General features: G+C 37.8%; 1 pseudogene; it reads left to right on the top strand.

Moving 5' to 3' along the window:
• Positions 1 to 25,367: 25,367 nt before the first annotated feature.
• Positions 25,368 to 63,054, top strand: LOC131737574 (uncharacterized; annotated as a pseudogene).
• The last annotated feature ends 9,035 nt before the right edge of the window (positions 63,055 to 72,089 follow it).

Raw genomic sequence — 72,089 nt, 5'->3', positions numbered from 1 at the left:
ATTAGTGGCAGTAATGGTAACGTACAATCCTCCACTCTTTTTAATTAACTGCTTATTTACAGTAAAACAAATTCATTCATTCAAACAGCATTTGCACCACTTGAAATAAAACAAAGAATTACCATACTAATACAAAATATAAGCAAACAGCCATATTTTCTCAAAAAGGAATAAACAGCTAATGCTTAATGACGGTATCTTTTGACTCCCATTCCAGCCGACAGCTGCAAAATCTGTACATCATTATTTTGTCACTGTTGTTATGCACAATTTAGGCATTTTAGAAACAAATGTCTCTTCTCTTCCATCACAATTTGAATTCCCAAACGACTTGCTCCAAATTACACATGTGCGCAAGTGCTAGTCAGAGCTTCTGTTTCCCTTCAGACCGTGTCTATGGTAACGGCTGAGCCTTGACTACTACGATTGCAAGTATTTATTGTATAAACCTCCCAGTTTAAAAATGTAATTCAATTGTAGCGATCCATGCAGTTGTGTTTAGAACATAAGAACATAAGAAAGTTTACAAATGAGAGGAGGCCATTCGGCCCATCTTGTTCGTTTGGTTGTTAGTAGCTTATTGATCCCATAATCTCATCAAGCAGCTTCTTGAAGGATCCCAGGGTGTCAGCTTCAACAACATTACTGGGAAGTTGGTTCCAGACCCTCACAATTCTCTGTGTAAAAAAGTGCCTTCTATTTTCTGTTCTGAATGCCCCTTTATCTAATCTCCATTTGTGACCCCAGGTCCTTGTTTCTTTTTTCAGGTAAAAAAAAAGTCCCTTGGGTCGACATTGTCAATACCTTTTAGAATTTTGAATACTTGAAGCAGATCGCCATGTAGTCTTATTTGTTCAAGACTGAATAGATTCAATTATTTTAGCCAGTCTGCATATGACATGCCTTTAAACCCAGGATAATTCTGGTTGCTCTTCTTTGCACTCGTTCTAGAGCAGCAATATTCTTTTTGTAGCGAGGTGACCAGAACTGAATACAATATTCTAGATGAGGTCTTACTAATACATTGTAAAGTTTTAACAGTACCTCCCTTGATTTAAATTCAACACTTTTCACTATATATCCAAGCATTTTGTTGGCTGTTTTTATACTTCTCCACATTGTCTAGTTGAAGACATTTCTGAGTCAACATAAACTCCTTGATCTTTTTCATAGATTCCTTCTTCAATTTCAGTATCTCCCATGTGGTATTTATAATGCACATGTTTATTGCCTGCATGCAGTACCTTACACTTTTCTAAATTAAATGTCATTTGCCATGTGTCTGCCCAGTTCTGAATGGTGTCTAGATCATTTTGAATAACCTTTGCTGCTGCAGCGGTGTTTGCCACTCCTCCTATTTTTGTGTTGTCTGCAAATTTAACAAGTTTGCTTACTATACCAGAATCTAAATCATTAATGTAGATTAGGAAGAGCAGAGGACCTAATACTGATCCCTGTGGTACTCCACTGGTTACCTCGCTCCATTTTGAGGTTTCTCCTCTAACCAGTACTTTCTGTTTTCTACCTGTTAACCACTCCCTAATCCATGTGCATGCATTTCCTTGAATCCCTACTGCAAATTAATCTTTTATGCAGGACTGTGTCAAAAGCTTTCTGGAAATCTAAATAAACCATGTCATATGATTTGCAATTATCCATTGTCGATGTTGCATCCTCAAAAAAATCAAGTAGGTTAGTTAGACACGATCTCCCTTTCCTAAAACCATGCTGACCCAGGACACTGTTACCATATAGGTAATTTTCCATTTGGATGTTATAGTTTCCATAAGTTTAGGTATAATAGAAGTCAGGCTTATTGGTCTGTAGTTACCTTGTTCAGTTTTGTTTACCTTTTTGTGGATCGGTATTATGTTTGCAATTTTCCAGTCTGTCAGTATAACCCCTGTCTCAAGAGACTGTTGCATGATCTTAGTGGTTTGTTAATAATTTCTTTCTTTTCCTTGAGTACTATTGTGAGGATCTCATCTGGCCCAGGGGGTTTGTTTATTTTAAGAGCTCCTAGTCCCTTTAACACTTCTGCCTGTTATGCTAAAGTTATTTAAAACTGGATAGGAACAGGTCGACATATGGGGCATGTTGTCTGTATCCTCCTTTGTAAAAAGTAATCATTTAATATATTTGCTATTTTTTTCTCTTCATCTATGATTTTGCCATTTGTATCTCTTAGACATTTTACTTCCTCTTTGAATGTTCTTTTGCTGTTATAATATTGGAAAAACTTTTTGGAATTGGTTTTAGCCCTCTTGGCAATGTTCATTTCTATGTCTCTCTTGGCCTTTCTAACTTCCTTTTTGACTTGCATTTGCAGTTCCAAGTACTCTTTCTGTGTACTTTGTTTTGTGTACGTAATTCCCGCTGTAGTTGTGTTCCCCTCCCGCTCTCTATTTCCCGCCGTTAGTTTATTTACCTCTGTCTGTGTCTGTGTAATCCTAGACTGCATGTGGGCATCGTCTCCCCTGTGATTGGCTGCTGTCTGTCTGTCCTCATTGGCTGTTGTTTGTCCGTGCCTATTGGTCCTAGTGTGCGGCTGAAGGCCAATAGGATGTGCAGCCAGTAAGGAGGCAGGGCTAAGGTTAAAAGAAGGCACTGAGACATAATTTTGTGTTGTTGTTGTTGGTCTTGTAACCTGAGTAGCTGACAGAGCTGTGTGTGAGAGAAAGGCGTACTGAATAAAAAACCTTTGGAAAGAAACAAGCGTCTCTCGTTTTCTGCCTCCTGCTGAAACGATACACTATATTTGCTTTATAATGATTTTTCATATTATTTTGTTTTATTTTTGCAGTTCATTTTATTTTGTTTTATAGGTTGTATTTTGTTTTATTACGTGCTATTTCATATTTGCAAAAAACACAGGGCTCTACTTATCATTTAAGTGTTATATTACAGTACATGTCTGAGATACATGCAGAGGGTACAAAGATTTCAGTATTTTCAGCTTCTTTGTTTATGGTGAATTGGTTATATTTTATCAGTTATGTTGTATTCATAAATGTCTTGTGTACCGACATTGACAATGAATAAAAGTATTTATTCATTGTCACTCAAATTGTCTCAATTTTTTTAATGTTTACACCTGTACTTTTTGTTGAGAATTTCACCCCTGACCTTAACACACAGTATTTAGGTACCTGTATTTGCAATTAAGAACCACTCAAAATCATTGCAAACATCATACATACATTGATTTGAATCTACTTGCTCTTTATGCAAAACAAGCTTTCTTTAATGAATATGGAACAAGACACTAGATTTTTAGTGAATGTACATGTTTGCCGTAACACTTAAGAGCTACATAACAAATGGAAGTGCTCTTTGTGGGATTTGTTTTCATTAACTAAAACCCCTTTAAAGATTGTTCAGTCTGAATATGGATAATATGGTAGAATATTAAAGCAATTTCAGCTGGAATTCCGACACACCATGTAAAAGTAGGACTGATGTCTTTCTGAATGTGTTTGGTACAGTAATTGGTTTATCAGAACTTTACCTTGCCTATTTTTATCCCCCTGCCACTTTGAGAGTCATTTTCAAAATCATATTTGCACGTCTGACAGTCTTGAGAAAAATTGTATTGCTCTTTGAAACCAAACCAAGTGCTTAACAAGGTTTAGACTAAATTGATGCTGTGATACAATTCCGCACAGTTAATGTCTCTTTCTTTCTGCTTGGTAGGTCAATTTTCATTTCATCAATGTATTGTGTAAATGTGCTAGGCACAGAGCAGGATTTTAAGTCGGGAAAGTTTATGCTTTATTAGTTTATTTGGCAGATGACTTTATCCAAGGCTTGTTTCCTGTTCATTTGTACTTGAAGGTTTGTAGATTTTCAAAACATAAATGCATCATTTTTGTATTCTTGTTGGTTTTTGGAATGGACATGAAATGTCAGTTATCATAATTTACACTTTTTTTGCTTTACAGAGTCACTTTTTATCATTTTGTGTTTCAGTTGTCACATCCTGTGATTTTTTTTAAAACTCAGAAATGTGAAGCACCATGTGACCTCATTACTAAGGCCATCCCCTATTAAGGCCACATTCTGTTGGTCTGATCTTAATAGCTAGGTTTCACTGTTATAAAATGATAATAACAGGATAAAAACAATCTGTTATTGCATGAACATTTCCTGTAACACTAGTTTAGGTAGCCGTTAAGCAGCCCCATACAACTGGTGAGACTGACATATAAAGAGAGACAGACATAAGCATAGAAATCTAGTGTGTTGCCATGTCATTACATCAGGTAACACCATGTTGTTAACATGGCTATTTGAATATTACTACACAGTAGTTGCTTTGTAAGAACAGCAACTATTGGTAATTACCCCCATCATTACACTGTAATGTAATTACATCACTATTTTATGTCAGTCTAATCTAATCTAATCTAATCAGCTAAACTGAAGTGTGGAGAGTGTCTAAAAGTGGTAAAGTTGAACACATACTGAATGGAACCTATTCTTCATTTAAGCTTGTCTGACACCAGGGCTTATTTAGCAAATTGCTGTTTATTTTATGAGTAACATCAATGTATTGTCCTTTTCAAAGACGTTGGGTATTTTGAACATTCGTTATCCACTTAAAATAGCTTTTATGCTTAATACAGCACAGAAATTTTGCAAGCGAGCAGACCCAGAGTGTTATTTTCTAACATCTCTATCACTTTCCTAAGAATGTAATTATCTATTGTATCTTGAAGTGCAAAAGATCAAGTCAATCCATTTAATGAAAGGAGACCATGACAAACTATTACAAACATTATCATTGAGGTGAATGTAGCTGTATTTTATATACCATTGGGTGAGATTTTGTAGCTGTTACTGTATTTGTAAAGGACAATTCAAGGCTTTCAGGTTAATTAACATTTCCTGTTACCGTTATTCAGCCAGGATTATAAGATTGTATTGCATCAGGGACATGATTCTAATACTAATAATAATGATGTATTGTGCACGTTTTTTTAGTGAGTGCAGTACCAGTCTCGGCAGTTTCTCTCGCAAAATACCGCAATAAATCACGAACTTTTTAGAGTAGGTATTTCACTGGTGCTCTTCATTACACCATTGGTTATTACACAACAGGTTTGCCACTTTCAGTTTCTGAGTAATTTCTGAGTAGGAAATGATTCATAAGCAGGAAAGCGTCAGGTATAAAAGATATCTGTTTCCTTTACTGTTATTTTTATTAGCTTGGATATTAATGCCCTGGCCTGCATTTGGTCAGTTGCTGGTCAGAAGCAAGTAATGTATTGAAAATGAACACATTAAGTAGCAAAGCCCCTGCATAATTAACAGGTTATATGATATTTCAATAAAGAACCAACTCATAAATAAGAGACAGTATTTTGTGAGCCCCTGTGGCAGGGTGCCCTCCTCTTTGTGTATATATGTGTTTATTGTTTTGATTTGTATTATATAACGTCGAAAAGCCATATTTTGTCTTGTGTATTGTTTGGCCGGACGAGTGAGATGCCGCAGCCATTGTGTGTTTATATTTTAAATACCTAGTGGGAATGGGTTGCTGATCAGCTACTAAGTATATAATTAGCTGACAGTCATGCATCCATACTAAACCCGTGCAAAAGGTGACCGAGGGATAATACAATACTGTAAATCCAGAAATATTTGTGAGCATTTTATTATGTGATTTTCGCATATTAACCATCATCAGGTCTTCATGTTGTACATACAGTATTATGAGGTAGTATACAACTTTCAGGGCAACAGGTCGCCAACATTTCTGGAGCGAAATTGGTCTGCTGGGTGAGATTCGCCAAATATTTTGGATTTACAGTAATTGATAGCTAGTTGATCCCTCGGTCACCAATATAAAAGAGCCGCAGTTTGGCTGCAGGAGGACTTGTTCAGTGGAGATCGAGAGTGGAGACAAGAGGTAAAAGAATAGTTTAAAAAGATAAACAATTGCTACGTATGCTGGTTTTGCAACCAGCATACTACTTGTTGCTGTTAGTACTTTTTGTTTCTTTTGTGTTTTTATTTAAATATTTTATTTGTTTTTGTTACTAAGAAGCTGAGAGCCGTTAAAACCCCAGTCTCAGTTTAAACCCCAGTCTGCTGTGTTGTGCTGCAATTACTTCCTGGTCTGATGTCACCACACACGTCATCCTTGTCACAGCGCCTGAAAAATAAACCTCTAAAAGGAGCAAGTTTAATCGAGAGGAACGGTAGTTCCTCACGCCAAGTTACAGTGAAGCGCAAGAACTGCCAGTGACTACCTATATACAGCACAGATAGTTTACGTGTGTTCAGGGTATTGGAGCAGCAAAAGTAAATCAGCCAAAAGCACCATTCCGTATTAAATTCACTCTTTTTCTACATTTCACATAACACTCTTATGTGAAATGTAGAAAAAAAGTAAATACCTGTCGTACAGTAAGAGAAATAAGTTGCCAAAAAAAGGTAAAAATGTCCATCTCCTCCTTCTTTTTCTCCCAACGTATTTTTTTGTTCTTTTGCAGACCCAAGGCACTTTTATCCACGTATATGTATATTACAGGACATCCTGAGTTTAATGACAACATATTTTGTTAACATCTCTTTAGTCATTAGTGTAGCAGCCGCACCTAAATACAGTAACACCTCGCAAGTTACAGTTCCCTGCATCATAACTGAAAAATATGGTTGATTACCTTTTGATTATGATATCTCCCAACTTTGTTCCCGTTATTGTAACAGCATCCAGGTCTGACACAGTATGCATTTCCATGCTTCCCACCCCATTTTCTGTTTCAGTGGCTCTTCTCTGCCTGACTGTATTAATGTGGGGAAGCTGTGTTTGTTCTCTCTCTAGTCATGTGGAGGTATCTGTTGGTGCTGTAGCCTGTGTGTTCTGTCTTTGGATAGTGCTGACACCCGTGTCACTTGAGGTCTGCATAATAGTCAGCTGCTTCAAAGTTTCCTTTATCTGCTTAAGCGATTCCCTGAGTTCTTTAATCTCTGATTTAGCCTGAGGGTTCTCTTCCTGATACAAAGTGTTTTTAAACTTAACCCCGTTATTTCTAACTGCGTTCTTTGTTATTACCCCAGCGCTGGCTAGTTTGGTTCCCGCCGGCTGAGTTGTTACTGTCACTATTCTCGGACTGCTGAGGTCTTGCCTACCTTACCTGGTACTGTTCTTTATTTGTTTTAGCGGCTGGCAGTTCTGATCCTTCTATCTGCAGGAACGGCTTGCTACTTCTTAAATCATATCTGCAGCTTCTGGTCTTTCCTATGGAAAATCCCTATTTTACGGGACCAGATTTCTCATGCCTTATCCACTATCACATCCATTGGGGATGCAGAGTTCACAACCAAACTTACTAACTCTCTTATCACTGTTCAAATACAATGGTCTAAACTGTACCATTTTATCGGGATCCTTACTTGGACCACAACCTGCTTGGTATGTGCACTTAAGCTCATCATAAAAATCACAAGGATCTTCCTTTTCCCTAAATTTCATGTTGTAAGCCCTAGTTAGAACTACACCTCGGTTGGAAAAAGGGGAGTATGTCTTTATTAACCCCTGACACAATTTCTCAAAGTTATTTAGCATTTCCTCCGGTATATTATTTGCCTAAGCAGAATGCAGTAACCTTTGTTTAAGAAAAAATGACTTGTGCTCCTCTCCTACAATTCCAGCTGATTTAATAAAACCGCTAGTTGTAGCAATGAAGTCTTCTATGTGATGACCCTTTTTTGTCAGGTCGCACTGTGAAACTTTTACAGTCATGCTTAACAGTTCACTGAATGTTATTCTAGACCCTAGCTGTGTTCTATGTGTGTCTCTCGTGTTCGGAAAGCCAGGTGTATTCGGGTGCTGGTATTGCGGATATCGCTGGGATATTGAAAACCCGGGGTAAACATCTCTCCTGCACTCCCTGACATCTGTCTTGTGCCAATTCCAACCTTTTAGTTGATAGGTACGCTGTAGTAGCGATTGCACTAATAGGTCTCGCAGCCTTAACTTTAAATTGCTGAAGCATATTTTCATGAGCCCTCCAGAGGTTCATTTCGGTGGGTACAGCAACAAGACTCCCTGGATCTGGAGCGCCAGATGTATCTTGTCTAATCACCTCTACCAAAACTTCACATAACCCCTGCTCGGAAGCAGCTTCTAATCCAGGCATCTCCACCATGGCATCAGTGTCTGAATCTGAACCTACAAACATGGCTATACTTTCTAACTTGGTTTTAAGTCAATATTATACATCCCACAGTTATACACCATTTAAACCGAAATCAAACAACACTGTGGCAATCAATGTTTGATAAATGTGGTGTGCGGAAAGATTACTGCTCTGTAATTTTTTGTTCTAACAATGCTGTTATACGCTGTTAGGAGGGAAAAGCAACTACTTTATAGCACTCTGGTTTTCGATTCCAACCCCGTTTGTTATACGCAATTGGAAGGGAAAAACAACTACAAATTAAATTCCAAGTTGAATTCTATGTGTCTGTATGTGCATAGGCTTGGCACTTACTGTGCTAAATCAATCAGCATATGACATGGTTTTTTAGATTTCCAGAAAGCTTTTGACAAAGTCCTGCATAAAAGATTAATTCTCAAACTGAATGCAGTAGGGATTCAAGGAAATGCATGCACATGGATTAGGGAGTGGTTAACAGGTAGAAAACAGAAAGTACTGGTTAGAGGAGAAACCTCAAAATGGAGTGAGGTAACCAGTGGTGTACCACAGGGATCAGTATTAGGTCCTCTGCTATTCCTGATCTACATTAATGATTTAGATTCTGGTATAGTAAGCAAACTTGTTAAATTTGCAGACGACACAAACATAGGAGGAGTGGCAAACACTGTTGCAGCAGCAAAGGTCATTCAAAATGATCTAGGCAGCATTCAGAACTGGGCAGACACATGGCAAATGACATTTAATAGAGAAAAGTGTAAGGTACTGCACGCAGGCAATAACAATGTGCGTTGTAAATATCATATGGGAGATACTGAAATTGAAGAAGGAATCCTTGAAAAAGACCTAGAAGTTTATGTTGATGTCTTCATTTAGACAATGTGGGGAAGCTATAAAAAAAGGCCAACAAGATGCTCGGATATATTGTGAAAAGTGGTGAATTTAAATCAAGGGAAGTAATGTTACAACTTTACAATGCATTAGTAAGACCTCATCTAGAATATTGTGTTCAGTTCTGGTCACCCCGTTATAAAAAGGATATTGCTGCTCTAGAACGAGTGCAAAGAAGAGCAACCAGAATTATCCCGGGTTTAAAAGGCATGTTGTATGTAAACAGGCTAAAAAAATTGAATCTAATCAGTCTTGAACAAAGAAGACTACACGGTGATCTGATTCAAGCATTCAAAATTCTAAAAGGCATTGACAGTGTCAACCCAGGGGACTTTTTCGACCTGAAAAAAGAAACACGTACCAGGGGTCACAAATGGAGAGGCACTTTTTTACACAGAGAATTGTGAGGGTCTGGAACCAACTCCCCAGTAATGTTGTTGAAGCGGACACCCTGGCATCCTTCAAGAAGCTGCTTGATGAGATTCTGGGATCAATAAGTTACTTACAACCAAACGAGCAAGATGGGCCTCCTCTCGTTTGTAAACTTTCTTATGTTCTTATGACAGTTGTGCCTATTTGCTTTGTGCTGGGCAAGGTTGCCCCAATGGTTTATTTGTGTTTTTTGATATCTCTACTTCAAATGTCTGGGCACTTTTGATAACTTGCTGTTTTTTCACATTTCCAGTGTGTTTTTGTTTCAGATTATATACACAGAAGGAACACCTGAGAGTTCTACTTACTGTTGCGTTTTTACAACCAGCCAATTCACGTTACTGACAGAATAAAAAACAAAAACCCTGATACACTGAACACTGAAAAATGGAAATTCATAAACTGCACATTTTATAGTAAATGTATAATATTCATCTTTTCCTTGCTTAAATATATACCATCTGCAAGCCCAACATTCTTATTTAAAAATTCTTATTTATTGTGAACAATAACTGTTGAAGGAAGTCAAGCATTTTACTTCAGATAGAAAAAATATTCAATTAAATTGCCTTTCAAATATACAGTACGCCATGCTATTGGTCATCATAGTGGTAATATTGAGAAGCACTGAAAGGGCAGGTCACATGTATATTTTAGCAGCTAGCAAACCTATAAAAGGGCAAAAGAACTTTCCTTTTTAAAAAGTTCATTAATATTGTAATGGCAACTTTATTCCATACATAATGCAGTTGGGACAGGAAGCAGCAGAGAGTCAGTGTACTTGGGTTTACTTCCATTATTATTTTATCACAGCAATAGATATTAGACATTGAAATACTAGGGTATATTGGCACATCATTTTGTTTTAGTATAATTTGACTTTTATGTCTGAATAAAAAAAAAAAAAACTGTGGATACATTAAAAAAATGGCCTTTAGCAAAAGCTAACCTTATACAGTACCTTAGCTTACACAGTTTGGCAAAGAATTGTTTTAAATATTTGCTGAAATCAAGAGTACATTGATGCATTGAGGGAACTAAATGAAATAACCATCTGTTTTTGTAGTATACATCTTACAATCCAATGCAATGTTCTCTTATAGTATATTACAGAAATCAATATAAACACTGCAATTCATCATCCTGAAATATATCCATTCAATGTACTGATAAATATAGTTTAGGCTACTCTGTATCTTGACACAGACAGCAAAGTGGCTATTGCAATCAATGTGTATTTATTTCAGTATACTGTAGGCTATATATTTTCTGGTACTTAAAAAAGTAGCATCTAGTAAGGGGCCATATTTTTAAAAAAATATTGGCTTCATTCTTCATGTATTCCTATTTTTTAGAACAGGAAAAATCCACATTATTCTTGGGAATTTTAGTAAACCCTTAAAAAGTTTACCATGTACTGTATACTATATTCTTCCATAGTTTGCATACTATTTTATCTGCGGTAGTAAAATAAAGAAGCATCTTTAAAACATTGTTCATGGGTGCTGACAGCTGTCCTCAATGTTGGCCGGCCACCTCCCCCAGAAAACAAAGCCACCAAACCATGACATGAAAAAGAAAATGATGAATGGTTAATGCATCAACTGCAGTGGTGCAATGCCACCTTCCTCCAAAATAGGGCAATAGCTCAAAGTAAGCAGCTGAAACACAGTCTACGGAACAATACAGCTGGCTGCTGAACCGTTGTAACCCTCTCTACTACAAACAGGATACATCTTTGAGCTGCAGACATCAAAACAAATGGAAAATGTTAGCAAACATGCCTAGTATTCAGCCCCTTCACCTCCCGTGTGCCACATTTGCAAGTTTGTAGATGTGTTTGCATTGCTGCTCCAACTCAGTTCTTGACATATCCATCCCTATGTTTGTCTATGTCTATGGCAATCGTTCACAGTGGAATCCCTTTGCGAACATTCTGAAATGGTAGCATGTAGGCCCCATGATAAATGGGATGTGGATCATCATCTTTGTGCTGATGTCACTGGTCATTGGGCTGACATACAGGTTAACAGATGACAGCTCCTTAGTACTTAGTCTTTTCAAATAAAATATGTAATACAAAATGTTTTTCACAAGATTGTCACAAGCTTTCATAGAAATAAGCAAACATCCAAACTGCAAGCTCTCACACATATAGTCATAGTTATACACATATAGTCATAGTTATATATATTGAAAAAAAAATACAAAAAGCATCTTAATATAAATATTAATTTGTTTTTGCTTTGTTTTTAAAAACAAGCAGATTTGTTCTGTGAGATAGCCATGTCATTGACTACTGCAGTCACAATGCTGTCTGCTTCTGAGTGGTAGACGTTGAGTCAGTGTCTGAGAAAAAAAGAGCTATTTGTAGCTTAAAACAGCCTTTTATCTGAGCCTTGAGTAATATTCATATCTCTAATCAGCAGACCAGAGCTTTTCAAAGTCATCCTGTCTCTGCTTCATAATTATATCACCATTTGACCATGATGACTGTATTATAACTGTGAATTTAGACAGACCCTGTTATAAGAAGCTTTCATTTATCCCACTGCCCTATCAGGTACAATGGACTAAGTGATGCAATCAGAGGGATACTACGCAAGCTTTGGAGCCCACTAGCTTAGTGAAATTAGTTTGTGTTCTCAGTGTACAACAATAGGACACAAAACCACCACATACTCTGGCACAATTGGTTCTGGGAGCTTGGCAGGCATCTCTACATTTGTTTCCAAGTGAACCATAACTGTTGTGTTTGTCTACATTCACCAATGGGTTATACTTGCCCATATCATTAAGGCAATCTAGCAGTGGAAAATGCAGACACAGAAGACAGGGATGTAGGTAAGCATTGAGGGCACATCTTTATTTTGATAAATAAAATCCAAAACAAAACATTAGTCACCCAAGCTGAGGCTATCATAAAGATCACAGGATCAACTGCTACCGTCTTCCAGCTCCTCCCTTACACATGTGGTCTAGCGAAATTGGCCATCAGTTAGCCATTGTAACTTGACTTGTAAATTGACCACATTCTCACATGTTTTTTTCCCCTCCAATCAGGTCAAGCCTATTTAATTACATCTTCGCATGTTTGGTTTGCCTACCTAATTGGAGAGTGAAGTGCACAATAATTTATATTGCAGTGCTGGAGGGGGAACCCCATCCCTGCCAAAATCAGGCCCAATATTTACATAATCACATGGCATTTACCTTGTCACATCGACCATATGCATTTTTGCTATGTGCTACCCAACACAACACTGAAGTCAACATCAGCAAATACAGTAACTGTCATTACATTCATTTTATACAACAGCAATGTGCAAAAATAATGGCTGTGTTGTCCAGTGGTTAAAGAAAAGAGCTTGTAACCAGGAGGTCCCCGGTTCAAATCCCACCTCAGCCACTGACTCATTGTGTGACCCTGAGCAAGTCACTTAACCTTCTTGTGCTCTGTCTTTTGGGTGAGACGTAAATGTAAGTGACTCTGCTGCTGATGCATAGTTCACACACCCTAGTCTCTGTAAGTCGCCTTGGATAAAGGTGTCTGCTAAATAAACAAATAATAATAATAAATGAACGCTGCAGCATTTTGAATGTAATACCACCTTGATGTCAGCTCTATCATACATTTATAATCTTGTTAAAAGAGCATAGACAGAAAAGTTCAAATAAGAGTTGCAGTTTGTACTTTTGTTCTTGAAACAGAATTGAAGAAAATTAAGTACTCACCAATGAATTTAGCAACAATTTGCTCTTTTAATAATATTTAAAATAGAGGCTATAGAGAAATCAAATGCAAAATTTATATATATATATATATATATATATACACCCCCTTCAACTTTTTTCACATTTTGTTGTGTCAGTGCTTCAGAGTTTCATGCATTTAAATGAGCATTTTTTTCCACTTATTTACATACCATACTCCACACTGTTAACGGGAAAAAAGTTTTTATTGAGAAAAAAATGATATATTAAAAATACAAAATTGAAAGATCATAATAAGTCTTCACACCCCTGAGTTAATACTTGGTGGAAGCACCTTTGGCAGCAATTACAGCTGTGAGTCTGTTGGGATAGGTCTCTACCAACTTTGCACACCTAGATTTGGCAATATTTGACCATTCTTCTTTAGAAAACTGTTCAAGCTGTCAGGTTCCTTGGGGAGCATTGATGGACAGCAATCTTCAAGTTATGCCACAAATTTTCGATTGGATTTAGGTCGGGGCTCTGACTGGGCCACTCAAGGACACTTACCTTTTTGTTCCTTAGCCACTCCAGTGTAGCTTTGGCTGTGTGCTTTGGGTCGCTGTCATGCTGAAAGATGAACTTCCGTCCCAGTTTCAGCTTTCTTGCAGACGGCAGCAGATTTTTCTCAAGGACTTGTCTGTACTTTGCTCCATTCATTTTCCCTTCTATTCTGACAAGTGCCCCAGTCCCTGCCGATGAGAAACATCCCCATAACATGATGCTACCACCACCATGCTTCACAGTAGGGATGGTGTTCTTTGGGTGATGCGCTGTGTTGGGTTTGCGCCAAATATAACGCTTTTCATTTAGGCCAAAAAGTTCCATTTTAGTTTTGTCAGAACACAAAACTTTTTGCCACATGGCTACAGAATCTCCTGAGTGTTTTTTTGCATACTTCGGACAGGATTCAAGGTGGGCTTTCTTGAGTAATGGCTTCCTTCTTGCCACCCTACCATACAGGCCAGATTTGTGGAGTGCTTGGGATATTGTTGTCACATGCACACTTTGACCAGTCTTGGCCATAAAAGCCTGTAGCTCTTGCAAAGTTGCCATTGGCCTCTTGGTAGCCTCTTTGATCAGTCTCCTTCTTGCTTGGTCATCCAGTTTGGAGGGACGGCCTGATTTAGGCAGGGTCTTGGTGGTGCCATACACTTTCCACTTCTTAGTAATCGTCTTGACTGTGCTCCAAGGGATATTCAGGGCCTTTGATATTTCTTTATACCCATCCCCTGATCTGTGCCTTTCAACAACTTTGTCCTGGAGTTCTTTTGAAAGCTTCTTGGTACTCATGGTTGAGTCTTTGCTTTGAAATGCACTACCCAGCAGAGGGAACCTACAGGAACTGCTTAATCTATCCTGAAATCATGCGAATCACTACAATTTAACACAGGTGGAGGCCACTTAACTTGGTGTGTGATTTTGAAGGTGATTGGTTACACCTGAGCTAATTTAGGATTGCTATTACAAGGGGGGTGGACACTTATCCAACAAAGCTATTTCAGTTTTTATTTTTAATTAATTTTCTACACATTTCTAGAATATTTTTTTTCACTTGGAAGTTGTGTGGTAGGATGTGTAGGCAAATGAAAAAAAAAACTATTTTAATGCATTTTAATTCCAGGCTATAAGGCAACAAAAGGTGAAAATTTTGAAAGGGGGTGTAGACTTTCTATAGGCACTGATTATGTATTTATTGCTGCATATAAATTGTCAATTAACAAAATAATCATTAATGTCGAAGAATGTATTTATTTCTGCATACACATTTTCCATTAATAAAAAAACATTGATGTTGAACAGTATGTGTATTTCTGCATACAAATGTTCCATTAAAAAAAAAAAAACATTGTCTAAGAATATATTTATTTCTGCATACACATTTTACATTAACAAAACAACCATTAATGAGCTTACAGTAATGCACAATTGAGCAATTCAACGTGGTACTGAACAATATCGTGATCCACTTATGTAGAACAACAAACATTCTGGTAAATTTCCATATAAACACAATTCACAATGGTGTTGAACGATATTGTACTCCAAATGCATAGTAGTTAAAATAACATTCTGTTAAATGCAACTTAAATCATTTAGGACCTTTGTTTTTTCAACAGAAAATCACACTTTGGTTATGACACAAAATACAACATAATACATAATACAATATATATATATATATATATATATATATATATATATATATATATATATATATATATATATATATACACACACACACACACTCACATTATGCTCTTATTGTATTACTTGTATTGTAACGCTTGAAATGTTTTTGCTTACGATTGTAAGTCGCCCTGGATAAGGGCGTCTGCTAAGAAATAAATAATAATAATAATAAATAATATGTGCACATGCATGTTTGCCATTGAATTCATTGAATTATATTGTGAAGAGTAATTTTATTGCTTCTTGCTTTCAATCCAATTTCTATGTATCATATGGGAGATACTGAAATTGAAGAAGGAATCTTTGAAAAAGGCCTAGGTGTTTATGTTGACTCAGAAATGCCTTCATCTAGACAATGTGGGGAAGCTATAAAAAAAGGCCAACACGATGCTTGGATATGTTGTGAAAAGTGTTGAATTTAAATCAAGGGAAGTAATGTTAAAACTTTACAATGCATTAGTAAGACCTCATCTAGAATATTGTGTTCAGTTCTGGTCACCTCGTTACAAAAAGGATATTGCTGCTCTAGAAAGAGTGCAAAGAAGAGCAACCAGAATTATCCTGGGTTCAAAAGACATGTTGTATGCAGACAGGCTCAAAGAATTGAATCTGTTCAGTCTTGAACAAAGAAGACTACACGGTGATCATTCAAAATTCTAAAAGGTATTGACAATGTCAACCCAGGGGACTTTTTCGACCTGAAAAAAGAAACAATGACCAAGGGTTACAAATGGAAATTAGATAAAGGGCATTCAGAACAGAAAATAGGAGCCACTTTTTACACAGAGAATTGTGAGGTTCTGGAACCAGCTCCCCAGTAATGTTGTTGAAACCGACACCCTGGGATCCTTCAAGAAGCTGCTTGATGAGATTCTGGGATCAATAAGCTACTAACAACCAATCTAGCAAGATGGACCGAATGGCCTCCTCTCGTTTGTAAAGTTTCTAATTTTCTTATAATAATATTGACATGCATGTTTTCACTTGCATTTGAAAGCCATTTTTCTTTATACTTGCTTTTGAATGACAGTTGGCCTCAGAAACTGGTAGCTGACTAACCACACGTCTGGTGATTGTGAGTAAGTTGCAGTTCACATATTCAGGTATTTTTCCCTCAACAGTTCGACTCAAATTAGCATTTTTTCTACCCCCATTGAATAACAGTAAAATGCAGATGATACAGTACATTTCAATTCTGAATTGCTCCAATGCCTATAAATGAAGAAACAACTCTAATTAACTTCACTTGGTTCTCACTTGTGTCCCAGTATTGATTTAATGTACAGCCCTTCACTCCAGAGGTTGGACAGGGCACATCATAAAGCCACTAAAAGCAGTTCCATTTGAATGGCCGTCTCAATCATTTGTGAAATAAATGCATGATATGCTCTGCCCCAATTCTTTACAATGAAGTGCATGTCATTAAGCAGGGCCTCACTGGCACTGATTAGTCGTGACAGCTCTGAGAAGCCTCAGGGAGAAGAGGATGGATAATGAAAATGTTTCAGTTGCAGCAGGAGCTTTTTCTCCCCAATTGGGGTTGAGGAACCAAACATTTTCCATTCAGAAAAGTGGTTGAAGAGGTTTTATATGTACTTGACCTTGACAGTTCGTTGTACTCTCCAGGTGACAGAGGAATTATAATGCCGTTCTATTAATAATTTGAAATAAATTAGGTCATTCTGCTCTCCAAAAGATAACCTAAGCAAAACTCGGGGCCTTTTCCGTTGTATTGACCATCTTGAGGTGAAATAACCTTTTTGAAAGAGTGGCTCTAATACGTCAGTTTTTAAAAGTAAATTTTAATATATCTTCACAACCAAGTGGTGTCTCTTGAAAAATGTAATATTCTGCAAGCATTTGACAATAATCCATCACCACTCACTGATGCCTAGTTACAATCAATGGCATTTTAATGTGGGGTTGAGGGGTTCAACAACACTACACTATATATATATATATATATATATATATATATATATATATATATATATATATATATATATATATATTGTAACAAACCAGTAGAGTACACCCGTGTGATACTCTACCCTTGCTTCCACCGACTGGCACAGACACGAGGAACGTTCAGGCAAGTAATTTTTATTTACAATATTTTCACGAATTATCACATTCTTTATGTTGAGTAAAGCCCTGTACGGGTCACTAACTGGCTCACTTCTTCGTCCCTCTCTAACTATTTCAGGAATGCCGAGTCCGGCAGGTCGAGGCCTTTGCAAGTCCTTTCCCCGTGGAGTATTTCCGTGGAGTATGGAACCGGCGCCCTCTGCTGGAGTCTCTCGGCAACACAGGTAAGAATCACGCAGCCTCCCTCTGCTGGAATCTGGCTGCGACACAGGTAAGAAGAAGGAGACACCCTCTGCTGGAATATCTCTGTAACACAGGTGAGTGTACGGAAGACTCCCTCTGCTGGAGTCTCTCTGCAACACAGGTCAGGATAACGCAGACTCCCTCTGCTGGAATCTTGCTGTAACACAGGTAAGAACAAAAAGACACCCTCTGCTGGAATGTCTCTGTAACACAGGTGAGTGTCAGAAAGACTCCTTCTGCTGGAGTTATCCTTATTGTCCACGCCACCTGTGGAAACTGTTGTTCATGTCTGTTACAATAAAACCATGTCCAAAACCCCAGACTGTTGCCTTAGTTCTTGCTGTTACAGCTCGCTATTTTAGCTGCGCATGAATGCGCGCTTTCTCTCCCAGTCCCGAAGTAAATACACATCCACCTACAAACGGCAGTTGTGACGGTTCCCAATCATCACGGAAACTGCAGAATTATTTTAAATTCGTTACCGATAGACAGCATTTCTCGTCCAGTATTTCATAAAAATAAATTAAACCTTATCAAAACAAAAGACTACCTCGCCAAGAGGATAAACGCCCACAGTAAAACAAAACACAGCTTTTGCTCAAAACGAAATCAAACGTTCACTTTACCTTCCAATAACACGTAATGTACTTTCAACTCTCTGAGAACTGTTCAGCAGTACACAGCGGCGGTGCTCCCCACAATCACCTCCGCTGTCCCGCTCCGCTTCCCTTTATACCCAGAAACCCCGCCTTGCCTATTAATGCTAGGGTTCCTGGGTTGTATAGTCTTTCAAATGGCGTCGCCATTTCTTAAAGGCGACGCCGCTCTTTCTTACAATATATACTTAGTTATTTTTTAACATGTGTCATCAGCAGTCCTAAAAGTTTACAGTTTAAAACTTCAGACAGAAATATTGTATGCAAAGATATTTTTGCATGAGTTCAGGAGCTACTCTCCAGTTGTAATTGCCTGCCATTGACACATCTAATGTAGGCTAGATCAGTCAAGGTGTCTTTACATTGGTAGGCATCGCAACCCTCTAGCACACAGCAGTGTATTGCCAGAAAAACAAAAGGAAAAGATCTGAAGTGTCAGATCACAAGATGGCACTGGCTTTTACTATAAAGACACTGGCTGGCTAAACTTATCTATGGCGCCTATTTTCAGGTGAAAGTACCTGAACACAGATTGTTCAAATAAAAAAATACAAAAACTGTATTTGAGTAATTGTAATAAGCACTACTCAGAATCATTGCAAACATCATCCAAAGGGTCCAAAAAAACAAACAAACAAAAAAAGAAACTGGAAATTTAAAGTATGTGCAGGAATTTATCACTGTTGTAAAGTCTAATTAAATTGTTTAGAGCACAAGCATACACATGTTTGTCATAATATTCCATGATAGGCTTTAGTATGTATATCTGTGTCAAGAATCCATCAGATGGCCTTTAATAGTTTCTTGAAACTGTTGACGATAAAGAGTCCCTGCTATTGATCCTATGAATATTGCGAGTTCCAAAGACAAAAGTCATACAACCATTTATTGCAAAAAGTCAGAGACTCTTGCTAATAATGAGAATACTTTGCCCACTATACTGGCCTTTAAAACATCAATCAAACAGTATAAATGAACAATCTGGTGATGAGCTAGTGTGAGTAGGCAAGCTGTCTATCTCAGCTGAAAAATGTACCGTTCATGTATGTCTCCTTTGCTTCTCAGAGAAAAGCTTGAGAATCCATTTTACTTCTCATTTAAATGTAATATAATTCTCAAATGTTTACCCTGAAACCACTGCTGGAGAAACCAAATAAGAAACAAAATGGATCTGTTTCATGGAAGGCATATTTCAGATATGCCATCAGAGATATATTAACTTTAATAAACAATATACAGGAAACTATATATATATTGTAACAGTCATACACGGGTACTATGTGAGTCTTAGGATGCAAAGGGTCCTGTGCCCGGTAACTATTTCTGCAGGCGCTAGGGGCAGTGTAGGGACTACAAAGTAGACCACATAGTTTTAGTAATGTCTGCAAACCTGTAGACAATTAATGATTAATTGGCTACCCTTTAAAAAAAGGACAGGTGCAGCCATTGAGAGAGAAAGTGAGAAGGAAGGTGTGTTAGAATTGGAGCAAACTCTGACAACTGTTTTTCTTGCGGGTAAACCGCTTAGCCGTCCTGTGGTTAGTTAGGGCTTGTGAAGTAAAAGTGTAGTTAGTGTCTTTGAAAGAAGATAGTTTTTTTGTTTTGTTTTGTTGTTTGTTTATTGGTGTTGCATATTAAAAATAACAAAGAACCCCACAAGGGTTAATTGTACCAAACTTCAAGTTTCTGCTGTTATTTACTCCCATACCCAGCCTCACCATGCCACAATATATATTAGATAGCGACACGACGGTACCCGGGTCTCTTTACTACACGGGTTACGATTTATTAATTTGAGAATTTAAAGAAAATTTAGAAAATATGAGAATACAGTTGTAAGCTTGCGTAATAAAGACAACATTAAAACAAGCTTTTGCATTAACCCATTTCTCAACTGACAGGATATCAGTGTTTTACAGAAAACAATAACACACAGCGAGCGGCAAGTACACTTCAATAATAATAACTGTGGCGACTATTCTTCTCAGGAACTAAATTGGACAAAACAAAATAACATAACAACAGGGCTCTACGGTGTGACTAATTTGGTCACATATTTGCTTGTGCGAAAAATACTAGAAATTACTAAAGGTTTACTATAAAAAATAAACATGAATTTTTTTTAGCTGAAAGTATATTTTAAAAAATCAGATCTAAAGGGTGCGTTAAATTCATTGTTGCTCTGCATCGCTGGGACAGAAGTTGGTGCTCATCGGTGCGTGGAATTTAACAACAGTTTTGGTGAATGAACATAGCTGATAATAATAATAGAAAGATTGCTGCTGTGGTTGACCTGTGCGAGCTGAAAGCTTATTGGGACGAAGGTTTAGTTATCTTTAACTGACTAATTAGGAGCTAGCTTGTTGTTACATTAAAATGTAGAAAGCAGCTAGCCTGCAACTGTAAATATTTACAAATATGAATATATTAACGGATACACTTTCAAATACAGTTTGCCCACTTTTCAAAAGATTTGGTTTTCAGTGCAATGGCTACTCACTTATAGACAGTTTGAAAACTTGTCAAACCAAGATGAGGAAAATAACAAATTATTTTCATGTGATTGGAGAAGTTTCAAAAGAAACCACGATGAACAATGAGCAATGAAGGTATGTTAGAAGATGAAAGTGAACAGGAAACTTCGAAAGGGGCTAGATTACTTAGATACAATGTCTTCACAGTTGGCGGAGAGTAGCAAAAGAAGTTCAACCAACTTCTTTTGCTACTCTCAACCAACATTGACTAAAAGATCACTGGTTTAAGTTTGACAGTGTTAAAAAAAATCCATGTTTCCCACGTTTTGTCAGGATGCAGGGGAACTTATGACAGGCAAGGCTGCATTTTAACAGGGAGCCAGAAGTTCAAACAGCATGACTTTCCCACTACCATGCAAGCTGGAACAGGCAAGTAGCACATTCTGAGGAAGATGGTACAAGGCAATAATTTCATTTTGAAAAAAAAAGATTTTGTTGATGCAAAAGTATTAAAGTGCACAAGTGTTATGTTAGAAAGGAAGAAAAAAGATTTGTAGACATTCAACAATAAATTGCTTGGATGCCATTGCTATGTATTGTGATAAAAGTAGGTGTGCCAGTATGCAGCGTAACGCATTTTGGTGCAGCAAACCAACTGTATTATCACAGATCGGCCAGTATAGACGAACAGTAGTTTCTAGGTTTGGAAAATGGCCGACGGAGCCAGATAGGAGAATTGAACTTCACTACCCAGAAATGCTTGCGACGCCAGGCAGAGTGGAAGCTGGGAGCAAAAAGCAAATATAGGGGGATGTCAAAGAAAAATAAAGCGTAGTATGTGTAAGAAATTGTGCGGGCTGGATCGATCAAAAGACAAAAAATGTTGTGTTCCAGTGTATGTTTAGGTAGCGCTCCTACAGAGCTAGGTGTTTGTTTGTTTGTTTTATTTTCGTTTTACCACTCTGGCTGTTTAAAAGAAGTACGAAGAGTATGAAGAGTACAAAGCAACACGCAAAACGCGCAGATATAGCAAAATAATTGTGTATTGTACAGGACTGATAAGAGACTGTTTTGCAAACTAAACCTGAAAAAGAAAAGTCAGACCAAGTGATCTTATGACCTGCACGTCTATCAGAGACATTGACTAAATAAACTGTGCGCCGTTCTAGTGTATGGAAGTGGGGTTTTGAGAAGAGAAAGTTTCTGAAGGATTTAAGAAAAAACACACGGATAGATTTGAGTTGAAACTTTCCTTTATTTTATTATTATAATTCCAAACACCCGGTGTGGTCTATACACCGTAATGCCAGGGACAGTGTGGAGCGTTGCCTGAATATCTCCCTCCAAGAGACTTTGCTGGACCTGAAAAACAAAAGTATAATACATTACAAAACCAGGGCCTAGAGGCAGAGGGTCTTAATTACAGACCTATGCAACTGATACTTACCTTACCCGACTCTGCTGCCAGTATCCACCAGGGTGCCACGACGTCTACTTACATGTCTACATGGACTGTTCTGGAGTGCCGTCTGCTGGCCCTGTGAAAGAAGTACAAAGAGATTCATGTTTTTTTTCACTATCCTGTGGATTATAAAAACAGAAAACATGGAAACAAAATAACAGTTAGTTAAAGCGTTTACTTACCTTGAAACCTGGATTATAAAATAAAATTGTTTGTATTATTTTATTTTATTTTGAGCTCTGACTGTTTCCCTGTAATAAAACTGGTTGCACTCAAACCCTGGGGTCCGGCTCAATACTTACCGTCACACTTCATCAACCTTGAACTAATCCTTCACAGTATTCACAAGACATAATTTCTGATCAGGAACGGCACTTTATTGTTACATCCAAACAGACGCATGTAGGAAAATAAATTTGACAAATGATTTTTTTTTTTTTTTTTTATCAAAAATACTTTATACTGTATCTATAAAAGAAAATAATGTTAATACACTCATATAAACATTAGATACAAGCAAGCAAAAACGTGCAGGTCGCAGCATGCCCTAATGTATACGTTTCTATCATAACACAGACATCTATGGAGTCAAATCAAATAATCTCCTGGTAAGGGGGGAACGCGTCCAAATCTATAACATTCTATAGTGCGACACATTTCAGCTGTTAGAAACTGTTTCAAACTAGTTCTTTGTTTGTGGTGTTCTGTTTTCACACTGTGTCTCCACTCTTCCACACATCTTGATTAGACACCTGTAACTTTGGCTCTCTACCCAGACGCCAAGATACGAGAGACTGCAAATGTCTAGTTTTTTAGAGAGATAGGAAAATTGCAGAGTCTTGTTTAGCTAGTTACATGTGCTTTAAGATGTATCAAAATATGAAAATATAAAAACTCATACAAATATGAAAATTTTAACATAGACGTAAAGAAGCTTATAATCAAATACATAATTTATACTTTATGAAGAATGTAATCTCCTACACGCACATGTCTCTTTTGCGACGGCTGTCAAAACCCAGCTGGCTCAAATTAAGGTAGCTATTGCGACAGTCCGTAATGTAATAGCAGTGCTGTACCAAAGTACTGCATTCGTTTTAAAACTGAACATAACAGCCATGTTAACAACAACAACAGCAGCAGCAGAATATGGCCAATATATGTTGCAAAGAATCCTGCAGCATTATTATTATTATTATTATTATTATTATTATTATTATTATTATTATTATTATTATTATTATTATTATTTTGATGTTTCCTGTATTGAAAAAGGTTACATTAGTCTACAGATCTGAAGGGACTAAAATGTTTGTGTACTATATAGTATTTAAATACCTATCATGCACTTAAAACATTAATTTTTTTTTTTAATCATTACCCGAAAAAGATCTGTATACCCGGGTATTTTTCACTGCGGATACCCAGTTCCAGATTTTGTACCGGTGCCGACCTCTAATAGTATCTCAACAGTACATATACTTTCCATAGCAACAGTCCTCAGAGCAACCGGTATGCTCTACACTGACATGCACACCTTCACAAAGATAAAATATACTAGAAGCGTGTTTCCGTCAGCTTTCTCAAGAAGATATTCACTATATTCTAAATGAAAAAGATGCTAAAAACACAAAAGCTGCAACAAAAACACCATCTTTCAGCAATATTTTCATTCCAATCACAGACTTAGAGAAACATAAGACTCAAGACCTGGACTGCCTTCTGTAAGAATTCTGAGCTGTCGTCCAGTAACCAAATGCAGATAAAGCTGTCTTTCAAGGTTTAATATAACATACATGGACTGGATAATTCCTGTTTTGTGGAAACTGTTATCCCCTCATGTTGATATAGTGTCGTGCAGGGGACAATATAATCCCCTGACAGACAATGCAGTATATCCCTTGGGAGCAATAATTTTCCACTATGTCACAAGTCCAGTCCATATTTGTAAATAGTGTGGCATGGCGGAAGTGTTGGAGAAGGTGTGTGTTTATGTCCGTGAGTGTTTGTGTAGACCGTTTGTTTTGGCCCGTGTGCCTTTTTTGTTAATGTGTTTTGTTTAATGTAAATGTTAATAAACGTGCGCAATACCGCTTAAACTGCAGCTTCTTGGTTCTCTGCCTCCCTGCTGGTAACATTGTGGGCCGTTACACCACCCTGTCACAATAGTATATTAAGATTTTCATGCCCACATATATAGAGGATAGTAGTAGTTTCTTCATGATTGGGGATGTCTGTCGCCATCCTTATGAGTAAAATAAACACAAAACTGAATAATGAATGTTGATAGGGTATTCTATTTAAGTAACAAGTACAATGTATGGAAAATAAATTAAACAGTGAATTGCTTTTCTTAGGTCAAGTTCTGCATTTGCTTAGCAATGTAGTGTAATTTGGAACAGCATGATTCACCCAGTCATTCTGTGGTGGGACTTGAATTAATGCAAGATAGATTCCATAATTAACATCCAAAATTACAGCAGCATTGAATACGAAAAACATATTCTTATCTCCCATCACTATTTAGTTGATTTACTCTTTTCATATCAAACACTTTAAGATATAAAAAAAAAATGGCACTGACAGCGCCTGCATTTCACTGACCCGCTTTGCGGAGGTGATAGACCCACGAAGAAGGTTGTCTTCACAGACAGATACTCTTGGATACTCTATGGAGTATATGGGCTCAAACGGGGCCTTCGTGAGAGCCTCCAGTACAATACCAAGGCTCAATTCAGGGAGAACAGTCCTCCTGGGAGCGCCTTTAAAAAATCAAGTAGCCAAAAAATGCACACCCAGAGATACCGAATCTATAGGGGCATGGCATGCAGAAATAGCTGAATGTGCGTCGCCTGCGGGACAACAAGTTCCTCTGAGCCCACATCAAAAGCCTGAAGGCAATGTGATGCAACCCTGGGGACCATAGGCCACCCTGGTGGTTGACATATGCCACCACTGTTGTGTTGTCCGTCTGGACCAACACATGTGTACCTCTTAGCATTGGGAGGAAATGGCGGAGAGCAAGGGAGACCGCCTGCAGCTCCAGCATGTTTATATGCTGGGACATCCAGTGGTACGACCAGGATCCGCGGACTCCTCTGCCTTCCCAGACTGCCCCCTAACTCAAGTTGGAGGCATCTGTTGTCACCACTTGGCATTTGAAAACCACTCTGTGATAGAGAGAGAAAGGATCATTGCTGTAAATCCCCCTCCCAATTAGAAAGGGCGCTGTGTAAGGGGGAAGGTATGCTGCCTCCTAGATCTGCCACCTCGGTGGTAGGTAGAAACCGGAAGATGACCATATTAGGAGGGGCGCGTAGCTGCAAGTAATCAGGACGATTCCATTGCATTCAGCTGCGGGGCAGTCCTCTACTGGAGAAACCATGGCGACGCGTTGACTGCAGGGGGGATTTTGCTGGGTGCAAAGGGGAAGCAGCTACGTCAGTTCCTCCCCTTGCGCTGAGAAAGTGAGAACGACCGGCCGGAGCTAGTGTTTGTGTACTATTCTGTGTTACGTGTCTGTTTGTGTTTTAGTAGAGGAGCAGGAGGACGGGAGGCTGTAGCCGGACAGCCAGCATTAACCCCAGAGCACGCCCCTCACCACACAGCACGACACCGCACAGCGCACGCACCACGATCCCCGGAGGAAAAGAGCACAGTTTTCATGCACAGAGGATTGTGGCTAACGGCGTGTCTTTTTGTTTACTTTTTGGACTTTGAAACTTTTTGTTATTTTGCCCCAATACCATCGATTGGTAGCGGGGCTTATTATTGTTTCATTTTTGGATTACTTTTTTAACTTTCTGTTGGATTCTAATAAATATTATTATTATTATTATTATTATTATTGGGAAACGGCAGCCTGGACATTGTACTCTTTTGCACTGCACCAGTCATCCTTACCACACACTCCCATATGTACACCCTTGTGCAGTTGAGAGATCATCCTCCACCAGCATAGGACTGCCAAGAACGTATGAGACAGCCGACAGTGTCTGTCGCGCTTGGGATGTAGGTGGAAGGCACTGAGCCACGCTTGTAGCGGACACATGCAAAGTATACCCAGCTGAATGGCCGATATGGCTGCAGCCATCAGACCCAACAGTTTCTGGCACAATAGGAGGGAGACCTGCGATCCCTGTCTAAACAGGGAGAGGCAACCCTGTATAGCTGCTGCTACTGTCGTCCGACAGGTATGAGCGCATCGTACTGGAGTCCAGCCGGAGCTCCAAGTACGTTGTGCACTGCACCGGTGTAAGCCGACTCTGCATCGTTGATGGTGAGGCCAAGCCTCACCAGATGCTCTGTCACAACCGCTGTGTGGGCCACTGCTCACTCGTGGAACTGACAACAGATCAACCAGTCGTCAAGATAGTTTAGTACTCTGATCCCCTGCAGCCGCAAGGGGGTCAGGATAGCATCCACGCACTTTGAAAACGTACAAGGAGCTAGCGAGAGGCTGAATGGCAGCACAACAAGCTCGTAAATGCTTCCCTGAAAGGCGAAGCGGAGATACTTCCTGTGCTGTGGACAAATGGGAACGTGAAAGTAAGCGACCCGTAAGTCCATGGTGGTGAACCAGTCACCCGGCCGGACTGAGTGGAGAATGTGACAGTGAGTCAGCATCTGGAACCTCCTTTCTTTTAAAAACCCATTGAGAAGCCTCAGGTCTAGGATGGGGCAAAAGCCACCATCTTTTTTGGACACCAGAAAATACCTCGAGTAGTATCCCTCTCCATGTGAGGTGGGGTCTACGAGATGAATGGCTCACTTGCACAGCAAGGTGGGCATTTAAATGTTTTTTTTTTTTTGTAAAATGCTCCTAGAAAGTTAATGATTGGTCTTGTGCACTGCCGCCAGATGATGCGGTTTTGACTGGTCTCTGTTAAGTTTATTAGATCAATTCATTTGCTCCCTTAATATGTGCTGCTGTTCTTTGTGTGTGTGTGTATATATATATATATATATATATATATATATATATATATATATATATATATATATATATAATGTGTCTAACACTTGCACACCCGAGCTGAACCGAGCCAAGTCGGAACCAAACCGAGCCCACCCAGCGCGGGTGTGTTCGCGTTACTGTTCAAAGTAGAAGCTGCACTGTGGAACGTGACGTCAAATTCAGTGGACACAGGCGCACAGAGGAGTGGCGTGGATTTGTTTTGAGAATGGATCACAAGGTCGTACTGTCCAAAAGATTTCACAGGAATTGAGAAATATGGGACTAAAACACAGCGCCAGTGCTTAATTTGTAAAGAAAGTGGTGCCAGAGTGCAAGCAATGACAATAATACCATCCTTAAGAACCGTACATTGCTGGTTTCCACAGTCTGCACTATTATCAGCGATGTGTAAGCAACAGAAGCTGGTAGATTACAAAAACAATTAATTAAACTTAGGTCGTTATTATTTTTTTATTGTTTTGGTTTAATATAGTATAGCAGGATAATGATCCTATTGAAGTAGGTTACAATATTTTTTTTCATTAAAAAGTTGTCATTGTTCTTTGTTGAAATTAATGTTCAGCTTTCATATTTTGTTATGTACTACTCATTTAATGAAACCAAGTAGTGTAAGAGGTTCCTTGTATCGTTCATGGCGTTTTTCAAATCAAGTAAGCTTATTTGTGTATAAAAAACGACAACAAAGTTGCAGTCAGTGTCATCTTACTAAAGGCACTCAAGCTGAAATCGTAAAGTAATTTAAAGTCGGCTACAAACGTGGCAGCGGAATGTCTCTCTTTAGCACGCACGCAAGAACTTGCAGACTTCATACAACTGTGATGAGAATTTAAAACAAAAGCATTTTATGAGATTTTTAACTAAAGGTACCGGGAATATGACTCTGCATGCCCAGAGGTTCCGGGGCTGCACCCCGGCAAGCCACAAGACACATTAAGCGCTGCGAAGCACAAAACAGTGTTGTGAAATAATATTTGTTTGTATTTGTTTTTCACATGTTTCTGAATGCAAATACAAACCGAATAATTTAATTTCATATTATTAAAATTAGATTAACTACTATGACTAATAATAACTTTAAAACATCTGATCATTTCCACATACGCAAGGCATGGGTGGGGCAGCTGTTTCATTCTGGTTTCCATGGCAAGGCAAGGGGCGTTTCTATCCTTATCCATAAAGGATGGGCAGCAGTGTGGAGTAGTGGCTAGGGCTCTGGACTCTTGACCGGAGGGTCGTGGGTTCAATCCCAGGTGGGGGGGGACACTGCTGCTGTACCCTTGAGCAAGGTACTTTACCTAGATTGCTCCAGTAAAAAACCCAAATGTATAAATGGGCAATTGTATGTAAAAAATAATGTGATATCTTGTAACAATTGTAAGTCGCCCTGGATAAGGGCGTCTGCTAAAAAATAAATAATAATAATAATAATAATAATAATAAAGACACTCCTTTTGTTGCTTCTCAGGTGACCACAGATCCAAATGGTCTTTTTGTCATTGTGTCACGTAAACTTTTCAATACCCCACTGTTACTTTCTAATGTATACACCCCTAACTGGGATGACTATCAATTTATTACTAACTTCCTACCCTCTCACCACTTGATCCTGGGAGGTGACTTTAATTGTGTATCGAACCCAGCCTTAGACCACTCCTCCTTAAGGCCTGTCTTGCCTTCAAGGACCTCTCAAGCTATTTCCTCCTTCCTTGTTCAGTATGGGATTTCTGATGCTTGGCGCTTTCTTTCTCCTACTTCAAGACAATACTCTTTCTTTCCTCTCCACCATACTTTTTTTTTGGATAACAAACTGCTCACTTCTATATCTTCTTGTACCTACAGCACTATTGTTATCTCTGACCATGCCCCCTTAGAATTGGGAATTATTTTTCCTGATGGAAACGTTCCGCAAAGTAACTGGCGCTTCAGCCTCCTGATCAGAGTTTTGTTCAGTATATTTCTTCACAAATATCTTTCTTCTTAGATATTAATTTTACTCCTGGAATTTCTTCTTCTACTCTGTGGAAGACCTTTAAAGCCATTAGTGGACAAATGATTTCATACACTGCCCAGGCCAATAAGGGACGAGAGACTAACTGATCTAATTTTGAAGTTGGATCAGAAATATTCCATCTCTCCTACCCCCAAATGTATAAAGAAAGATTGAACTTACAGACAGTTTGATTTGCTGTCAACTACGCAAGCACATCAGTTAAGACAGGCTGCCACATCCCATTTAATTACTCAAATCCATATTAACTCTGTTTTTACTTCTGTTCATCAACAGGAGATCAATGACCAGTTCAAATTATTTTATTCTACACTCTATAGCTCAGAATCCCCAGGAGACCTCTCCTTTATAGATTCATTTTTCCAGGAACTTACTATTCCCACTATTGATCCCCAATCTAAAGCTGGTCTGGAAGAGCCCTTTTTCATTGAGGAAATTAACCAGGCCATTACGAGAATGCAAAGTGGCAAGTCACCTGGTCCTGATGGGTTTTCTCACAGTCTTTACCTGAAACTCTTTGTCAAGCTCCAATTTTATTTTTGATTAAAAATGAACAAGGACCCCCTTGATTGCGGCTCATACCACCCTATTTCCCTCCTTAATGTCAACATCAAAATTTTAGCAAAAGTACTGGCCTGTCGTCTTGAGTCAGTTTTGCCCTCCATAATTTATTTAGACCAGATTGGCTTTTTTTAACATTTGGCACCTGCTAAATGTTATATACTCCCCATCAACTTCGCCCACCCCAGAAATTCTACTCTCACTTGATGCTGAGAAGGCCTTTGATCAAGTTGAGTGGGATTATCTCTTTTCTGTCCTCCAGAGGTTTGGTTTTGGCCATAATTTTATCTCCTGGATCAAGTTGCTTTACTCATCCCCTCTAGCTTCTGTTCGAACTAACAATACTTCCTCTAAATACTTTCCACTCCATCGGGGCACAAGACAGGGTTGTCCTCTTTCTCCCTTGCTTTTTGCCATTGCTATTGAACCCCTCTGTATTTTCATGCGTGGCAGCCGGGATGTGCAGTGCGTGGTTAGAGGGGGGCGAGAACAGAAAATTTCTCTGTAAGCAGACGACATTCTTTTGGATATTTCTGATCCCGCTTCCTCTCTACCTCATGTTCTTTCTATTCTAGATCAATTTGGTAAGTTCTCTGGGTATAAATTGAATCTTAATAAGAGTGAAATGTTCCCCATTAACTCAGCTGCTATAAATTATCCTCTCTCTACTCAAAATCACTTCTAACAAGTTCACATATTTGGGTATTACAATAACACAATTAAGGAGGTCTTATAATGACCTCCTTAAATCTAATTTCACTTCACTACTGGAACGCACCAAACAAGACTTTGTGCGTTGGTCTGCATTACCTTTAACGCTTGCTGGCCGTATTAATTCTGTAAAGATTAATACACTACCCAAATTCTTATATCTTTTCCAATGTATTCCAGTGTTCATCCCCAAATCCTTTTTCAGTTCTCTTGACCAAATTATATCCTCTTATATTTAGAAACCGTCTCGTAGTTTTTCTACAGAAACACTACTGGTCAGCTAACATTCGTAGCATTGCCTACTGGCTACACTCCCATCATCACCAGGCTGGTCCTGAATGGCTATGTATGGAAGCAGCTTCATGTCAGTCCACATCTCTATCTGTCCTGCTTTTTTCCTCCTTACCTCTTTCTACCTCTCAATTCAGTACTAACCCACTAGTCCGACAGTCACTCAGGATTTGGGCACAGTTCAAAAAGCATTTTGGCTTGCAACCTATTTCTATGTTATCCCCCATTGATGCTAACCACCTTTTCCTTCCTTCTCTGGGGGACCTGGCCTTTCATATTTGGCATGAAAAAAGTAGTAACTTTAAGGATCTATTTATTGATGATAATTTTGCTTCATTTGATCAGCTTTCACAAAAATGTAATCTTCCCAGAACTCATTTTTTCCTTTACTTACAGGTCCGAGATTTTGTTAGAAACAAAGTTGCACAATTTCCTCTATTACCCCCCAAATCCCCTATTGATTCTATACTCCCCATCAACAGAGCCCTGCTCTGCCACACTCCCACAGTCCAAAGACATGCTGTCTAGGTTGATTGGTTACTCTAAATTGCCCACTGTGTGAGTGTGTGTGTGTGGGTGGTGCCCTGCGATGGACTGACGTCCCGTCCAGGGTGTAGTCTCACCTTGCTCTCTGTGTATGCCGGGTCAGGCTCCGGCTCACCGCGACCATGTAAAGGAGTAAGCGGTTAATGATAATGGATGGATGGATGGATGTTTATGTATATCTGCTCTTTTTGAAAAAAATAAGAAAAAAGTTTAATTTCAATGTAAATACGGTGTTTCTGCTGTGAAAATATTATGTATGATGTTCATAAATAAAAATATTAATAAATAAAAATATTAAGTTGTATCCGATTGTTTGTTTTTCATTTTCATATCGAAGCCGTTTTAAAATGGAGCCGCACATTTTGCGGGTGTGGCGGTTGTGTGTAGTCCGAAATCCTGGCGGTTCTAGTGTTAAATCGTTGTGGGAAGCTGATTTAGGTTTAAATTTTTCAGATGAGGATTGGGAGCGAATCCTATCTTGGGTTCATTCCTCCTCTGTCTGTGCCAGACATGGACTGATCCAATTTAAAATTTACACCGTATCCACCTGTGTAAAAAAAATCCCAGATTTGGATTCAACCTGCGACAGATGTAAACAGGCGCCCGCCTCCCTTATTCATATGTTTTGGTCTTGTCCCAGGTTTGCTCCTTTTTGGACCTTTATTTTTTAAACATTTTATCAAATTACTGAAACAAAAATGGACCCCTCCCCACTTTTTTGCACTTATTGGTGTCGTGCCAGAAGACATCCATCTGACCAAACTGCAGTGAGATTCCCCGGCTTCTGCGACTTTGATCTTGTTTAACTGGAAGCAAGCTGCCCCACTATCCTATATACTCTGGGTTAAGGATGTCATGCATTTCCTTAGGCTGGAAAAAATTAAATGTTATGCATCATGGCAACCCTTTCTAACATTTTTTGATCAACTCCAGCATCCTCTTACTCCTTGAGTCTCCACCCAGTGTTGTGTTTTATTTATTTTCTTACAACTAGAATGTGACTCTCTAACTGTTGCTTTTTTTTTTCCTTGGGGGGTTGTTGTTGTTTTGTTTTGTTTTGTTTTTTGTTTACTGGTGTGTGTTTTTTTTATTTATATGAAACTAATATATAGTGATTATTTTTATTATGAAACATAATTTTCCTTGTTTTTCCTGCTCTAAACTGAAAACCAATAAAAAGATATTAAAAAAAAAAAAAAAAAAAAAAAATGAAACTAGCTTTTCTAGTGGCAAATCACAGTCATTTCCACTGTGGATTGCATTATAAATTATACAAACTGCACCGATCTCAAAGACACCCAGCTGCAGAGAACCAAAAGCAGTTGGCAGCCCTGGTCAGCTGTCCTTCATCACAAATGCTAGTTGCAGATACGCAAGGTTGAAAGGTCACCACTATCTGCAGGGAATTTGTGTTCCCTAATACTTATTAGCAACACGGTGTAATACAGGAACAAGCGATCACTGCACTTTATCTGGTAATAACCCTTCTCCTTCATTGTTTACAACTCACTCTGTGTGTAAGCTACCCCCCCCCCCCTCCTCGATGCACATCATGAGTGCCCTGTTGCCCCCCAAGATTTGGACATTGCCTTATCTTGCCCTCCAGTGAATGTAGTTGAATACCCCTGCTGTACACTATACCACTATTCCATGGTATGCAATATGTTTTGTTTTTTCTTTTAATTCATATTATAAGAAGTGAAAATTGTAACATCAAAAACTTCACCACAACAAAGTCTTACAAGCTTTATTTAATGCTGTAGAATAGTTGCTGCAAAACATATCGATCCAATGGCTCCAAGGATATTGAGCAGATTCATCCTTTTGGAATGCCCTCTCAGAACATTAAATATTTCATTAGATACAGGCTCCATATGCACTTGTGCTTTAGAAGGTGGCCAGTTTGACTGCTGGGTGTGCTCCAGAGACATGGAATGCAACATATTTACAACTTCTAATCCCACTTGGCATGGAGGGCAATTTCCCTGCAGATAGGGTTATTGGTTGCCTTAAGACAAAAATACAGCTTTTGTTGCAAAGTGTTCCCCACCAGCTGTGTAGCTAGCTGCTAATGAGAGACAGGCCTGGACAGAAGTGGCTTGGGAGTCAATAGCTAACTCAACCCAAGCAATCCCAAGCTTTTAAAGCAAAGAAAGGACCTCCTTTTGAGGATCAGAGGATCAGAGGACTAAGGGTAATAAATCTAACCAACACACACACAGTTACAGTCTATCAACAATACAGCATACTGTACACTGTCTGGACACTTTTTTAGGATCCGTCTACCTGATTGGATTTGACATCGACCTGAATGAGATCCAAATTAGGCTAACAAAGCAGTGGGAACATTACAATTGCAAACTGCCTTCCAGAAATGGGGAACGCTGAAAAGAATTCGATAGTAGGTGTGGGCATGTCGATCAGGTGGCTACTACTAGACATCAGTGTGTGTATCAATGGCAAAACAAAAGTTATCTAGAGAGAAAGCAATCAGAAATATTTGTAACTTCTGAATCAATCAACATCCCAGACACATTGTTTCAAGGCTGTTATAAGGGCAAATGGTGGCCTAACCTGATATTAGGTACAGTGCAGGTGCTAATAAAGCGACCAGGCACTGTATATCTAGATAATCAGACGGAATTGCGGAAAATTAAGATCCAGAAATTCAAAAGGGATACTATTGACTACAAAGATGATAAGGTTTATCCCTAGCTGCAACAGAAACATAGTTTTTCTATGTATAAAAGACCTAAAACAGTTTGACTTGTGAATCGTTCGTTTACAACTTCTGGATCCAGTACAGAGGAAGCTGACACAGACTGTGTCAATCGGGGAGAAGATATCCACTATGCACAAGAAAACACGGAAAGGTAAGTGAGGTTCTGCCAGTGCAAGAACACTCAAGTTACTACAAGGCAAAGGGGTGCCAAAGAACCAAAGAATCTCTAATCGCACAGGTCGAGACTTTGATAAATCAGAAGAAAGTTTACTCAACAAGGGGTTATCATATGTCCCAGTCAGTAATGGTAAGCCCTTTCTTTCTTAAAATTGAAATGTTCACATTTTTTAGAAATCTGAGACTCAAATGTTATTATAAAAACAGTGATGGTAATAATTCAGTGGGGAATTCTCCTAGTACTAATATTAATCCAAATTCAAAGTTTCTAGTAAATTTTGTCCAGTGGTCTATAATTCAGTAGATACGTTCTGTCGTTTGGTAGAGAGATGTTCATAATGGAATTAAAGAAGGCACCCCATTTTCCAAATCAAATCTAAGTAATGTGGAACATCAGGCTCTTAAAAAGGACATAGTTATCAAGGCATCGGATAAGGGGGGTGGCTTGGTAGTTATGCCTAAAATAAAGTACAATCAAGAAGCAAAACAGCTGTTATCTGATACAGCCTTTTATAAACTATTGGCTAGTGACCCTACTTCCAAATTCAAAGGGAAATTGATATTGTTTTGAAGGATGCACACAAAGTGTGTTTTATCTCTGATAGTGAACTGAATTATCTGACAAATGATAATCCGGTGAAACCAGTATTTTATATTCTACAGAAGGTTCATAAATCCTTGGAGAATCCCCCTGGACGTCCAATAGTAGCTGGTACTGGTTCCCTCATTGAACCTGTCTCAAACTTTGTAGATTTCTTTTTAAGATCTTTGGTCATTGAACTTCCTAGTTACATTAAAGATACATGAGATTTTCTAGAGAGCCTTAATGATTTGGGTCCTCTTAATTCTAATGCATTTCTTGCTACTTTTTACATCTCCAGTCTGTATACTAATATACATCATTCAGAGGGTCTACTGCCAATAAAATGTTTCAGATTTTCCGACTGAATTACTTCCTAATTTTGCAGAACTAGTATTAACTAAAAATGATTTTCTCTTTGAGGATCAATTCTATTGGCAAATTTAAGGTACTGCTGTGGGTGCAACGATGGCACCAGACTATGCAAATCTTTACCTGGGCTATTTAGAGGACATCCATATTTGGAACACTAATGCTTTTACACAGAATTTGATATTTTAGAAGCGTTATATTGATGATGTTTTTGTTATATGAAATGGTACAGAAAATGAATTGAACAATTTTATTATGAACATCAATGGCTTGCGAGATAGTATTAAATTTACATATCATGTGTATGCCCTACAACTTAGTTTTTTAGACACAATGATTTTTATTAAGGATGATGTTTTGGGTTCCACTTTATATAGAAAGGATACAGAAAAGAACCATCTGTTACATGCTAACAGTTTCCATCCTGTTGCGCTGAAAAAAGGCCTACCATATAGCCAATTTGTGCATTTAAAACAAATTTGCTCTACCAAGGAAGCTTTTGATTATCAATCAGATATACTCTATCAAGACTATCTGTAGAGGCTATCCTGTACAGTGGTTAAACTCTGCTTTATTAAAATGTCGTAACATTTCGAGACAAGATTTGGATAAAATGTACCAAAACAAAAAAAAGATGTTTTCTTGTATTTTTAAGACAACTTATATAACATCAGTAATCAACAGGGGTATTGTCAATACTCACTGTCACATATTAAGTAATGACAGACTCATTTTAAAGATCCTCCATTGTATGTATATGTCACGTGGGTCGATTCGGTGACAATGGAGGGTGACGAATGGGTGGTATGGTGGTTATTTGGGTGTTGTGTTTTTAGAAGAATGTGACGAGACGAATACTTGATGAAAAGATAATTTATTTAATCCTGTATAAAACAGACACAGCACAGGCTCAGTCTCTACTTCCAGGATCTGCACTATCCTGCACTTGTTGTGAAGGTTGGGAGACTGAGAGAATTCTCACAACAATAAATATGATAATGACTAAATAAATAACAATTAAATGAACTATTGTATCAAGGTGGCTATTTACTATATTTACATTATAACAATACATAAAAATAACAAATACAGAGAGAAATAAAATAACAATTCACAAAGAATCACAATAAATAATATCCGTACATTCCACTTGCATTAGAAAATACTATACACACGGCCTGTGTATAGTACAAAAAAATAACAATTAAAATAAATCTAATAATTGTATATATGATCGGTATACTCACTTTCAGTAATAATAATAATAATAATAATAATAATAACAATAATAATAATAATAATAATAATAATAATAATAATAATAATGATTTCCATTACACAAGAGTAGATGTTAAAACTTCATGCTGATTTGAACTCGGCTCTCGCCAAGATAAGCACCAACTAACTATGTGATCCATGTGTGTCTCCATCCATTTGCGTTTCCTTCCATATGATGATGTAGATATCCTTCTGTCTGGTGTTGATGGCTGAAGTGTAATGCTGGCTCCAGGGATCAGCTTATTTGCCTCCCTAGCGCATCAGCACACACAACGGCTGCGATGCTGGCTCCGGGGATCAACCACAGTGCGGTCTCACATATGTATATTGTTAATACGAATGATTTGAGACTATATAAATGGTAAACATGTGTTTAGTATTATGCACTGATGATAGCAGCGGGGGCTGCTGAAACATTTGCATTTTAGCACTTCTGAGCACTTTTTTGCAAATGTGAGTGTGAATAAGATTAAATATATTTCTGCTTTGGACTTTTTTTGATCTTCGTGTCATTTTGTGATTAAAAAAAAAAAACCCACCTGTGAAATGTAACAAATTATTTTGTAGACAGGAATGATTCATTTGTTATACAAATGACAATTTGCAAAGCAGTTTCAGTCATGAGGGTTTGGATTTGGATAGAAAGCTGACAGCAGGAGCTCCGTTAGCTTTGTATCCAAGACAATGTCACAGGAGACTCAAAGCGAATAAGCTACTGTGAGAGCCATAATTTCTAATTGCTGTAATAAAGCTATTGAAACACATTACACGTGTGTAAGACTATAAAGTGTTAAGTGATAATTAAGTATGTACCACTGATTATAGTGGGACATTAGTTAGTTTATGAATACATTTAATGAGCTGTTTTCAAATATTTTATGGTTTTGAGCACATTATCTTTGCTAATACTTATTAACTTGCATTTCATGCACCTGTATAACCCAGCTGTAAGAGACCATTTAGTTATGTGCATCTTTGTCAACTATTTTGAGACTCAATTTCAGCACGCTCCAAAAAGCTTCACAACTGGTTTTTAAATGAATAATGTCTGTTTACCATATTACCCAGAAGCACCGGCGCCTATTAGAGACCGGCGAGTATTGGAGACCGCCGTTTATTTGAAGTTTTACAGTATATATATATATATATCAGTGTCGACTCATCATAAGAGGCAAGGGAGGCTAAGCCTACCTGTAATTTTGTAAAAGTGAAAAATGAATTTTACTTTAAAAATTCACAGTGCAATAACCATACTGGGCTGTGATAGCCGTGTATCGCTGGTGGGTTTCATTTAGCCTCTACCGCTTGTTCCATACAGTTTCAAACCTTACGTCATGTTTTTCTACTATATTGCTATTGGCTAACATGACAGAATCACACCCATTTTGAGCTTTCTGTCACCTCAAAATGGGTGGATTATGTGTGCAGTCCACCTTCAATCACCTCTGTCTGTCAAGTTTTACTGTATTTGTATTGGCTACACAATACAAGTTTGCGGCTAGCCTCCACCACTCATAATTAGACTTAATCTTGACATGTCTGTTGCCAGGCAGGGTATGGGTCACGACCATTTTGCTGGAGAGAAAGACAGACGGGCGGAGTTTTTTTCTACAAATGACATCAGACATATCAATATGTGCTATGTATACTATATTACTTTATTAAAATTTCTATGTATACTATATTACTTTATTAAAAGTTTTTATCAAATGACAAAGTACTTTTTGAAATATGCAACATTTTATTGCGTATAATAAAAAGTACTTAAAAATAATATTGAAGGGGTCCCCGAGTGGCTCACCTGGTAGAAGCACAGCCACATGGTAGAAGGGTGAGTCACATCCACCGGTTTGCGTACTGGCAGTGAAAAGTAGGCCGGTATTCACTGGGGACTCCGAAGAGAGCATCGGAGCATATATATATATATATATATATATATATAAGGGATGCTAATGGAAGGTAAGGAAATGTTTTAGAGCCTTGGCTTGCTGGTTGCTATACTTTTACTTTGGCATTTTGTGTTGAGGCTATTAAAGTGTAGCTCAATTTTATTCAGAGCCTTTGGGCTTCTTGGCTCTCCTGAATTTGTATTTGAAGGTGACTAGGTATGTGGGAAATGTCAATATAATTTTTGCTTCATGGTCCTGAGAGAACAATAAACTTCTATCTTATTGGACTGAACAATAATTTGATCATTATCTTCATTCTGTAGAAATACATTATCTCTCATTATCATGCATCCACACAGAACCCTCTCTTGAGACATAAACCTTGCTATGTATAATCAAAACCATGTCAACACTTTTTTTGTAAAGGTGTTGTCTTTTTAATTTTCACAAAATAAATTTTGGTTTGGAATTTTGTTGGTTATAGCCTGTAGCCCTTCCCTTTAAAGGTTTTTAGCAGCACTGACCACAGTTGCTGAAAGCTAAGCAGCATTCACTTCTTAAAGGGGCCATGTCTAGCTAGCCAACTAAATTCAAACATCATATTCACAGCACTTAATAAATATATCAGATAATTGCATTTATTCCAGAGTTTCATATACCAGTCTCATTGTCTTTTGATATTACTGTAGGACCCATTCCCTTGGCTGTCGTACACTCAATTTACCCTTCCCTCATTTCCTGCTAATTTGTTTTTCAAATATTCTTCTTGTAAGGCACTTTTCATTTCTGGTGTTTGTATGTTATACAAAAATAAAACATGTTTAATATAGATAAAATATGTACATATAATATACTTAAAATAAATAAACTGTAGCTTAAAACAATGTTATAATAACACCATCAGAATAAAAACACAGTAGAGCCCCTCCATGCAACTAACTTAATATAAAGACCAGCTCAACCATTTTGGTGGGTTTTCATTCAGTAGAGACAATCACTCATTTCTTGTTATTGTACTTTGGGTTTTATTTGAAGTTGTCCTAAATCTATTTAGGTCTTGAGTGGATCAGTGTGTTGGTATATTGAGCTCCTAACCTGGTTCTATCGAATTGAGTTTTGATGTCCTTTGACAGGCCATTTACAAGAGTCTCAGAGCACTGTGTAACATTCTCCCCTGCCATTGATCATGAGAAAATGTAATATTCAATTTACGTGACTGCTATTCATCTTATGAAACACCTTTGGTTTCTGATTGATTTAAACTGCATGACTCCAGCCCCCATAAATGCACAGTATGATTTAATTTGAGTTGATAATCCATGATTCGCTGGTGCATGCGTATTTCAAAGCCAGATGTGCAGTTGAAAGTAAATTTCATAATTTTGAATTAAGTGCTTGTTTGTTTTGTGGAGACAATGGCATTGAGCAAACCCTCCACGAGTAATAAACAAACGTATGAGGCTTTAAACCAGACTGGGAGAAAGAGTTTGCTTTCACTGAACCCAGTGGTAAACCTGTGTCTCATCTGCAACAAATCTCTTACACAGCCTGTACAACTAAGGCGAGCAACCTCAAACGTCATTATGAAACACAAATCACAACACATTTTCATCTGGATATCTTCCTGGATCAGACTTAAGGCAGATGCTGCTTTTGGTTCAGTAAAGAAGCTGATTTAATGACTCAAGCAAGTTTTGTATGGCAAGCATAGAATATTGCTCATAGCAAATGTTCTTATGAATTAATCGTTTTATAAAATTGGAGTGTTGACACTAGACTAGAGAATGCATGTTTACATGTTATATTGCAGGTTTAAAATTAATATTATATTTACATATCTTATGTCTTGTCATGAGCAGGCACTGTAATCCCTTTCAAAATAAATACAGTGCATTTCATCCACAAAGCTCAACAGCATTTAATACATGCAGCAGTCATACAAAAAAAAAAAAAAAATTTTGACTTTATTTCATTTATTGAAATGCGCTTAAAAATAGCCCTTAACATTTAGTGAATAGGGCTTCTGTGGGTCAAGTGACACAAGGCTGGTTCCTAAGCATTTAAATAAACATAAAAGTGCTATAATACTGAAGGCAGTAGGCGAAATCTACTAAAGTTATACCTCAGATTAAAATGACTGAACCCTCCAGATGAATACTGGACACGGCATATGTTATTTATACTGTACCCTTGAGAAAACATAAGAAAACTGTTAGGTTCAGTAGTGTGTCACTGCACATTCCACAATGAAAGCTTTTAGTGCTGTTCTCATCAACTTAGTCCTGGGTCGATATTTTTTTTTGCTTTTGTAACACTTTATAACAGGGTAGATTCTACAATTATACTCATAACTGTCACTTTAGAAAATATATACATGGGTGAGTGGTTAACATACAGGTTAAAATATACTTCACCAAATTTGCGAAGAATGTTTCAATGGTGTTTGTGTGAAGACAATAATGACAATAATCTAAAAGTCTAATTTATGCTGTCTTTTATTAAAGAATGATGAAAATGTTGTAACTCTCGTGTAATGACATTTAAGCAAGGCCCGTTCTTTTTTTATATAACATTTCCTGGGACTGTTTCCTACATCTCATCCGAAGGACAAAGCACAAGAAGGTTAAACGACTTAGGTTAAACAGTGAGTCAGTGGCTGAGCTGGGATTTAACCTGAATCCTCCTGGTAACAAGTCCCTTTCTTTAACCATTGGACCACCAAGCAAGCCTCTTAATGCTAAAATCACTAAATAATATGCATTAATACATTTTAAAAAGTACTGTACAAACTAGTTTCCAACATTGTATATATATTCTTATATGGATCCTGGTTTCTAGAAAAATGAAATGCATCAAGATCATGCAATCCAAAGTGTGCTGTGCCAGCATCAGCATTCTAGTTGAAATCTAGTTTGTAAAAATTTTAGAAATCATCAGGTCCAAATTATGTTAGAACAAGTTGTTACCAACATTTAACAAGAAATGTCTCAAGCTTCCTCAATAAACCTTAATTTTACTGTATTTAGTTTTGGAATTGTAATTAGTGTTTTTTCTTTAAGAATGTGTTCAAAGATTTAGAGTAAAAATCTTTGCAGATCTAGCCTTTCGTGTCTTATCATCACCAGCTCTGATGAAAATGTTTAACAACTACAGAGTAAAGTAACAAATGCTTCTTGGTGCATGAATCATAGAGGGTTATCCCTCACTCAAGGCCAGTAACTAATAATGGATACATTAGAAAGTAGCCACAGGCAGAGGTCACACATCGAGTAGTTTTGTGAAGGTTAGGCTATTCATTTGTATGCTCCAATACTTGTATACCGGTATGCAATATTATTCTGTTACCAGATGCCTCAGTCAAAAAAAGAAAAAATCTAAAGTGACTGCATTGCTACTTATTTCAAATTGCTTTCAGTATGCTAAAATATTCCTGTCAACAAATTATTCACTTGTTATTGCTAGGGGCTGTCCAGATTTACTTTGATCATGACAGTTGTTTGAACTGTTAAGACAATGCCATTGAACTGAGGTTTGCCAAATGTAAAAAGATAACTACATACGGTCCTTTGTATTCCTGTAACATTTTAACATATTCATTTTTACACAACTAGACATCACTTTATATGTGATGTATACCCATGGGTGTGTGAAAAGATGACATACAAATGCGCGTAGCATAGTTCCACTGGGTAAAGCTTCAGCCAGGAAGTGCATTGAAATCTTTTTACAATGACATAAAACTACACAGACGAAAAAACACTTAGAGCTGCACACCCTTACAGAATGTCTGTTACGCCAAAAGAACCAGGCTTCCTATGCGGACCGCACAGGCGTTTCCTTAAATGACTCAATTTAGGGGGTGATTTTATCATCCTACAGTATATCTCACTAGATAAGCCACAGCTGGATTTATTTTTTGTTAGAGCATTTTACATTTTCTTGAAAAATCCCCCTGAATTACATCGACTAATTGAAGCATTCTGACAGAGAACCATTTATGTGCAATCCAATACACAAACACAATGTCCCAGGTTCTATTATATGAATCATATTTACCGACTATATTGAATTTATACAAAATAGAGCTGACATAGAACCAGATTTACAGCCGCACACAATCTCAGCTAAAATTGCATACATAAGGCTTCTTGTCTCATTATTATTATAGGCGGTTAATTCAGCCCTAGGTGAATATCCTGTGCTGTAAAATGTTCTAAAAACATCAGTAGTGGTTGATCAAATCAAACTACTGTAGAGAGTTAATTTCATATTCCCATCCACTTCTTCCTGAGCAAACCACACAATTATCCACCGTAAACAATACAGCGAGATCACTATCATGGGATTTCCATGTGAGTTTTTTTTTTAACTCGAGACATTTACACGAGAAAAATGTCTGGTGTAAAATTCTTTTTTGTGTTTCTGTTCGCTCTGTTTATTTTACTCGAGTAAACCAGGCTTTTCACCCGGCATCATGCAAATGAATGGGAAAGGTGGGGGGTGATATGTAAAATATGTAAATTAGCTATGCATAAAGTACTCAGTGCTGTTTTTGAAGATTAGTAGTGAAATTTTGTGAAAACGTGGTTTCCATGCGCAGAGAACTGGTACACAAGTGAATCTAAGCTGCTGTAATAAAGCAAAATACCTTGTGCCGTGTTGGTTAATAATGTGTTTTACTGTTTTACCCACATTGTTTTTCAAATGTCATTAGTGGGGTGTCATGTTGTTAGTAGTGAATACTGTTTCAACTAATTTATCTTACGACTCATTAATTAAAAATAAACTCAGAGGTATAAAATTAAACTGACCAATAGGTATTGCAGATCACCATGGATGAAGACCGGCAGAGACGTTATATATATTTCCTTTTCATTCAGGCAATACAGCATATAGGGGATCAGGTGATGCTGCGTATCCTACTCTGGCTTATATGGGGTGCCATGTGTAAAAAAAAAGTGTTAATATTTTAACATGTCTTTTTTTCCAGATTTAACTTAAAATGTTAAAATATTAATGCTTTTATTTACACATGGCACCCCATAGGCTTAGAATCCCTACCCGTCTGGGCGGCTGACAGCTGCTGAGGAAGCATTCAACACCACGCTTGGGCAAATACGGGTAGTGGGCACTTGAAAGGGAGGTGGTGAATACTGCACAAACTCTTGTCAACAACAAAATGAGGTGTTCAGGAATCAGTGGCTGCCTGTGAGACAGAAGGGGAAGGTTACCAGTGTTGCCAAGTCTCATGAGGAAAAAAAGCAGCACTGCCTTTCAAAACAAGCGCAACCCATGTTAGAGTATGGGTGTTTATGCAAACTCCAACCCACGACTCTCAAAAAAAAACAAGCCCAATCACGCTTATTATAAGCGCAATTGGCAACTGTGAAGGTTACCTCAGCCGCCAGTTTCAATTGGACAGCAGCGATCTGAGGAGGCTCGTGCTGTCAGAGATTCTCTCATTTCTTTTAAGTTGTGTTGGATTTACTGCTGTGTTAAATATTAATGATGCAAACAAATAAAACACAATCAATACGTTCATTTGCAATTTTATTTGGTCAGTTCTGAAAGGGCATCAACAACTTGTTGGATGTCTGTTGCACTGTTTTGGGCGATCGAGTTGGCGCATGACATCCAGTTCACCAACTATATTTATTAAAGTGGAGGGCAGACACGCGTTGTCTTTGGACATAGCTGGGATCAAAAAAAGGATGAGAATTAATTCAGTTACATTTAAGCAGCTCACTTGCTCTTTGTGTTTAACTTTAGTGTAGTTTTTACAGCAAGGGTATTCTCAAAGTTGCATTAATACTATAACAAGGACATAACGCAGTTCATGGTAAGTGGTTTTATACAGAACTGTAAACCCAGAAGAGATATACAACATGACAGTCCAGACATAGCAAAAAACAATAGTAAAAAAGCCGCCCACATTATCATTAAGGTGAACTACACCACTGCTAACCATAAAATCGCCCATCAGCCACTTATTTTCTGCCGCCTTGGAATCCACAGTAACTGACCTGCTCCCTTGCAATATTTATAGTTAAGGATAAACACTTACACGTGAAATGTGGGTTTCCATGCGAAACTGGGTTTGGATCTGTTGGCCATGGTGATGGGCTTATTTTAGTTTATAAGCTAGAATTTAGCCTGAGCCCTATTCTTACTCCCAACTACACTTCATTCGAATGCCTGGTTCTAAAAGTCTCTGCTCCCCAGCCCTTGGTTGTTATTACTGTCTATAGACCTCATAAACACAATGCTGCCTTTTTAGGTGAATTTTCAGATTTGTTATCTTTGTTGTGCTTTAAGTTTGACAAGATTGTAATCCTAGGTGATTTTAATATTCACATTGACTCTGATCACTGTAACCTAGCAGGGGCTTTTCTAGCCCCCTTGGACTGTTTTGGCCTTAAGCAGGCAGTCCATGCTCCAGCTCACAATAAAGGCCACATACTGGATTTAATTATCACTAACTGTCCTCCGGCTTCTCTCATGAGTAACTTAGATTTAGGAATATCTGATCATCTGGCCATTTTATTTGAATTAGAACTTACTGTCTCTCTTTCTACTCCAAAGCGTACAGTACACTTTCGAAACTGGCGCTCTGTTGATCATGTTAAATTCTCTGAATCTGTCCTTTCTTCACTGTCTGTTTTTCCTATTCCTAACACATTGGATGAGAAGGCGCAGTCTTTCAATAGCTCCTTAGCTAATACCCTAGACTCCCTGGCCCCAGTCAAGTCTAGGTACGTCTCCTACACCCGCCGTGCTCCATGGTACACCACGGAGCTGCGCTCTCTCAAGGCTGACTGTCGTAAAATTGAGCGTAGATGGCATAATTCTGGTCTTACTGTCCATCTACACTCCTGGAAGGAATCTCTGGTTGAATATAGGGCTAACCTCCCCTCCACATTACCGGCTTCACATTAGCTATGCAATAGTTTCTTAGAGTTTTTTAAGTCTAAGATTGACAATATTCGTCTTCACATTAGTATTTCTTCTCAGACTCCTCTTGCACAGTCTCTCGGTCTGTCTGGCTTTGTGGGGTCCTCTCTATCCTGTTTTACACCTCTCACTCTTAATTCTCTTACAGATCTGGCCCTTCGTATGAAAGCCACTTGTTGTCTGTTGGATCCTATCCCCTCTGTTCTTTTTCAGTCCTGTTTTGAGCTGCTCTGCCCCTTGGTGTTAATTATTATAAATGAGTCCCTGAGTTTTGGTGTGGTCCCAGTTGCTTTTAAAACTGTTGCAGTCACGCCGGTGCCTAAAAAACCTCATATGGCCTTGGATAATCTTAATAATTTTCACCCCATTTCAAATCTGCCCTTCCTAGCCAAACTACTAGAACGAGCTGTCACAGCAATTAAACTTGCATCTCACTGCTAACAATCTTTTTGAACCCTTTCAATCTGGCTTTCGGCATCTTCATAGCACTGAGACTGCCCTGGTCAAAGTCACTAACGATCTGTTAATGGCTGCTGATTCAGGTGCATTATCAATTTTAATCCTCTTGGATCTTAGTGCGGCATTTGACACTGTAAATCACGAGATCCTACTTGATAGATTAGAGTGCTTATTTGGCATCTCTGGCATTGCGCTCAACTGGTTTAGATCATATCTAACAGGACGTCAACAATTTATCTCCCTGGGTGGGTTTAGTTCTGAGGTTGGGCCAGTAACTTCTGGTGTCCCGCAAGGCTCTATCCTCAGCCCCCTGTTATTTAGTATTTATATGTTTCCCCTCGGCCACATTTTAAGGTCTCATGGCATACACTATCATTTTTACGGAGACAACACTCAAATCTATATTAATTCTAAACCTGATATCAATGTTGCTGCCTCTGCCCTAACTGTCTGTATCTTTAATATAAAAAATTGGATGTCGCAAAATGTTGTACACCTTATTGTGACAAGACTGAGGTAATGCGGTTAGGTACTCCCCGCCAGCTAGGTAAAACCAACGCTTTAAATCTGTCTGTTGATGGAACCATGCTTGAGCTCAGATCTAAGATGAAAAATGTGCATGTGGTTTTCGATCCTGGGTTAACTTTTGAATCGCATGTGCTGAATACTGTCAAGGTTTTTTTTTTTTCACCTTAGAAATATTGCCAGACTGGGTCCCATGCTTTCTCTACCTGCAGCTGAAAAACTGGTTCATGCCGTTGTTTTCTCCAGGATCAATTACTGTAATGCCCTGCTCACTGGGGTGTCTAATAGCATCCACACTAAAATTAGATTTGTTCAAAACTCTGCAGCCAGAATTTTGTCTCGGTCCCGCTCAAGAGATCACATTACTCCTGTCTTGGAGGCCTTGCACTGGCTGCCTATCAGATTCAGAATTGGTTTTAAAATTTTAATGGTGATATATAAGGCTCTTCATGGGCTAGCTCCGACTTATCTGTCAGATCTTTTATCTTTTTACACTCCCACTCGCAACCTCCGCTCTGCTGATCTCACACTGCTGTGTGTCCCGCCTGTTCGCCTGCGCTCTATGGGCGACAGGGCCTTCTGTTGCTATGCCCCCAAATTATGGAACTCTATTCCACTAGAGATCAGGGACTCAGCTTCTTTGAGTGTTTTTAAAGCTAATTTAAAGACTTACTTTTTTAGAAAGGCATTTTTATGATTTTTAGGATTGTTTTATTTCCTTGTGCTTTTTTATGTATAATCTGTTTATTTATTGCTGTACTATTAATTGTGAAGCGCTCTGAGATGATTGCTTTTAAGGGTGCTATACAAAATAAAGTTTATTATTATTATTATATTATTATTTTCCCATGGTTTTCATCATTTACACAAGTAAATGAGATTTACCCTATCCCTCTCTTTGGCCGTGTTTTTCGGCTCAAGAAATTCTCCCAAACGTGCATGCGCATCGCCATTTCACGTGTAAACTGACCCACATGGAAACCCCATGTATGAGGTAGAATACAACAATTCTGAAATGTACTTACAATTAATGACCATCAGAGGGTCACCTGTTGGGCGCCACTATAAATCCACTGAATCGATACATAAGAGTCCTTAACACAACATAGAGATAGTGACTGAGCCAAGACTGAACCCTTCAGGTTAAGAGACTAACATGTTTTCTGTTATGCTAAAAAAAAAAGAAGAAAGCCAGGCTCAATTTACACATACTGTGGCTTATCTAGCTGAAATGTGGCACATAAATAAAGTGTACACATACTGCACTAATTATGTGGCACATATTTTCTGGATTTAAAAAAAATTATAATTGCAGCCCAAAACAGTACTGTATTGCATATTATTGATATATTTGTTGATATTATATATCCAGGTTTTATTTTACAGTAGTTACTGTACCTGGGGAGGTAGCAAGTTGAAAATATACCACATACTGTACAATAAATCAATTTGCAAAATCAACAAAGATAACAAACCAAGAATCAATACAATCATGTAAAAAACAAACTCTACAGCACGCTGTTTCCCTCAACTCAATCACAGTATTTATTGTTACTTCATATGCGCATACCAATACCCACACTCATAATTCATACACATTCATAACTGAATCTTTTATTTAGCCTTGATGTTTCCAGTGATTTTAATCACATGTGCTGCTCAAGGCTGACCTTTACTTTGACTGTGATATGAGAAGATCTTTTAAGGCTTCATAAATAGTTTCCATCCTGTGAAGTAAACCACACAAAATAAGAATGAGCTCTCTGGCATCCCTTATGAAATAAAATGCTCTTGTTCACACATCTACAGGAGCAAGTGAATTGCAAAATTAGAAACATTTAAAGTAGTGCAAGACTGTGCTATTCACATACTATCAATGATAGTCTGTGGTTAATAACATTTATAAATCATAGGGCCACAGGTGCAATATATTTATTACACAAGACCATGTTCAAAATACCAATTGTGTTTTAATTGATAGATATTTAAGAAGCTTGAAGATGTGACCTACTGCTGCAAGTAGTAGCAGGGGCATGCCCCTAATGTGACATGTCCCTAATGTGACTTCATTTTACAATTTATATAAGACTACAGTTTATATTTTTCCTAACTATTTTAAGGTATTTGCAATAACTGGATGCTTCTGGGTTCTGTTTCTCCAGTATTGCATTATTATTTTCCTCAAGATTTGCTTTTACCTGGCTTTGAGCTACCGTCTACAGAATCCTAAGAGCTGGGACTAAACAACCTTCAAATCATGTGATGATGTGACCTCTCAACTCCTGCCAGCCCCACAAACTCAACAGTTATATAGACAAAGACAGGAGGTGGGGCAGGCAGAGTACCAGCACACACTCAGAATAATTGCAAACACCATCCATCATAAAATATTGAAATTACATTAAGTTGATTACTTTACTCTTTAAATAAATGGCTACTAACTGTGTACCTTACAAGAGCCTCATTGCTAAAGTTTATGGAGCTGGATTGTCAAAGTGTTCTCTCAAGTCCGTAATTAACCCGTTAAAAAAACTAACTTACTTAATCTCACTCTTAAGAATGTTCTGCTTTCCAAAAAGTGGGAGCTTTATTAAAGACTGGAGTAAAGGTTTTGAAATTATCTAATTTTTAGGTGTTTTTAGGTGGGTCAGGATCCCTTGTGGCTGGCCGTGGTAAAGCACTGCTGTTTGGAGTGCAAGGCAAGCCCTGTGAGAAGGGGTTGAATATATTAAACCTTAATTTTAAAATCTGTCACCATCAGGTGACTTGGCATATTATAGTTAGCACTATAGCCCCAGAAGTCCTTAACATATTAATTGCACCAATATAGCAATGGTATATATACATAGCAACCATTCATAGCAACAGTACGCATTCAAAGCAACTGCTGTGACTTCTGACGTGCTCTTACCGCGCAAATTATAACTGTATCCAGTGTTATAATTGAAACAATAGTATGCGTACTATACTATTCGCTTTTTTATTTTAAAGCATCATGTTTTTAATGAAATTGACATTTATATGTCAAAATACCTGAAATCCCTTTAGCATATAGATGACTTACAAGTGGAAGAGCTAAAATGTGATTTATTTACATGCTTTGCAATTTGTATCCTGAAGAATTTCAAAGTACTGAAGAAATTCCAGCCCTGAACTTGGACTACATCTGAACAGTCAAACAGCAATACAAACATAAGGCTGTCTGCACCTGTCTCCAGAATCTACAATGCGCTTGATAGTCTGGTGTTAAGCTCTTCTGACGCTTTCTGTCATGTACAATGAATCTTCAAATGATCCAAAACTTAAAAGAAAGGCTTCAGTCACACATCATTTACCTCAAAAGAAACATAAAGTCGGAATATACTGAAACTGGGGCTTCATTGTAAATTGCTTCATTTTTGTATTCCCCTTCTGAAACCTTTGCATTCCATTTCTCTTAATTTTGTTCTATCTTTTTAACATGTCCTTGATACTGAATTAAAAAAAAAGATTACGTTTTGCTGTGTGTCCTTGTAAAAGGTGCCAGTCCAGCCTATTCGTCTGTAAGCTGCTGTTCTAAAGGGAAATCATAATGAAATCTGACCGAATAACTGAGTAATTCGAAGAGTAGTGCAAACTAAATCAAACTCTATGTTACCCATGACAAAATGAAAAAAGGCATCTCATCCTAGTCCTAAGGCCATTTATGTACACATCATTAATTGCATTAGTTCAAATGGCTAGATATTTGGGTCTATCTAAACGGTGACATTTTCAAATTTAATAATCTAATAGTTGTAAAGTAAAATACAGTTCATGTGTAGAGTATTTGCTTTAATCTATACTGAGCTTGTTGTTTGTTTATAACTGGTTGAAGAGCTGTTTGCTGTATGCTGGTTCAAAACATAACAAAGTCCATTTACTGTAAAATCTAAAAGTGAATTGATTACTAGGGGTGACACCGACTAGTCAACTAGAAATGTAACAAATTAAACCGGTAGTCAACTAATTCAACGCTTTAATTTTCAAAGAAGCAGCAGCAACATTGTAATGTTTTCTGTGTGCGGTTTCAGATGGACGGAAGTGTAGTTGCGGTTGCAATCCAGTACATGTAAATGACATTTTAGACTATAAATACATTGTTTTTAAAAAATCCTGCAGTTTTAACACTGTTACACTGTACATTCACAAATAGAGCACCAGCCATTATCAAACACATGATTTTGTATTTATTTATTTTTATTTCTTTATTTTTACCTTGATTATTCGACCATGGCAAATAAGTGGTCATTCTTCCGTTATTCTCTACTCTCCTTAAAACTGTGGGCTTAACGAATAAACCCTAAAACGATTGAAAAGTTTTCATGAGCTGCAAACTTGATTTCCCTAATCAAAATGGACTTTACAAAAACAGTTCTAAACTTAACATTCCTTAAAACAGTCATTACAATATTGTACAGGGCCTTCATATCTGCTACAATAAGGTAAAACAAAGCTCCTAGTCTTACGTAAGAACTGTGTAACATGGTATGGTTTATGAAATTACTGCTTAAGATACAAATAGGTACCCTTAAAAAAAATACATCTCTCCTCCATTGTTCTGTATGCAGTAAAAACTCACATGGCTCCATGGTGTACAGTTGTAGTCAAAAGTTTACATTACCCAATGGAAATTTATAATTTCTCGAAAACAAAGGATTATAGGAAAAATCTTTTGTAGCAAACGTTTTGCTTTGTGGATGTAGATGTCTACAATTATTTATTTCAGTAATTTTTTTCCAACACTCCAAAAATACTAGGAAGGTAGCTTTTTTTCCTCATCCACAAAAGCAAAACTTTTGCTACAAAAGATTGTTCCTAAAATTCTTTGTTTTCGAGGAATTTCTAGAAATTTTCATTGGGGTATGTATACTTTTAACTGCAACTGTATTCTAACAAGATGTACAGAATAGTGTAGAATGATAAATGGCAATGAACAGTTGCTGCAAATTGGATAAGTGGTCTGTGGCCTTAACCCTCTTCCTCTTATCCCAAGCTATGTAGATACTTCATATAATCTACATTTTCCTCAAATGTCTTTTCTTACATGTTTAATATCATATCATGGGCCTCATTTACGAAAGGGCGCTAAACTTTATGGTGCAAATATTTGCAATTAGTGTGCATCTTAATGATTTTCATATTTACTATTGCAATTTTATTCATTAACATGTGCGATACTTGACATATTATGGTGTACAATAAATTTAGTGCTTCACACTATGGTAATAGAATGAATATGTGATTTTTATTGTAATGCATGCAGATGCATTTTAATGAGCATCCAGCTCACATGGTATTTACTAAAGGCTGTTAATTTTAGTGCGCACATTAAAGTGATCATTTATTAATGCTTATGGAAACTGGGCTGTAACCACTGATAGGCATGCTATTTAAACCTCTTTTTCTGACCTGAAAACTAGTGATGTGCAGTTTGATTCTTTTTACTGACTCGATTAGTTTGAGTCAATCAGTTTAGTGAATCAATTCAACAGATGTGTTTGTTTGATTCACTGATTCACTAACACAAATTAGCGTTGCACATGCTTCAGTACACCATGCTTCACTATTTAGTGCACAGTGCAACTCTAATAAGCTTCCCAACCTCACCTCGTCAACCCTGAGGAGTCTTTTAAATTGGCTGAATAATTTGTAAGCATAAGTGATAATGATAGCAACCATACACATAATAGGATATTACACAGAAATTAAATATAGATTATATAAAGTATACCTTTAACTCAGTATCAAGAATCTGCATTGTAAAACCACCTTAACAGCAACTAATCAAAGTGATTTTCTTCATATCTGAGGTACCATTGGATGGGTATTTAACAAGTAAGCATATAGAATGAAGCAGGTTGCCTCTCTGTGAAGTTCCAGATTACTGTTATTATTATTATTATTATTTATTTCTTAGCAGACGCCCTTATCCAGGGCGACTTACAATTGTTACAACATATCACATTATACATTATTTCACATTATACAGATATCACATTATTTTTACATACAATTACCCATTTATACAGTTGGGTTTTTACTGGAGCAATCTAGGTAAAGTACCTTGCTCAAGGGTACAACAGCAGTGTCCCCCACTGGGGATTGAACCCACAACCCTCCGGTCAAGAGTCCAGAGCCCTAACCACTACTCCACACTGCTGCCCTGTTCATTAGAGGAGTGGTTGAGTGCTGATTTGCTTCTTCACGTGACCTCATTGGCATTTATTTATAGCAAACACAGTAGGGCTAAATTACACAGAGGAAACAAGAACAGTATTAAAATGACACAACAGAGGAAACAAGCATGTCAGTAACCCCCCCCCCAACCACCACAGCTGTGAATTCAACATTAGAGCAATGACTATGACAACAAAAAGTTGGACCAAGAAGTATTTCAACAGTATGTACAGAAAAGTATACCCACCCCTTGTTATATAGCCTCTCGCTATACTGCGGATTTGGATATATCGCGGTCCTGGAGTTGGCTCCCCATTTTAACAGTCTAACTGCACATGGCTTAGCTGCAATATATATATATATATATATATATATATATATATATATATATATATATGTATATATATATACATATATATATATATATACATATATATATATATATATATGTATGTATGTGTATATATATATATATATATATATATATATATATATATATATATATATATATATATAGTCAACTTCACATAGAATTACTGTTTGTTTTATTTCGTACTGCGCAACCCAAACAAAAATATACAAAACTATTAAACAAAGAATTAATATCATACTGCTATCATATACACATGCATTGCACAATAGCACAAAGCAAATTAAATATCTACTTGCTGAAGCGATTTTTATTTTAGCCAGCGAGGTGTTCACGTGTGGCAGCAATGCACTAGCAAAAGTGGCGTCAGCTCCCTAGCAACAAGACTCCTATGTTGTGAATGGGTTCTTTCAATGCAGTGGGTTTGTGCATTTGAGAAAGGAGAGGAAGACTCAAGAAATTAATTGGAGACTTAAGTTGATGAGAAGCAATTAATTAATAAAACAGTGTGCTGCTTTTTATACAAACAATTTGAAAAAAGCAGGTTTGCGTAGAGGATTTATATTGGACCCTGACGCCCCCAATAAAACGAGAGTGGTTGTACAGTATTTGTTAGCCTATTTGTTTTTATATGGGTCTCACCCTATACTGCGGCCCTCTATATAGTGGATATATTTTGGACCCTGACACCCGCGATGTATCGAATGGGTGGTGTATGCCTTAAATCAATGGCACCATGCTTGAGTTTGCTTCTAAATTGAAAAATCTGGGTGTGATGTTTAATCCAGGGTTAACTTTTGAACCGCATGTGCTAAACACTGTCAAGATTTATTTTTTCCACCTCAGAAACATAGCTAGGCTGCGACCTATGCTTTCACAATCGCGGCTGAAAAACTAGTCCATGCGTTTGTGTTTTCCAGGATTGACTACTGTAATGCTCTGTTTGCTGGTGTCTCAAATTGCATCCTTGCCAGACTTCAATATGTCCAGAACTCTGCAGCCAGAATTCTGTCCAGGTCTTCCACCAGAGATCATATTACTCCTGTTTTAGAGGCCTTGCATTGGCTGCCTGTTAGGTTCTGAGTCGATTTTAAAATTTTACTGCTTACCTATAAGGCTCTTGACGGGCTGGCCCCACTTTATTTATCTGATCTTTTATCTTTTTATACTCCTACCCGCAACCTCCGCTCACATGATCTTAGATTGTTGAGTGTCCCTCGTCCTCGCCACGCACTATGGGTGACAGGGCATTTAGTTGCTATGCCCAAAATTGTGGAACTCCCTTCCTATAGAGATTAGAGACTCTGCTACTTTGAGTGTTTTTAAATAAAGTCTTAAAACTTACTTTTTTAGAAAGGCTTTCTTATGATTCTATATTTCTGTTTGGCCTCTGTGTTTTTATGACTTGTTGTATTTCCTTTTTGTTAGCGATCTGAGACAAATGCTTTTAAGGGCACTATATAAAATATATAAAATAAAGTTGTTTATTATTATTATGTTTGAAATCCCCTGGTTTAGAAGATAACTTCAACTGAAAGGATCTAAAGATTTAAAGAGAAATCAGATGAAACCTTTCAGGACCAAGCATTTTTCAGTGGGATTCTCCCCCAGGATTCTCTTCCTATAAACATTCACAAAACATAAATTTTTTACAGTAGCATATTGGAAATCATGTCCTTATTTTCAGAACACTCTGGGGAACAGTATAAAGTACTTCAGAAACCATACTAACTTTTAGCTTTTTTTTTCAACACAATATTTTTTTTTAAATGTTAAGTATTTTTTATTATGTATTCTGCTTAGAGGTACATGCTTAAAAACGGTATTCTATGACCCCAAAAATATTGATATATAGGCAAATTACAACACATTGTTTCACCTGAGTGATTGCAATGACATAACACATGTTAATTCTCAGTGTCTTTATAAGCAATAATGGACACCATTCTTGATTTATTTTTGCAAAATAAGTATTTATAAATAAAATAATAGTTATTCATACCATTATTATAAGTAATAAGGAAAAAAAAAAACATACCTAATAAATGTAGTTCATGAAATAGTATCTGCTTATAGCCACTCACTTCTTGATATTTCTAAATGTTGTAAAAACATATTGTAGTGATCCGTGCAGTTGTGTTTATGTACTGTATTTCCTGCTGTCTGTTTGTGTTTGCGTGCTGTATGTTGTTTCCTCCCAGCTGTGTTCCGCCATTGCTTGTTTATCTTTTGTGTGTGTGTGTTCCTGTACCATGTAACCCCCTATTTGTTTACCTGCCCTGGTCTGTCCCCATTGGTTGTTGTTTGTCTGTGCCCGTTGTCCTAGTGTGCGGCTGAAGGCTAATGGGATATGCAGGAGCTCTGGTACCCTATTTGCATAAAAGGGTGGGACTGAGGTTACAAAAAGGCTCTGCACTGCCAGTTTGGTTGTTGGTTCCAGGAAAGCAGTGAAGCAGTCAGAGCAGTAGTCTCTGAGTGGGTTCTGGAAATAGCATCCAGAACAATAAAAAGAATTGGAACTGAAACAAGCATGTCTTCTCCATTTTCTGCCTCTGGCGAAACACTATATATACAGACATGCTCAAATTTGTTGGTACCCCTCCACAAAAAACGAAGAATGCACAATTTTCTCTGAAATAACTTGAAACTGACAAAAGTAATTGGCATCCACCATTGTTTATTCCATATTTTATAGAAATCAGACTTTGCTTTTGATTTTTTATTCAACATAATATTGTAAATAATAAAACAAATGAAAATGGCATGGACAAAAATGATGGGACCGCTAACCTAATATTTTGTTGCACAACCTTTAGAGGCAATCACTGCAATTAAACGTTTTCTGTAGCTCTCAAAGAGACTTCTGCACCTGTTAAAAGGTAGTTTGGCCCACTCTTCCTGAGCAAACTGCTCCAGCTGTGTCAGGTTTGATGGGTGCCTTCTCCAGACTGCAAGTTTCAGCTCTTTCCATAGATATTCGACAGGATTCAGATCAGGACTCATAGAAGGCCACTTTAGAATAGTCCAATGTTTTGTTCTTATCCATTCTTGGGTGCTTTTAGCTGTGTATTTTGGGTCATTATCTTGTTGGAGGACCCATGACCTGCGACTGAGACAGAGCTTTCTGACACTGGGCAGTATGTTTCGCTCCAGAATGCCTTGATAGTCTTGAGATTTCATTGTGCCCTGCACAGATTCAAGGCACCCTGTGCCAGGCGCAGCAAAGCAGCCCCAAAACATAACTGAGCCTCCTCCATGTTTCACTGTAGGTATGGTGTTCTTTTCTTTGAAAGCTTCATTTTTTCGTCTGTGAACATAGAGCTGATGTACCTTGCCAAAAAGCTAGTAGTTTTGACTCATCTGTCCAAAGGACATTCTCCCAGAAGGATTGTGGCTTGTCAATATGCATTTTAGCAAATTCCAGTCTGGCTTTTTTATGTTTTTCTTTCAAAAGTGGAGTCCTCCTGGGTCTTCTTCCATGGAGCCCACTTTCGCTCAAAAAGCGACGGATGGTGCGATCAGAAACTGACGTACCTTCACCTTGGAGTTCAACTTGTATCTCTTTGGCAGTTATCCTTAGTTCTTTTTTTACCATTCGCACTATCCTTCTGTTCACTCTGGGGTCGATTTTCCTCTTGCGGCCGCGCCCAGGGAGGTTGGCTACAGTTCCATGGACCTTAAACTTCTTAATAATATTTGCAACTGTTGTCACAGGAACATCAAGCTGCTTGGAGATGGTCTTGTAGCCTTTACCTTTATCATGCTTGTCTGTTATTTTCTTTCTGATCTCCTCAGACAACTCTCTCCTTTGCTTTCTCTGGTCCATGTTCAGTGTGGTGCACACAATGATACCAAACAGCACAGTGACTACTTTTTTCCATTTAAATAGGCTGAATGACTGATTACAAGATTGGAGACATGTGTGATACTAATTAAAGAAACTAATTAGTTTGAAATATCACTATAATCCAATTATTTATTATCTTTTCTAAGGGGTACCAACAAATGTGTCCAGGCCATTTTAGAGTATCTTTGTAGAATAAGCAATAATTCATCTCTTTTCACAGCTTCTTTGCTTTATTCTATGACATACCAAAGGCATGCAAGTATACATGATAAAATAGCTTTTAATTTCATCACTTTTCAGGAGGAATTAAGCATTATTTCAATTATCTGTAAGGGTACCAACAAATTTGAGCACGTCTGTATATATACTATATAACACGAGACATAATAAATCTTCTAATATAATTATGTCAAATACATTGGATTTAAAGTGTTTTTTGTGTCTTTCTTACCTCTAAATAAGTTTCTCTGAAGCAGGCTGTCTCCGCGGTAACAAAACTGTCTGTGACCTTTAGACACTAAATGCCCCTCTCAGTGATGTCACACAAAAACAAAAATATATCAGGAAGTGAAATTTAATCTCTCCCCCATAATGTTTCAGTCCTGTACTGCAAAGTATGGGGGCCCTGTAATACCCCTTCTCCACTGGTACATCTGACCCGTGAGGGCTCGGTACGGTACGGGTACGGGTGGTTCTAAGAACATAAGAACATAAGAAAGTTTACAAACGAGAGGAGGCCATTCAGCCCATCTTGCTCGTTTGGTTGTTAGCAGCTTATTGATCCCAGAATCTCATCAAGCAGCTTCTTGAAGGATCCCAGGGTGTCAGCTTCAACAACATTACTGGGGAGTTGGTTCCAGACCCTCACAATTCTCTGTGTAAAAAAGTGCCTCCTATTTTCTGTTCTGAATGCCCCTTTATCTAATCTCCATTTATGACCCCTGGTCCTTTTTTCTTTTTTCAAGTCAAAGAAGTCCCCCGGGTTGACATTGTCAATACCTTTTAGGATTTTGAATGTTTGAATCAGATCGCCGCGTAGTCTTCTTTGTTCAAGACTGAATAGATTCTATTCTTTTAGCCTGTCTGCATACGACATGCCTTTTAAACCCGGGATAATTCTGGTTGCTCTTCTTTGCACTCTTTCTAGAGCAGCAATATCCTTTTTGTAACGAGGTGACCAGAACTGAACACAATATTCTAGGTGAGGTCTTACTAATGCATTGTAGAGTTTTAACATTACTTCCCTTGATTTAAATTCAACACTTCTCACAATATATCCAATATTCTCCACTGGCTAGTTTTGTCGAGCCGAGCGAGAACCAAACCATGAAACTCCGGCCTCACAAGACATCTGAATCTGGCTTGGTGCCAAGCCGGGCCAGGGGCAGGGTTAAGGATTTTCATCATTACGTTGCATCAACTCCAGAAAGACAAACAACAAACAACATGGCAGGCAGCGAGTGTAATGACAGAAAAGTACAGCCTTGGACGCTGAGGAAGTGCAGGCTCTAGTTTGTGTCTGTGGCAGGGCGAAGAGCCCGGCACATGAAAATGGGGCAGGGCAAAGCCCTGCCATAAATGTATTATTTATATTTAATACAGGGTACCCCTCCGCCCCTGCACAATTTATTATTTTGTATTTGTTTTGTTGTATTATTATTATTATTATTATTATTATTATTATTATTATTATTATTATTATTATTATTATTGTTATGATTTATTTATATATAAATGTGACGTGTTTTGCGTTATTGTTTTATAGTGTGGATGGGAAGCCCCATCCACATTAGAAATCCTTGTGCAGAAGGTGACCATCTCCCGAGTTAATTAATTGTTATATACAGGTCACCTGTATATAAGCCTGCAGCTCTCTGCACTCGGGGTGGGTGTTCGAGTGGAGGAACGAGAGCGAGAGAAACAAAACCGAAAGTAAAAAGAACAACTAGCTTAAGATCCGTGAAGGCTGCTGCCCAGCCGGACCTTAGCATTTTATTTAGTGTTCGTGATTTGCTTTGTTTAAATCTTTTGTTTCGCTCTGTGAGCAGTGTGTTTTTGTTTAAACGTTTTATTTTATTTTTGTGTTTGAAAATAAACGGCGCCGCAGCGTCTTTTGCTCTGCAGCGTCTTTTGCCCTGCAGTACTTGTTTGTTTTCCTTCCTGCTTCTGGCCTGACGTCACCTCGTCAGCCATCCTGTCACATTCACCAACTCCCCAGATCAAATGTGGATTCATAATTATGGACACCCGTTCTTCAGCACTGGTTAATTGTATGTTTGTGGGAGGCTCCAGTGCCCCTCGTTGTTGTTGTTTTCTTTTGCGGTAATTTGTCTTTAGCAAGGGCTTTATCATTATAATACCCTTTTTCTGATGTCTGCAATATTTTTTGAAGCCTTCGATACAACATTAACTTTATTAACTATTTTTGCCAAGCCTTCTTTTTTCTGCTTTACAGGGTTTTGTACTAGGGTCAATAAAAAGAGTCACAGGCTTACGACTTTAAATGTTCCTATTGCAAATTGCATTTTTAGAACTGGTCTTAAGTCAGTCGCAGGGCAGGCTGTGTTGCGTCTGCACTTAGAATAAAACTAGCCCTGTACGAAAATGGGGCCCACAGTTCCCTAATTTCAGTTCAGACCTCAGGGTTAAACTGTTAATCTCTTCTTTGTGTAGGCTATGAGAAAATGCCGGTGAATAAGAGCAGTGAGGCATTCTTGTACAGCATATTCAACCATAGCTTTAAAGCTGTATGATTTTAAACATTTGCTATAATTTTTCTTCATTCTATAAACCCCAGAAAATCACATCCTCTGAACATACCTGGAATATGTTCTGTTTAAACATGTTTTTAGTCTTATGAATTGTTAATATAAGTACCAGTTTCCCTTTCTCTAAACTTAAAGTGGTTACACACACACACACATATATTATATAGAAATAATAAATTAACATCCAAAGAAGCACTATAGCATTAAAATGTTCAATTAAAAAAATGGTACCCGAGCTGCAGCGTCTAATAAAAACTAAAACCAAAATATGGATTGTCGCGTAACAACAGGAAAGTGTAATCAATCAGACTGTGGAGTCTGTATCATCTGATCCAAAACTGCCAAATTGTCTGAACCAAAGATAACCCTAACTCTGAATCATTCAATGCACAGAGCTACTTCTACAGTTTTTTTCTATTCACTTGAGCCGTGATATTTCCCCTCAGGCATTATTTGCGCATGGTTATTAAAAACAGAAATTAATGGAGAAAATTTGACTTTCAGCTAAAAGTTGGGGTGGGGTGATGGTTCAAACTGGGGAGTTGACTCTGCAGAATCCGGTATATATATATATATATATATATATATATATATATATATATATATATATATATATATAGTAAATTGATGTGCATGACCTGCTGTCAAAAGGTTTTAACAGCATAGATGCCCTACAGGTTGCATTAGCAGTGTCATAAAACAGTAATAAGTTCTAATATGAGAATGAATGTGTGGAAGTGTGTGGGTATTCACTAACACATGAGACAGAAGTTGTAGTCAACACCGCACAGGTGCTCAGGTTTATTTTGTTTAATCTTAGGATTTGTACTGATTTCTTTTAGCCCGCAGAGGGCGCTGTTGTCCATGGTCTGGCTACCAACTATGGGATCCAAAACCTACGGGAATACCACGGCAGGGTACTCGGTACAGTTCAGGTGCACTTGCAGGTGCTCAAAAAATAATGAAAAAACGAAAAGGCAAAAAGAAACAGGGAAAATAAAACACAGTAATGAAAACTACAAACTAAATGTGCTGCACTTCGCAGCGTGATTATCCCCAGTCGCCGCTACCCGTACGACCCGGGCCTCCGTCCTACACTATGCTGTTTCCTCAGCTGACTTAAAACAATATTGGGGTCTGCCCAAGGATTCCCCACTTTCTCTCTATTTCCTTAGATTATTTTCTTTACGTTCCTTGAGGAAGTTTTCTCCCATCCGTCCATGGTCTTGCCGAGCAGCGCGACCGCTTGCTCGTTGTACAGGTATAAAGGCGCAGTCGGAGGAAACAACAAAGTATTAATTTACAGGACCAGCAATCCCCCCAAGACCTGCCTCCCAGCCACTCAGAGAGGGTGAAAGCTCACACACCCTCTTCCCCACCTCTCTATGTCACTGCCATGACTGGCAGGCAGATCCCACGGGACTGCCGCCCTCTTCCTGCAGCATCGTGCATACGTCAGACGGCCAGTCCAGATCTCCCACTGTTACAGGATGTAAAAGGATTGCATTTATGGATGATTGTATTAGGGTTAGACTGGGTCAGCCTTAGTACAGGTACAGTCTACATTGAGCCATTGTCCCCAGTATCAAAGGACCCATATTTATTTATGATATAAAGAAAGAGCGTACCAAGTGTACAAGGATTTTACAACATGCATCCTGTAGTTATAGTTTTTAATAAAAAGTCAATTAGGTGCTGCTTCCACCCTGAGTTTGAGTTTAATCTAATCATTCATTAGGCTTGGCATCTGGTTGCTGTTCTATGGTCCTTTGTGTTGTTTGGAATTTGGAGTTTGGAGAGATTACATTTGTCTTTGGAACTTTGGAACATCCATACATTCAATATATGTATTAATTATTTAAAATTCTAAAACGGCAGGCAGAGATGCTGCTCTCTGAATGGTCAATCATACTGGAGCTTCCTCACAGAATATTGATAGTGAAACCCACTAACGGGTAAACAAACACAAAAATGAGAGAGGAAATTGAAGAAAAGGGGGACTCCATGCACCCTTTCCATTACAATAAATCATGTACAGTACTACACCTGATGTGTTTACAATAAAAACAGACGAGTCAGGAAAAAACAGGCTGGTTCACTGAGATACAGTCGTATACCCTTAAAGGAACAGACTGTCGGCAGTAGCAGACAGCTTCAATATAACATTCAATTACATTTAAATATAAAAAAGCACTGTATGACAAAAGAAAAATCTCATTATCTCATTATCAAAGCAGCAAGAGAATGTTGTCTAATCAATGATCTGTTTCTACTAGCATTGCATTTCCTCTCAAGGATCTAATGGAAACCCAATATATTTCTCCATCAGATCCAATAGATGTGTTACAGCAGTATATCACAGAGTTATAGGATGACAAGCATCTATGTATGGGTTATAGCACAAGTATAAATTAATCCAGTCACTTCTACTTGTGCCGTCCCCTTTATAACACTGTAGTATAAAGGTCTAAGTGGTGCAAATAACAGCAGACATGTGTGCCCCAGAGCAAGCTTCACTGAGTTTTGCTACTGTGGAGCATCATTTCCACTACCTCCATAGCCAGTTTTGGGATCCATGGCATAATCACCTGCTGGCACACTATAATACTGTACATGGGGACGTCTTCACGAGATGAGACTAATGATGAAACTCAAAGCAAGTCATATGGTTCTTGTCCACATTCTCAGACAGTGTGAATCATTTTAATTACTAACATAAACCACATTGAAGTTTGTAGCTCCCAGTTGAGAAGATTTAAATTGTATACAAATTCAGCTTGAAGAGTTATTTCAATATCCTATAATTTAAAGTGAAGCAATAAAAAATGATATATAGTACCAGTAATAATTTTACCGCCTGCCTAAATAATACATATATATATATATATATATATATATATATATATATATATATATATATATATATATATATATATACATATTTATGCAGGCGTAAAATTATTACTGGTACTATATATCATTTTGTACACTATTTCTCACAACTTAATGAAAGCAATAACACATTGTGACAGAGAGCGAATTAATCCGAGTCAACAATCTCCTTCCCGACCTGTGATGGCATGTTATAACAGGAACAGTGTGCCTCGGACTGGATGGTTTGACAGTTCATTCCAGGGTCAGTTGGAAGTCAGCCATCCAATAAGGGGGCGAAGCCACAATACTAGAAGTCAGCGCCTTACTGCTGTAGGCAATGTGTCAGTCATGGATTGGAGGAGACGTGATTGCACTCACTACCAAAGGGGGCGTGACTGAAGGTATATCGGTGTGTGGCCGAGGGATCTGTTCCTTTGTTATGGTTATGGAAAGACCTTTAAAGTATGAGCGAAACTGAAAGTAACCGTGAGTGTTTTGTATTTGTGTTTGTTATTAACTGTTTATTTGTAATTATTAGACGCTAAGCAAACTGGGAGCTGCCACTGTTAAACCAGCGTCCAAACCGGATTAAAAACACTGCACCAGTCACACTTAACTGTGTATGCACCACCAAAGGACACAGAGCAGTGCCTGTACATTTCCTTTGTGTATTATTATTTCAGGACTGAAACCCTGTATTGTTTGGCTGTGCAATTACACATTGCTGTGTAGTTGCCAGCATTATTATTTAACAGTGCCAAACCGTGAACACTTTGTTGTCATTGTTTGAGCACTGCATCACCTCTACACCTGTACACTGCAAGCCACATTCACAAATTATCTCCAATTCTACACCCAGTGTATCTGATATTTTAAAATTCACAATTAGTATAAAAACATTATGGTGTCACATATCCTACATTCATTTGTATGTGTGTATCATTCAGTTTTGATATCTGTCTAATAAAAGTATTATTTTCTGCTTGTGGTTCCTTCTTAGGTAAGGAATTTGATTTTTAAAAATCCTGTTAAAAGCCTACACTTCCAATGTACCTGCACTTGAATGACAGTTTAGTGATTCCCATCAGCACTGCTCAGAGGTTTCCCTCTGGGAAAGAAAGAAAAGCAGACTTCCTATTTTAGCTCCTGAAAGGCTCTATCTCACAAGCAGTGAGTGTCAAAGTCCAACCAATCAAACAAGCAGTGTTTAAAAGGAGTAGATGTTTCTGCGAAATGGCTCGTATAAACAGAAATAAAATTACATTTTACGGATGCCATTTTCTAAGAACCAGAAAATAAGCAATTACAAGTATGGAATCTTCCCATTTGTATAGCTGCAGAATGAAACAGCAGAGCTAACCAGACATGACAGACTGCTACATGAAGGTCTCCAAGGACTGCAGAAAAATGCACCTGCCATAAGACATTCACACTTTTTTATGATCTATTGGAAAATGAGTGTTTTGTGTATTTTTAAATTGGTGTCATTAGGCACCAACATGAATAATGAGGTTGTAACAAAGCTGTTGAAGAGCTTGAGGAAATAATAACGACAATATCTTCAATTTTGTCAATATTCACAATAAATTACTTATTTTAAAACCCCATTCAAAAGGTTCATTCCTCCTCATGCAGACCTCAGTTTGACAGGATGTGAATTATAGGGGGAGGACTTTGGGAGCAATGCCTGGTCTATTCTTAAATTAATGGAGTTTTTTTTATAACAAATGTTATAGCAGTTCATATTTGTATCCATAATTATTGCAATCAAAAAGTGACTTACCTCTGTATAATATGCAAAACAATCGACTTTCCTGTTTGAGATCAAAAACCATCAACCAATTTACCTTCAATAGCAACGGTTCTGTAATGAAGGGAAATTGTAGCAAAAGGGCAGCTACAATGGTATGGTAATGGTATGAACCAATATAGCGGTACAGTGGTAATCCATTATAGCATCATGGTACCAATGTATTTCACTAGAACAATTTAGTTTATGAAGTACATAAGATCAGTCATATTTTCTTTAAAACATGCATTATTTAAACCTTTTACATCCCCTATAAATGAAGTTCTGCAAAGTCACTTTCAATTTGCACAATTAAAATCTAATGAAGTATTAAGATTCTTTCATCAGATGCAGAGTATGAATAACTTAAAGCAGACACATATAGCATACAACGTTACAGCACGCTCTCGGTCACGCATGTGCAGACACACACACACTAACAGAACAGAAGGATTCCTGACTAGAGATGCTTCAAAGCTGGTCTGCACATTTCCCAAACATTTTACACTGAATAAATTAGCACATTCCTGCTAGAATGATGGTGTTTCAACATGGGCTCTTTAAACTTCAGACAGAAATTCGATTAAGATCAATTCAAGCTAAGAAAGGAAATTTGCAGCGTGCTACCAGACCGTGCAAATAATATATCATGTCTCCATCCATACATTTAAAAAATAATAAATTAATTTTACATATGGAGCTTTCTGAAGGATGGCGATGCATTTCCAACAACGTGGCTGGCAGATAAGGCATTTTAAATATCACAATTACATTTCACAGTAGATCTATAGCATCCACTTTTTTTATGGATGGGCTTTTTCTCAGGAATTTCCTTGAAGTATAAGATTTAATCTGTGCCATTTTAGAAAAATAATAGTGGCACTCATAAAAATATTAGTACACCACTGAAGCATTTAAGGATATATTTTTTTCCCCCCATATGTGCTTTATGATATTTGAAAGGTCATCCTTCAAGAAAAAAAGTCAGCTATTCCTTATTACATATTCCTGCCTTTAGATAGATAAGAACATGTATTGCCATTTTTTACTGAACAAAAGATAAATGTTGCTAACTGTTAAATTGCTATTTGTCGTGACTTGGAATAGACTACATTTTTTTCCTTTTAAAGTGAACCAGCAGCAGAATTATCAAGCTGCAATCCTTTCTACTATTATAAACTTCAGTAGGTATCAAAGTAAGAGAATTTAAAAGCGCATAGGAAACTGTCAAATCTAATGCTGTTACTTTCTGAATCTTTTTTCAAGGGCATGGGTTTTACAATTATCTAATATGTAACGTTAATTGAGCTACTGAACAAACATTTGAAGGGTAATGGGTAAGACCCTATGAAAATCACGGAAATGTTCTTTACAATTCACGGCAGTGTCACGGGTAAAGAGTCGTATTTCGCAGAATGTGCACGGAACTATTTTATAAATTATGTGTTCAGATTATTATAATTTTTTTAAACATCAAATATAGAGATAAATGCACAGTGACATCAAAATCAAAGTCAGAGTTATTCAAACACTTTACAATAGCTTGTGAAACGGTGTTGTAATTAACAGCCCGTAGGTAAAGTGTATCTACAAGGAAAGCTTTCAGTTCTAGTACGTCTGGTGCATGTTCACCATTTAGGTCTTGCAAAACAAATACAATGTGTAACACATACTGATCTTGGGCATCAGTCAACTTGTCAGTGACCACTGACAAGCAACCAGACTGTTTTACCAAATCTATAATCTCCTGCTTGTGATACTCGGCAACTTTAAGTAAGTATTCATGTCTCAGCTGGGCTGATGAAGCAATCACTCCACCATTTGCTACACTCAGTCTGAAGAATTTACTGACTTTTGGTTGTCCAATTTTGCAGGGATATTTGCACAAACAAACACCTCTGTGAGGTCAAAATGTAATGTGTTTTTCGTGCTTCACGGTTTTCAGTGGACTTTGGAACACGGAAGTCATTGTTTTTTGTTTCTTTGCAAGTAAAGCAGTCACAGTACTGCTCTGGATTTCCATCGTTGTCTTTCAGTGAATACTTGAATCTAAATGCCTGTCAACAGCCGATTCTCGGTAGTGATCTACAGTAATGTTGCAGGTCGTACAGAAGAGCTTACCTCCATTGCTGTGTAAAACTCCGGCTGGATACTGCTTTACGTGATCTGCTGCAGACACATTTTTAGCCTTTTTAGAGACATCCATTTTCTTGTTTACAGTGTGTAGTATTTTAATTTCCCGCCTAGATTGCATATAGTCACATAATCACTGCACAGCACTATGTGCATGGTGAATAGTACACGCAGGCACACAGCAGAGCTGTGTAGTTTCGTTAATGTGATTTTTTTGTAAGAAATACAAATAATAATTATGAAATTTATTTTTGTTTCTTAAGAATATTGTAAAAATTGCCGTATTGGGCTAATTTCATGATTTCTGTGCAGTCCATGAAATCGCGATTTCCATAGGGCCTTAGGAATGGGTCATTATCCTGGAGGTTAATTTATGTTGGTGCCACGGCTCTGTTCCCCAGGATTTAAGAGTACTGACTGCAGTACACAAGGAAAATGAGCCAGCTGACTAAGGCCCTTTCTTTAGTTGCTAGCCATGGTGGTGGAATAGGACACGGTGGGGAAGGGTCATATGTATTTCAGTCTGGCGATGCTTGGTGTTAGCTGGGCTAAAAATACCAGGAATTATCATTGTCATACAATATTACCAAGTGAATTTGGATCTGACCGTGAGCTTTAACTAAATTATTACATTATTATTATTATTATTATTATTATTATTATTATTATTATTATTATTATTATTATTATTATTATTATTATTTTTAACAGTTGCCAGATAGAAAATGTGATGTCATTTGTGTCTGATTTTCTGCATTTTTGCACATTTTTCACATTGTATTTGGTCAGATTTCTTTGTGGGTTGTAGTAGTATATAGAGGGAGTCTGAGAGAAAAAATGACACCATAGATTGGTGCTTCTTTCATTTGTTTGGTGTGCAAGGTAATCAAACATGCAATCTTCAGATGTGAAAACGTTATTGCCCCCCTAAATAACTCAACCCAATTAAAGGGATAATTAGGGTCAGCTGTTTGAGTAATTTGGTTAACAACCAGGCCTGATTTGGGCCAGCCCTGCCCAATATAAATCTTTGGCCATTACCATCAGAGTGAAGTTGTCAGCACACAGGTTCTAGAGGCACATCATGCCACGAACAAAAGAAATTCCTGAAGACCTCTGGAAAAAAGTTGTTGATGCCTATCAGTCTGGAAAGGGTTACAAATCCATTTCTAAGGCTCTGGGGCTCCACCGAACCACAGTCAGAGCCATATTGTCCAAATGGAGAAAGTTTGGGACAGTAGTGAATCTTCCCAGGAGTGGCCGTCCTGCCAAAATCTCTCCAAGAGCAAGGCGTAAAATCATCCAGGAAGTCACAAAGAACCCTAGAACAACATCCAGGGATCTGCAGGCCTCTCTCGCCTCAGCTAAGGTCAGTGTTCATGACTCCACCATTAGAAAGACACTGGGCAAAAATGGGATTCATGGCAGAGTAGCAAGGCGAAAACCATTGCTCACTAAGCACCTGGATGATCCTCGAGTACTGGAACAATGTTCTATGGACATATGAGTCAAAAGTGGAACTTTTTGGCCGACATGGGCCCCGTTATGTCTGGCGAAAACCAAACGCTGCATTCCACAGTAAGAAGCTCATACCAATGGTCAAGCATGGTGGTGGTAATGTCATGTTTTGGGGATGCTTTGCTGCATCAGGACCTGGACGCATTGTCATCATTAAAGGAACCATGAATTCTACTCTGTATCAGAGAATTCCACAGGAGAATGTCAGGCCATCTGTCCGTGAGCTGAAGCTGAAGCGCAGCTGGGTCATGCAGCAAGACAATGATCCAAAACACACAAGCAAGTCTACATCAGAATGGTTGAAGAACAAGAAATTTAAAGTTTTGGAATGGCCTAGTCAAAGTCCAGACCTAAACCCCATTGAGATGTTGTGGCAGGACCTGAAACGAGCAGTTCATGCTCGAAAACCCACAAATGTCACTGAGTTGAAGCAGTTCTGCATGGAGGATTGGGCCAAAATTTCTCCACGGCGCTGTGAGAGACTAATCAATAACTACAGGAAACGTTTGGTTGCAGTTATTGCTGCTAAAGGTGGCGTAACCAGTTATTGAGTCTAAGGGGGCGATTACTTTTTCACACGGGGGCATTGGGTGTTGCATAACTTTCTTTAATAAATAAATGAAATATGTATAACATTTTTGTGTTATTTGTTCACTCAGGGTCCCTTTTATCTAATATTAGGTTTTGGTTGAAGATCTGAACAATCAGAACATTCAGTGTCAAAAAAATGCAGAAAATCAGACAGGGGGCAAATACTTTTTCATGGCACTGTATGTGTGAACTACACGGTAAAGGTTATACAAGGATTACATTTTATATTTGGAGAATTACAGTAGATGAGCAGTAAGATAAATAAAACACAACCCAACAGATAGATTTCATTGAATTTTATTGAAAAGATTTTGTGTATGATATTGTTCAGACATGTTTTGCCCTAAACCTGCTTGCCTGAGGCAATCAGAACCCCATGAGAAGAGTAAGTCAAGGGGTGGTTACAAGATTGGAGATGGAGGCAGTAAAGACTTGTTCCAACCATGCCCTTAAGTAGTGAATTGAGCTGTCCATGGCTTTGTTCCAACTAGGTATTTAGTCCAACCTCTGTGTTCAGTTAAGGGATAATGGCATTGTGTGATGTGTTACAAAGTTATAATGAAAGTCAAAGTCAATAAAGCCCAAGACCAGATGTTGAGGGCATTAACATGGGAGTTTCATTATTACTGAGGAACATGCCACAGCAATAATCTCATGTGTAGGGTGATTCTTATTATATAAGAGATGCCACCTTGCACAGTTTCGGCGAAGCTGAGCTCTGGCTGCTCAAACTGCCAAGATGTAATTAAGATACAATAAGAAACACCCTACAAACGATGTGTTACCTTATTATAAATCACACTAATTAAGATTGTACTTGGGAATAGCTTTAAAACAAAACAAAAATATTTTTATTTGTGTCAAACATATCTTTTATCCCTCCTCCCCGGTCATGAAATGGTTCAGTCCAAAATCAACTGAATAATGTGTTCAGGCCTACAGCTGCTGTGTCGTGGTGAGGCTGTTTATTAAAAACAAAAGTGCAGCTGAAGAAATTTGTGTTTATAAAAAGTTTGTAGCAGTTTTAGTAATCCACTAAAAGACTTTTTAAAAGAAGGGCTCAAGTGTCCCTGTGAAGCACTTCATCAGTAAGGATTATTTTAGACCAGGTGTCGTAGTGTCTTTTTTTCCGTTATTGAGCATTAACAGAACGGCTGACTTCCATAGAAAACAATGAGAGAGCAGTGTCTTTAATAATAATTAAAGGACACAATTCTGGTTTGGAACAGACTGATTGAGCCACACATGAGTATCTCTGGTTCACAGTATCAGCCACAAGATAGTGGTCTCCCTCAGATTGGTTTGTGGCACATATGGGGAAACTGACACTGGTGTTTCTACATTATATACCACTTACTACAAACACACAGGATAAGGAATACAAAAAACTCACAGGAAAGAAAGACAGGGCCAGTCATGTAGAATACATGCTACTCAGCCAGTTAAATTTGCCTTGTTTCCTTGTACTGTACAGTAAGTGGAAAACTGGTGATGCATTAAATGGCTGTGTCATGGTGTGGTTTGGAAGTTATCAATTTTCTATCTCATAACTCAATTTTCATGCCTGTTACACAAATGCGGTCACAGAAGGGTCATGTGCAAGAAGCATGCTTTCAACAAATACAGTTTTGAAAGTGCACCAAGACGTTTTCACCAAAAACATTTTCTTACATTTGCACAACTTTCTCATCAATATGCTGACTATTTTAACTTTTACTTTGATTAATCTCATTTACAGATCTGGTCCTCAAAACGATTTACAGGCATCATTAAATTATGAACTATGGAAGACATGGAAAGTGCTTAAATTGGGATAAATAAGTAGATCCAAGACCAGGATGCCACTGGACCACAGGACCAGAATTATGCAACGTGTTCTATGGTATCTTGGAGAAGCTGGGTCCTAATAGTTGTAGCACAGGTAAACTTAGACTGCAAGAGATTTATCATCAAAGGTATAATGTTGTGTTAAGAGTATATTTTTAGAAAATTGTACTTGATATTTAATATCCTATTATGTGCATTTTCTATTACTCTCTGAAGCCGTTTCCACTAAGATTATCATTTACCAGACTTACAAACTAATATCCTTTTTCTGCTGATAATACTAAAAAATGTATTTATTTGGTGAGGTGGTTTGAAAAAATGATGTGTGCAGCAATGTGTGCTGATATTAAGCAGTCGCCACACTTGCACAGAGAGCAGAAATTATATTTTGTAGACCCCTAGAAAAAAATACCTCAAGTCATTCACCTTTTTGAAGCACCTGTGGTTGAAAAAAGACACTACCTGAAGTACACAAAACACACATAAACCATAAGCAATACAATATTTCAGAATATAGATGGTGCAGTATAAAAAAATCTGTATCTGCAAAGCAAAATTCTGTTGGACATTTAAAAAGGTTGTGGTGCTAAGCTAATGCCAGGACAGAAAACAAGGTTTGGTTCTTACACCTTTAAATGGTAAAACATATAAGCTTTTGTTCTCCATATTAAAAAATGTAAAGGCGGGTTTATATGAACTTCTCAGTGGTGAGACTGACAGAGATAATTGCATTCCATCATGTTATCAGAATTGCAGACATGAAGCCTTGGAATGATCAATAAGGTTTTTCAGCGTCTGTTGGTATTTGCTTGGGTCTTCATAATGTGGTCTAGGCGCTAACATTCTCATTTCATTTTTGATTTTTTTTAGAGAATGAAAGAGAGCTTTGCTTTGTATGGTAGCTTTGCCACATGGTCCGCTGCATCAAATGTTGGCTTCTGCAAACATAGTATTTAACAGTTGGGTAACTGCATTAACAAACAAATCAATCAAAGATGTTCAGCCTGGAAAGTAAGCCAACTCCAGTTCAGGTTTTTGGCTCATATTACTGAATACTGTGTGGGATGAATTCAATCAAAATACAAATATAAAACAGCACTGCTGGCGCGCATTATTTTTCTGTCAATCAGTCAATCAATTTTCCAGACACTGGAGGACATGCCACTAACACACCACTGTATTGAACCATTGAAAACACATATTTATCTCTGAGAAATTGGATTGAATGTTATTATGTAAAACATGGGAACAGCATTGTTGGTGTTAATTAAATCTAATCTTGGAATCAAAAATCATCACTGTGTTTGAGAAAGGGGTATTGAAGATGAATATTTAGTTAATCTAGTTAATAGGGAACAATCTTGTCACCTATATTTACATATGAATTGCACTTCTTAGAAGAACAATAGTTTTATAGGAAAATGATTATGAATGTGAAGTCACAGATGGGTATACTAGGATGCATTATGAGTAAAGGAAATTAATACCTGAAAATCACATGCATATTATATATACTGCCAGAACCTGCCTATCCTATTGGATTTGGCATCCCCTTCTAGCATACCCCCTTGTGATGAACGACTGCCATAGTTTACCTAAGCATCCAACAATGCTGCACGTGTGCCCTTTCAAATGCTCCCATCCACCGTACCTGATTTGTGCACGATATTTTGAGGATCATGACAGTGATCTTCCTTGGCCACCACAATCCCTAGATCTTGATCCAGTTTAAGATGTTTAGGATGAACTTGAACAACATATTTATCATC

This window comes from Acipenser ruthenus, chromosome 7 (assembly GCF_902713425.1).
Source record: "Acipenser ruthenus chromosome 7, fAciRut3.2 maternal haplotype, whole genome shotgun sequence".
NCBI lineage: Eukaryota > Metazoa > Chordata > Actinopteri > Acipenseriformes > Acipenseridae > Acipenser > Acipenser ruthenus.
This window is presented reverse-complemented; position numbering and strand designations above follow the sequence as displayed.